At 26.7% G+C, this 72,089-nt stretch overlaps 1 protein-coding gene across 2 annotated transcripts; it reads left to right on the top strand.

Moving 5' to 3' along the window:
• Positions 1-21,211: 21,211 nt before the first annotated feature.
• Positions 21,212-66,238, top strand: Gbs-70E (Glycogen binding subunit 70E). Of its 2 annotated transcripts, none has more exons than XM_075366034.1 (4): positions 21,212-21,506; positions 57,524-57,860; positions 60,594-61,257; positions 64,841-66,238. In XM_075366034.1, the coding sequence occupies exons 2-3, from the start codon at positions 57,540-57,542 to the stop codon at positions 61,218-61,220; spliced, it is 948 nt and encodes a 315-aa protein (XP_075222149.1). In that variant the 5' UTR covers positions 21,212-21,506; positions 57,524-57,539; the 3' UTR covers positions 61,221-61,257; positions 64,841-66,238. The 2 variants fall into 2 exon arrangements, with proteins under 2 accessions (XP_075222149.1, XP_075222150.1); XM_075366035.1 differs by lacking the exon at positions 21,212-21,506 and adding an exon at positions 51,954-52,134.
• Positions 66,239-72,089: the final 5,851 nt, after the last annotated feature.

The following is a 72,089-nucleotide window of genomic DNA, read 5'->3' as shown; positions in this document are numbered from 1 at the left end:
TATCCAAAATTAAAATGAACACTTCTCTGTAATCTAAAACATAAGTCGATTATGTAAAGCGCTTTTCAATGAAATTAAAATTTGAAAAACAAATTAATTTTTTCTATAACATTATAAAACTGAGCAACATACGCTAAAAATAAAATTTTAAGAGTCTGAACCTTTGAACTTATTATCCCTTTTTTCAAAGATATCACACACTTTAAGTTTATTTTTCACAAAAAAAAACCTTTTTGTAAGAGCCTGGAATCAAAAAATATTTCAAATAAGTGTTGTGGGCTTTCAATATTTTATAACTTTCTTTTTGATTCGACTACGTACGACCAAAATTGATCAAATTATTGTAGTTTGAAAGTTAAGTGGCACTTTTACTGCTTTTTAAATGGTTATATTTAGCATCCTATTTTTTAAGATATAATAGATATCAACAAATGTTTGAAACATAAGTTGTAAGGCATTGAATTTCATTTAATTTGCATCCTCTCTCAACTTTCTATCTTTATAATTGACTGTAATATTGTAGTTTAAAAATGTATTACTTTCAGTCTCTTGTAATATCTAAAGCTTCTTTATTTTTAATAGAAGTTACTGAACAAAAAATCTTACCCGTAGAACAATAATTATAAAAAAAAAAAACATTTAAGGACAAAGATTCTTATAGAAAATTTTCTGACTATTGACTGCAGTAGGACTCGTTTATTTTAAACACATTATTTAAACATAATTAACAATTAAAAGCATCATTTTTTATAATTTTTTTTTTCAATTTAAAAATTCTGTATGTTTTTCTATTTTATCATAGAGATGATTCAATATTTATATTAAAAAGAATTTTATCGTCTTTACCCTTATATTTTTGAAATATGTTTCTAAAATTAATACTTTTCAATTTTTTTTTTTTAAATTGAAAAAGCAAATTTTTTCCTAAATAACGAAAAAAATTAATTTTGATCAGTCATTAAATATCTTGTAAAAACAAGATCCTAATTCTTTTCCTATCTGCATTAAGTATGAGCAACGTACTTCAAAAAAGCTTGTTATATTAATTTTTTTGTGTAATCGTTTGATGCTTTTAAATATAAAAAACCATACATTTCCAGTGCTTGTTCATAAATATAATAAAGTGACGAAATTTGTTTACGATTACTCTAATCGGATGAATTCAAGGTACTTTCGAAGAATAGGAATCTAATATAAAATGAAAATGGTACTTATATATTGTTGCGTGTTCGCGGCTCGATTAGGATATTGAGAAATTGACAATTGAAAATGTTTATATAATTACAATTTATTATTTTAAGAACATTAAGTAAAACAGGACAAATCAACAATAATAATGACAACAGCGATCAATAATAGTAATAATAAATGGCAATAATAAACAAATAATAATCACAGTAATCACATCCACAACAGTTATCATAAACAGTTATTACATACAAAACAGAATTTCAAGTAATCGTCAGGATTTATTGACAGGTAGTTAAACATTGAAAACCATAATTCAGTCCCATTGACAAAAGATATTAGCATGACCGCTAATCTTAACATTTTTAACTACTAGTCTTGTATTAACAACAATAGTAAAATAGATAAGACAAGCAAAGTTCTTTTACTGCAAATACTTTTGCTGTTCACAAATAAAACTACTATAGTTTATGAATGAAATTTAGTACATTATCTCTTTCACTTATAGTCCAACAGTAACTCACCGAACCGTTTCTTGTTTTCATATACCATCGACAATGGAATTACTTGTGACGTTCCCTTAAACGCGTGAAGCGTGTACGCACTAGAAATTCGTTCCTTCACTGACCTCCTCGGAAAATACCCTCGCTTCAAACTTGCATAATAACTCCTCGCTTAGAACACTCTCGCAGAATTCTATCGTAGCACTCTCTCGCAGACTGGTCTTCCCCAGAGTATTTATACTCCTGTCCTCTTTACCTGCAGGAATGGACCCAACTCGAAGCGTGAGAATGATCTTCCACCCTCACATTTTCCCATGAAATTCTTACCCTAGTCCGGTAACTTCTTTTCATTGAACAACATCTGTTTAAGTGTGTCATCGGGCAGTATTTACTAAAAGGATTTCTTTTAGCCCCTTTTTAGATTCTTCCAATTATATTTTATACTACTTTCTTCTTAATTGTAGGAATCCGTTACTCAGGTCCATTACACCGGTCTTGTTACAATATTATACGTTATAAAAGTGTAAAGAATCAAATTAATAAGTTATTTATACGTCTATGACTGCTATTAAAAATCATACAAAAAAAGGGCCATATTAATTTATAAAACATTAAAAATAAATTCAGAAAATAGTTTTATATGGATTTTTGGGAATTTCTTTCATATTTCCTTAATTTTTCAGTTAAATTTCTTTCGTCAGAGTCAAATAGAAAAGCAAATTGTCAGGAATTGATCACTACAATTACAATTTGATCCGATATTAATTTATTTTGTTCCAAGGACTTCGTTAAAAAGTTATTAGCGAAAAATGAGATGAAAATGTGTCTTTTAAAAACATTTTTTCCAATGTCAAAGGGTTAAAAAGGGGTAATTCAAACGGATATAACTGAGTAATTTTTGGTCGTAAATAGTTGTTACAATAATTTTTTTTCGGAAATTTGATATAGTTTTCAGGAAAGAATGCAAATTACATAGAGTTTATGGTTTTAAAGTTATTCACGAAAATTTAATTTTTTGATTCTTCAACCCTTAATAAAAACACCATTATATTTGGCATTCGGAATTCCTCAGTTAATTAAATTACATACAAAAAAATTTTCCCTTATGTTTTTTTGAACCGGTAATTTGTTCCTTATTAAATTACTATTTTAGTTTAAATTTACTATAATACCCGTTTGTTTCAAAATGAATATTAGGGTTTTAAAGTTATGCATTTCTTAGTAAATTTTACTTACATTAACAAATGATACATGGAATTAAAGAACAATTCAAGTAGTTTTCCCCTTAACAGTTCTTTCCGAGTACCATTTGTCACACAGCACACATCCAGCCGAAAGGAGAGTTTATCCCATACTTTAATGAGCAAATCTGGAGTAATTGTGTTACAGCTGCTTCAACCCTGTTTATCAAGTCGTGTAGGTCAGCTGGTAACGATGGTACATACACTTAATCCTTTATAAACCCCAAAGAAAAAAATCACACGGGATCAGATCGGACGAACGTGGAGGCCACGGCAAACAAACCCTATCATCTAGTCCCCGGTAACCGATCCAGGAGTCGGGGAGAATTTCATTCAACCGATCACGTACAGTGTTATGCCAGTGAGGATACTCACCATCTTGTTGCCAAATACGGTTCTGTAGTTCGTATTCCAGTTGAGAAATAGCCATAGCCTTAACTTATCAGGATATTTCACTCCAGACAAACTTACTTCCGTGAAAAAGAACGGCCCCTAAACTTGCCGTCGGGATACGGCACAAAAAACATTCAGTTTTGGGGATTCTCGTTCACACTGCGATATTTCGTGAGGATTTTCTGATCCCCAGATACGCACATTATGAGTTTACTTTTCTATTAACGTGAAATATTGATTCGTCACTGAATACTACACGATAAAAAAGTCTTCATAGTCACGGTGCGTCATTTCATTTGCAAAGCTAGTATGCAAACCATAATCTGTAGACTTTAGAGGTTGGGCACAGCCAGAACTGTTCGAGTTTCTCTTTCGTTTCATATATAATTAATTAATTTACATAAACTTGAGAAATACGACATAGCGTTGAAACCCCGATAATCATTTTGAAACACTATATGGTGCAAAAATTATTTATTTAAATATAGAATTCCGGCTAATAATAATTCTGTCTATTTTTTTTTCGAAAATCAAAGGAAGTTTATCAGAAGTTTTAAATTTTGTATTCTAATTTTAACAGCACTACTTTATAGTTATATAGAAAGGCAATCTGCTTTTATATTTTATGATTCCACATTTCTGACTATAATAACATTAAATGGTTACGACTTGCAGATTGTTGTAAGAGTAATGTAGTTTCTCTCAGATATGAGGAAAAAAATTGTTTCCTATAAGATTAGATTTATTTAAATCTTCTTTATTTATGATCTCAGTCTGAAATTTTACAGTTGGAAACACAAAAATTAATTTTTTTTTTTTACATTTTTATTTAGTTAGGTTTTTCAATATTTTTGAAAATTTTTGAAGAACTTTATATCCTAAATTAGATCAGTTTTTTTCTAAACCTTCTCAATTAATGCTTTTCAGATTTTTTCATACACTTCCTAACTTCGCGTTTACATCCAATAAAATATATTTTTTACTGTTTCAGTACCCTTTCCTATTGGGAAAATAGAATTGCATTTTTCCCATCTGAAAAAACTACAACATTTAGAAAAGTAAGAACGAAAAACTTATAATATTCTCCTTTGTATTTCACGAAGTATTTATATTATTTATAAAGGAGGTCGATATAGAGGTCAGCAAAAGTCACTCTATAGATATTCGTGGCGAAATAGCAACCTATATACCTTTCACCCGGAAGATTCTCGGTTACAATCCTGATCAAAATTGGATGTTTTCACTTAACAACAAAATTCATCTCAACACATAAACAAAAAAAAAAAAAAGAAAGATTTCTGTGTGCCAATATGTTGTGCTAATGTGGAAATATAAATAAACAGATACGCAAATAAAATATATGTTACGCATTACTTAATCGCATAAAACTCTTACCAACAATCAAACTAATAAGAGCACAGTCCTTTTGTTATCTGAATTGTAATTTCATTTTTTATTAATTTAAAAAAATAATTTGCTGTATATTAGTAATGTATTTTAGCAACTATTTGCACCTCTAACCTTTCAGTCCCACGCGTTATTATTTTAGTTACAAATCAAAAGTTCAATTCAATGTCAAATTAACAAACAAAAATTATCTTTCTTTTTAATTTAATGTAATATTCGATTTAATATTAGTTTTTTTTAAATTTAACTTAATATTTGTCGTACATAAATTTCTTCATATTTTTTTACATTTATAACAAGAATTTGATTCACATTTTTAAAGAAATTAATGTTAATATAAAAAATATTCTATTAAATCGTCAAAAATAATTAATTATTTGATAATACAAACGTTTTTAAAGATAATAATATCAGTTTCAAACAATCAATAAAAATTCTTAAAACAAAAAAAAAATTATTAATTTTTTTTAAATTTACAATTCTAATACAAGCACCAGATTAAATACAAATCACTATCAGCAACTAGGCGCTAATAAAATTAAGACGAAATTAATTATGTTACATCTTTTAGTGCTTTGGCGGGTTTTATTATAACTACTTATTTCTTAATTACGGATAAGCCTACAGAACGTTTCCCAAATTTTTAAAAAAAAAAAAAAGCTTTAAAACTTCCACATGATTAAATAAGTCTAAATCTATACTATATAACAATTTTAGATAAAGAATTTAATACATGATTTTAGAAAACGACTTTAAAATTTTTTTTTGCAAAAAATATGAAATTGATATCTTAGGAACGATAAAATTAAAAAAAAAAAATTGAATAAAAAAATATATAGAATATTATTTTGGTACTGCCGAAACTCCTGATCAACATTTAACAAAAGTTGGAATTAGTATACAAATATTTTTCTAAATTTCAGAAATTTAAGTTATCAGTTTTGAAAATACATATCTTTATATCTTCATCTCCAAGTTCGATTGACTTATTGTATTGTAAATAGCTCGTACGGTATCCTTTTACCAAAAGGAAAGTAAAGTACCATATCCAGAAAAAGTGGAAATTCTAAAATAACTTTACTGATTAAGTTCAAAATCTATTAACATCAATGCCCCATATACAGAAACATTTGAGAAAAATTTCATTGTTTAATATTCAGGTACTCCGTAGACATTTGTCGAAACACATCCCAACTTATATACAGACAGTCTTCCGGAATTTTCTGTTAAAATCCATATTAATTTTTACATACAAACACGTGAAATAAAAGTAAATACATAAAGATATTGATATAAAAAAAGCTAACAACAAAGTTGTAATACTTTCCTGACATTGGTTATTTATTTTTATATAATGGCAAAATAATTTACATATGATAAAAGTTATCTAAGATTTGTTTTTTGTTGCTGGAAGTAGTCATCTATGATGAAGTTTTATTGTAAAATTATCATTATATGTTTAAATAAATTTTTAATTAAAAAAAAAATGGGTAGTTTTAAATTTTTCTGTTCCCCATCTCCAAAATCACCTTCCAAGAGATTTTTTCTACGTTTACTTTGTTAAATAGAAGAAACCAACAAAAAAATTTCACTAAAAATCATAAAACCAGTAAAATGTTACCTAAGATTTCTTTTTTGGGAGTAGGGGGTGAATTATCATAAAATTTTATTACATCATCATAACTAAAAGTTTATTATTTAGATTTTTAATACTATTAAAACTTTTAATAAGCTTAAAAAAAGTTTGAAAAATAAAAAATAATCGATATTTTTAAACTTTGATTAGCTTCTTCACCCGTAATACTGCTCCCAAAGTATTTTTTTTTTTTTTGGGTCACTTGCACTAATATAAAAGTAATATTGCAATAAATAAAAGGGTAGGTTATTTGATTTTTGGGAAACGGGAAATTTTGGGGAATTTTTTTTTAGATATGGTACGATAAGCTTGCACGTACGTACTGAGATTAATATAAAATGAGGTTATGTTTACAAAATTTTGAGAAATTTGACTCCCATAACCTCCCCTTTAGATATCGACCTCAAATTTTTTTTGAATCTGCACAATATTTCATCAATATCAGTTTATGCAGTCAAAAGTTACTAAGCCTCAAATATGCGAACACATACTTACACATTACGAACATTACACCCTCTTTTTTTTTTTTTTTTTTTTTTTTTTTTTTTTTTTTTTTTTTTTTTTTTTTTTAGGGTTCTTAGGTCATAAAACGTCGAGAGATGAAAAAAAACGATACCCCATTTTTTTCACAAAATTTTCTTGGAGCATTGCTTTAGAGCAATGTTAGAAGAAAAGTAATAAAGTAATGAATTATAACAAAATAAATTCAGTACAATTCAATAAGCGTTAATGAAAATTATTTAATCATACTTTTGCGTATACGTTGAACGGGATACAGAAAAATTAAGGTTGTTTTTAAAAATGTTTTAAATATTTTATTTTAAAAATTCATTGCCAAAAAGTAATATTATTTCTGTAAAGGAGATCTTTAGATTGTATTTTTTAAAAATTGGTGAAAAGATTGTTTTACTGAATTTTCTCTTCTGTGGTTTGGTAGAGTTAGATATTATTTTTTAGCAGTAACTATCTGTACTTCATGCAAAACTAGCGAAAAAGAAGGGATTAATCAAGGAATTTTGTTTAATTTGTTGTGAATTTCTTTTTAAAATATGGATGGTTATATTTCATTTTCATCCTCTTAAAATGTTTTAGGAAAACATTTTTTTATACTGTGTGTGTGTGTTTGCACCTGGTATGTGAGTGGTTATGTAATATAATATTATATATATTAAAATTCTTAGTGCGATACAATACGAAACAGACTGTTGAAATACAAAAAGCCACTAAAAATATTTTTCGTTTGGTCAGAATACAGTATCCACTGTGTCCGAGGAAATTTTCAGCAAAAACTTTTTTTTAACTCACAATGTTTTCTTTCAATTTTCAATGTTTTTTCATGTTTGTCCTCAAATCTTGCATCCTTAATTTAGCATACTTCCTTACATTGCCTATTGAATAAATTTTGCACAGTTACTAAGGTCGCATGACAATAGAATATTCCATCATTATTTTTGCAAATATCCCCACCCCCGTGCGGGAGTAAATTAAGAATGCAGGTGTAAAAAATTGCAAAATCTGTAGAACGACTATACGGGGTTTTACATCAAAATTAACCTACTAATTGAACTCATGCAATGTATGATAATAATTTGATTAATGTATGACTAAAACGTTTAAAGCAAGCCTTTAAAAATCTTTAAAAGTGTTGTAATATTATTTGTGGGTTCGTTTTCTAAAATATATAATTCTTTTGTTTTATAATATCGAAAATCTTGATTTTGTTTAATAGTTTATTAAACTAAACCATATTTTCATATATTTATTTTGAATAAACTTCGAAATTCTTAGGTCTGTGTTTGGTTTCAATGGACTGTTATAAATTCTTAACAAGTTTTATTTAAAACTTTTATGTGCTTATTATCAAATTAACAAACCTATTTTACGCCAACCATAAAAAAAATGTGTTTTCAACCTACAATCTTTTGTCTTCTACCTCAGATATTTTAAAAAAAAACGACTAAAAATACATTTCTGGGACTTTATTTTTTTAATTTTTCAAGTTAAATTTCATATAAAACCACAAAATTTACCTCATAGTTTGGATCCCAAGAATTACCTCTGGTTTAATTTTACTGATAGCGCAGAAATCAGAAAAAAACTTTCGCAGCCGACACTTGCTAACAAAGCGTTTTCAAACCTATGTATGTTTTAATGAAATTTATTTTCATTAATAGAAAGTATCCTGAAAGTTTTTTAAATTCTTCGTGAATCACTCTGTATAATACATTTTTGAAGAATGGAACCTTTGTTGACTTTCTTTAAATATATTGTTAGCACAGATATCATACAAAATTTTATCCTGTTGGTGAAAATTTAAAAATTTTATCAATGATATCTAAAGAAATATTTTAATCCTAGACAGACAAATAAATAAGGAGGAAATAAGGTCACTGATTCCTCCTCACTGATTGAAAGAATGATTCGATGAATATTAATTAAACAGGAATAAAACGAAAATTTTACGATTGACGAATACTCGTTACATGAAAATAGTTTTGTTGTTTGTTTTGGTAGAGATGGGTATTATAATTTTTTAAGAATATTTTATTTTTATTTTTAGCAAAGATTGTACATTCATAAATATAAACATACATATATCAAAATAAATATCATATTTTTAATGTTAACCGAAGAGAATTAACTTGTTAATTTTTCACTGCAATAAGGTGGTAATGTTTAAGTTCTATGTAAATCTCTTAGAGGTTCAGCGGTATCATTTTCAGCTTTTTTCCTCTTCTTCAGATAATAACATGTGAGTGATAGAACAACAATAATATCATTGTAATGATACCGTTTGGTGCGTTCTTAATTCTATACGTAAAATATTTACTAGACGATGTAAAATATTCAGTTCTATAACGAATTTCATGTTGGTGAATGAGAAGATTATTTACTTCTGTACTGTGTTACAGAATTCAAAAGAATAAAACAAAAATGGAAAAGTTTAAATTTCTTTAACTGCTATTTTTTTATTGTTACTATGTTATTTACTTTAGTATGTAACAAATAGGTAGTTCAGTTATGGTAATTTTTAATTTTGTTGTACTTTTCGTCCTAGCAAGTAGTTACGACTGGAATGTATTGTAATTCTTTCCTTCTTGTCTATATGCTGACTTACCTATTTTTTTTTTTTTTTTTTTTTTAATTTCAATAGTCCTTCGTTAAGACTTGTTTTTTTTTTTACTCTTTCAGTAATGATAACTTGTTTAGAACATTATTATCTTTCTTTCCTTTTCAATTTATGAATTTAAAAAAATAATAAATACTGCTTATATATATATATATATATATATATATATATATATATACACACACACACACACACACACACACACACACACTGCATAAATATTTGTTCTTAATAAGAGTAATATATATTTATAGTTAAATACCATTTATTCGGATTACTTTCATTAGATTTTCACATTATCAGAGTTTTTTTTTAATGTGAATATTTGTGTTACTAATAAAGACATTTACAGTTTTGCAATTTGATAACGTTGACAAATAGATTTAACGTTAACGCCAAATTTTTGCTCCTAAAAATACGTTGTAATAAATTCACCGTGCAGAAAAGTACATAAAAATTATTCATGTGCCAAGTACTGCTACACGAAAAGTTATTTTACAAGGAATAATGGTTTGCGTAAGAAAAATAATTGTATTTGTAGTAGATCTGCTAATATTTTTGACTTAATTGTTTTTAAGGTAAAACATTTATAAACTGTATCTTCGGAGTTACTACTAGGCTTAATTACGGATAGTTTAGATTAGAGACAGTAAATATCTTCTTTGTTTTTACGGAGGAGGGGAAATCTTTTACAGGCACTATATGGTCTCGAACCCCATGGTAGTCTAAAATTCATCCTTATGAGCCTATCCCCCTACTAAAACCCCTCCTCATCAAATTTTTTTTTTGTTTTTTGATGGCATTGATAAAATTTTTGCTTGTTAACAAATAGGATAAAACCTTACGAATTGTCTAAACTAATATCTATGAAGAAAATGTACAAAGTTGGATATAGTGTATCATACTTGAATATATGTGTATGTGTTTATATATATATATATATATTATATATACACACAACACACACACACACACACAATTTATGTATAAAGTCATATATTTTTAGATTCTTGAATTAAAATTTATTTGTTGTTTTATTTTACGTCATTTTAGGAAGTAAAGGAAGTATTGTGATCGTGAAAAATTTCGGTTTTCAGATTTCAACGCGAAATATCCATTTTGACCATCCCTCAATCCATTTTGACTAGTTTCGGCGTGACGTCTATATGTACGTATGTATCTCGCATAACTCAAAAACGATTAGCCGTAGGATGTTGAAATTTTGGATTTAGGACCGTTGTAACATCTAGTTGTGCAATTCCTCTTTTGATTGCAATCGACTGAACCAAGAGCGTCCAAAAAAGCCAAAATCAAAACAAATTTGGATTTTTGATTTTTTTTTTTAACTGCAGTAATAAGCCCTCATTGAGAGCTTTTCAACGATTATAAGTGGTTCTTATTATCATTGGTTCCAGAGTTATAGTCAAATAAAAGTTTAATTAATGAAATATCTGGATCTTACAAAGAGAAGACACATCGGATCGAATCAGACTTCATCTCCTTTTTTTTTAATTTAAATATATTCATTTATTAATAATTATTAATTTCAGATTATAAAAAAAAAAAATTACAATAAATAATAATTCAATAATAACAATAAAAAATCAGAAGTTATTAATGAAATGAAATTTTATGTAATTAAAAAATGTGTAAATGTAATTTAATAGCCCGACGTACAAGGAAGTCATGTGGTGTCTACATCAGATTTTTTTTAACTGGTGCTTATTATTACTGTTAGTTAACATTAAAGAAAAAGCTCATAGCCTGCAGAAAAACTGCTTCCAAGGTTTTTTTTTTTAACTTCGACGAACTCCTAGAACTGGTTTAGACTAAATGTAATCTTAACCGTCTGAATTTTGTTCTTGCTTAAAATGTTTAGTATAATATCTCAAATAATACTTTAGTGCATAGTTAAATTTAAGTGAATTTTTATATTTTTTATCTGTTTAAAAAATAATTTTTCTTTTATTAATAACTTTTTTGAATTAAAAATCGATTAGTTGGGATTGGTTATAATAATTACCAATTAAGATTGCTTAAATAATTTTAAATCTTATGCAAATTGTCTTTCTTTCATTTTATGGAGTACTGGATTTCAAAATCTATTTTATGTAAAACTTTATTTTCGGAATATTTTTCTATAATATATTATAATTTTCTGTGCATGAATTTTTATTTTATTTTATAAAGAATATGAGCAATAAATTATTTAATACAAGAGAAAGTTAAATAATATTACTTATGTCATTGTAATCTTTTGTAGCCTTGGAGAATATTTACGTTTTTTTTTCTTTAAATGTAAAATTAAGTACTTTCCTGACTTGTAAGCGTGTAAAATTCATATTTATGCTTAGTTAGCTTTAATTATTAACCGACCTATTAATATTAACATTAAAGTAGGTTTGTAATGACTAAGTATATTAAGAGTATTTTATTTCCTTCCTTTAAAGACACGAGATTTCTCATTACATTCAGTCATATAACCTTTTGTTGTTAAGTCGTAGTATATTATAACTCGTTTATAAAGTTATATTTTACATATTATTTAAAATAAGATATAATATCTGTGATTTTTTAAAAAATTGTTAAAATATTTTATATTGTTTGTTCTTCACTTTTTTCTTTTTTTGTAAACTAATTAAACTATTTTAATATTAATGGGTCTTATTTATTCTATGACCACCATTTCTGCCGAGACTTAAATTTTCACTTATTGAATACGTCATGAATATACAGGATTAACTTGATAAGTATTTTTTTAAATAAACAAAAATTAATTCTTATAAATTTATTAGAAAATATTAAGCAACATATAAATACCAATTATACTGATGTTAAAAATTTATAATGTTCTACATACAACTGCATAACATATCCCAAATATATTACATAATATATGCCCAAATTATAATAATTACCGGCTCGCTACAGCAGCCTTCCATAAAAGACCGATTGAAAGTATTTCGTCAGAAGTAGGAAATATGCTACTGAATTGCAGAAGGAGAATTTTATTACTAAGATACGCAGTTCATATCTTTCCCAAGACATAAAGTTCGTTTCTTTTTATAAATATAATTTGGCTGTACAGTATCAGAAAGATCCACCCGTTCCAAACCTCCTAGGATAAGAAGATTGGAGATCTGCGGGAAACATGATATTGATTTACCAGAAATTCTGTCAGTTTCCAAAAGAGAAGCCCCCCGCCATGGCTAATGGCAACAGTAGAGGGTCGCATTAACTTAAAAAAGAGAATAGAACAGGAATTACCGACGCTTATATTCAAAATATTTTTCAACGACTGATATCCGAATATAAAAACTACAACTATATATTCACCGATTGGTCGAAGACCAAGATCGGCGTTGGAAGCTCTATAGTCTTACATGATGAATTCCGACTTAGAATGTAGTCCGACAATATCAGACGAGTAATGAACTAAAAGATAAGATTTTTTTGCAATTTATTAAAGATCGGGCATGTGTGGCTCAGCGTACATGTTCTTGTTGTGAGGAGCTATTTTTCAGTCACTCTGTAGTTAACTTTAATGTAGATAAAATTAAACAGAAATTCCAAAAATCAGAAAATACAAAAATAATACGATTCTAAATTATAATTTTCAATCAATATTAAATAATCAGATGTTTCACCAATCTATTACATACACACATAGGTAATGTCTATTAAATTACATTTACACATTTTTAAAAGTACATAAAATTTTATTTCACTAATAATATTTTTTCATTGTTTTATTGTCTTTGAATTATTATTTATTATAAAGGTTTTTTTTACAATCACGGGTTAATAATTATAAAATCAATATATTTAAATTAAATAAAAGAAAACTTAAAAAAAGCAATAAAAAAAGTCCAAAATCTCAACATCCTACGTTTAATCGTTTTTGAGTTATGCGAGATACATACGTACGTACAAAAATCACGCCGAAACTAGTCAAAATGGATTCAGGGATGGTCAAAATGGATATTTCCGTTGAAATCTGAAAACCGAAATTTTTCGCGATCACAATACTTCCTTTACTTTGTACAAGGAAGTAAGAAACTGCTAGAAACTCCTATGTATCACATAAAGGACGAAGGTGGGTTTAAATAATTATATTAACATAACAGCCTGAAATTATTTTTTTCAAGTTTAATATTGTTACTTCCTGACCCCTGTAGGGGAAGTCATCGTCCAACACCCCCTTCCGTTCTTAGCCATTATGGGCTTTACCGGAGATCATCTTCGAAACCGCGGCTTTTGACATATTCCAGTCCGCCTCGGGCAGGATGCCAACAATGCGAATGCAGCGAGTGACATTCCCATCGGTGCACTACTATTTAATGAACTCAAAACAAAACACGTCTTACCGAGTCTTAAGTAAGACTGAAAGAACTTAACTAAACAAAGGAACTGAATTACCTACTCGTAGAAGGTAAAAGTGAGTTCAGCACAGAAATCTATAGTATAATAATTATTTTTCAGTTCTTCAAATTCGAGTTTTAGAAGTCGACATTAAATAAACAAAAAACAAAAAAACAGCCAATCTCACTAACCCATTATTTTTTACGTTTTTTAAATTGGTTTTATTTAATATTTATTTATTTTTTTTTATTTCCTATATTTTTATTTTTTTTAGAATATTAGTAATCCTGAAAACCACCGTCCATGTGAAAAATAAACCCGTTTGCAATAAAAAGCAAAGGCGAGAAATCTTCTCGGCTGATATCAATAAGATAAGAATATAGAAGAATGACTTAGGCAGCTGTGCTGCATAAGCTACACCTTCCAGAATACGGGAACAAGAATAATTTTTTTTTAACTTAATCCTCTCAGTAAGTTTTTTGAGTTTTCACTTGAAAATAATTTAAAAAATTGCAACAGGTTCACTAGAGAAACTTCGCCTCTACAAGAAAATATTTGGTCCATTTAATGAATTAAAATGAACCGATTAACTATTCAGTAAAGCATAAATTTCCAAAAAAAACAACATCGGATTAATATAACTACGGGTCAAATTGAAAAGTTCATTAAAATTTTTGCTTAAAATCAAATAATTTTTATTTTCGCCTTTAGAAAATGGTATTTTGCACTCCCCATTTTTTATTTATTTATTTTTCTTTGAGTTTCATTTGCTAAATGTTATTTTGATGAATATTTAGATAGGTATTTCATGAAGATTAGTACAACCGTTTTGGAATAATCGGTGAATAAAGAAATTTTACATCACCCAAGCCTTCCTACTTGTTTAAAAACCTAAAACTAGTTTAAAAAATAAAAATAGACCCATAAAAATTTGTATAAGAGATAATTAATTGGTGATTTGTCACCGCTTTTGTTTTATTTATTAATTTTTAGCTCCACTAGGTGTTACCTTTTGTTCGAGACTGATTAATGAAGTAATCATAGATTAATATTTTATGGCTGTTAGTTCTGTTATTATAGAATAATTTATACATTTTTGGTATAAAAAATCTGGCAGATTACCCTTAAAATCTTGGCTTCGTACACAAATACTTTACCAGTACATAAACACTTTTTTTGTACGTGTAACTCCTTAAATAACTTATACTGTTATTTCGAGTATTATTTTTCTTTAAAAAAAAGTCATTGTGTTGGCAATTTAACGCTTTCTATTTATCTTTAAACTAAATAAATTATTTAAAAAACGAAGTTTTTGGGTCAAGTATCCCTTTAAACTCATTATCGTTGACCTTAAAAATTTAAATATATTCACTACCGTACATAGTGTATGTAAACACATGTAAAATGTCAAACATATTATCGAAAAGCGATGAAATACAGATTTCTTTTGATGTTAACGAACAGTGTATTTTCACTGAATAATGTTCTTTTTCTATTAGCTGTTATTTTTTAAATGACTTAAAAAAATACAGGAAGTTCTTGAGTTGACGTTACAAGACTCTTACAAAAAAAATAAATAAAATAAAAAAAAAACATTATTCACCTTCCTAAAGAAAGGTAGAAAGGTAGCATCTCAGCCTTCAGAAGGGCCTGGGTTAGAATTCCGTTCAGACGTGGCATTTTTCGCGTGCTACACATTTTCATTCTCATAGGGAGAATTGACCGAAGCAGTCGACGCCCATCATCTCAAAAAAAGAAAAAAGAAATCTGATATGGACAACACATGTCTTTCTTGTACGCCTATTAAATTACATTTACACATTTTTTTTAAATGAAAAGTACAGGAAATTTTATTTCATTAAAAATTTGTATTTTTTTTTTTGGTTGATATTATTGAATTATTATTTATCGTAAAAGTTTTTTACAATGAGAGGTTAATATTTATTAATAAATCAATATATTTAAATAAAAAAATTTAAAAAAAGGAATAGATGAAGTCTGATTCGAACCGATGTGCCTTCCCTAAGTTCCAAATATTTAATTAATTAAACTTTTATTTGGCTATAACTCTGGAACCAATGAAAATAAGTATCAATTATGATTTATAATTGAAAAGCTCTCAATGACGGCATATTACTGCAGTCACAAAAAAGTCTAAAATCCAGAATTTTTGGATTTTGGGTTTTTTGGACACTTTCGGTCCAATCGATTGTAATAAAAAGGAGGGAAGGTGTACAACTAGATGTTACAACAGTTCTAAATTAAAAATTTGAACATCCTATGGCTAATCGTTTTTGAGTTATGCGACATACTTATATACATACGCACGTACAGACGTCACGGCAAAACTAGTCAAATGGATTCAGGGACGGTAAAAATGGATATTTCCGTTGAAATTTGGAAAGCAAAATTTTTTTCGATCACAATACTTCCTTTACTGCGTACAAGGAAGTAAAAAGAAAAAAATTGGAACATTAATATGAAAATAAAAAATTATGAAAAAACAACTATTCTTATTTTTGACGTAAATTTTGAGTTACGGGATTTCCGTATCTCTCTGCTCTCATAACTGGTTGTCTTTTAAATTAAATGGAATCAATGCATCATTTACAGAAATCATCGAGTTAACATTTATCCAAATCGATTCATCCAATCTGGAGATAAAAGAAAAAACTGCCCAGCATACATACCTACATATATCTTTTCGAAATGTTTCATAGCTAAAATTTTGTTTATTATTAAGAAGGGGGTCATGAAACATCAAGATCTGATAAAACTTTGAAATGCAAAATTCGACCTTATTACCACCCTTTCCCTTATTTACTATACTGTACAGTCGGGAAAGTAAGAAGTAAAATTTAACCGAAGTAAAAAAAAAAAAAATTAAATCAGCAAAAAAATGCTGATTTGTTAGATAACAAATCTTTATTTTGTTAACAAATGCTAATCTGAAATGCAAATTTGTTATTCTTTGGTGATATTGGTTATTTATTTTTTTATTATGAAAAAATACATAAAAAAAGGTTTAAAAAATAAAAAAAAAACCTTTTAAAATTTTTCCGCTCCCCCATTCCTAAAATTCACTTTTTGGGAATTGTTTTGATTTTTCTAGGTTTGCTATATTAAACAGAAAAGAAACCAAAAAAATTCCACTGAAAAATGTGCAACCAGTAAAAATTTACGCAAGGTTTATATTTTGGGGATGGGGAATGGGGAAATTATGATGAAATGTTATATTATTATTCCTTTTTTTTTTTTGCTTGTTTTTACGGGCATCGACTGCTAGGATCATTAGCCCTCGTCACATTCTTTAAAAGAAATTGATATCACCATCTGGATCGTCATATGTAAGGGTGTAAAGGCCCTAACATTTTATTTAAAAGCACAAACTTCACAAAATACATTAAGACAAAAACAACAAAGGTAAACACACCACTTACGGGGTGTAAAGAGGCCCGGTATTAAAAATTGAGATAAAAATCTCAATGAAGATGAAATTAAAAAATATATGTCTATACAATACCATACCATATCATTATTCTACCTGTCTCGTTTATTAATTTGTTTAAGCACCCTCGGGGCGACAAGAACCGCCGTGAAGCAGTATTCGCGCCAGGATGCCGTGGCAGCAGTTGACTCCTTATAAACAGGCTACAGGCATCCATTGCGCTTACCCATAGCCTCGCGCCCTCAGTTTACCCTTGAGTGTCCCCCATGCCATCATTGGACACACCCCGACTCACTGCTCTTGAATGCAGACGAGCCAGGATGGCCTAGGCAAGAGGGCTACCACCCGTCACTACACGTGCCACGCTTCGAGACTCCCATATACATAATGAATTCCACTTAGAGATTCTTTAACACAGCTTTAAAAAATGTTTCAACTTTTACAGACTTCTAACAAGTCCACTGGCGTGTAAAAATGCAACTATCTTTTTTTCATTTCCATTATCCAGATCAGCAGTAATGTCACTTCTTAGACGGAACCTCTTTCTGAGGCCTTCATATATTGTACACTCTTCTATTAGATGCTTAATTGTAAGTGTTTTATTACAAACACCGCACATTGGTCTGTCTTCGCCGGTTAACAAATTTGAATTTGTTAATCGCGTGTGACCGATTCTAAGTCTGGTCACAGCTACTTGTTCACGGCGAGTCAACTTAAAGTTTCCTTAAAGCTTTCCTTTCGGCCATCATTTCTTGCACCGTTTTTCCATTCTGCGAACCGCCTCAACTTCCGATGACAGTGTGTGTGAGGCCTCGGACATGACATCGTCTTCTCTTTCTGATGCCAATGACGTTCGCCGGCTTACATCAGGTGATGAAAGCTTCATTATTGTAATATTTTATGTCAAGAAATATTCCTTATTGTATTTAGTTCTTGGTTTTTATTGCAGTGTCACTTAAATGAGTATTTCTGTCACAATAAATGTAGTATTTGTTAATTTTATAGCGTTAGGATTTGAAAAGTATTAAGAAAATATTTTACCGTATCCTGTTTAATTCCTACACAACTTTTCTCGCCCAAAATTCTGATTACCAATAATTTACGTTCAGACTGATTTTATGATTCAAACATTTAATACTATCATAAGCTTTTATATGATTTTTATAACTGGTAATTTACTGCAGGTGACCTCACATATTCTATTAAGTACAATAATTTTATTTTTACATAACTAAATTTAGTACATTATTGTTTTTATAATCTTTTCACGATACCAAAAGTAATAATAATTTTAATTTATCATTGTTTATTTTTTTCAAAAATACCGTTTGAAGTTTTTTAAAAAATTAGAAAACAGCCTAGATGTTAAGAGAAAGATTAATTATTTAAAATATAATAAAATATGTATGAGAAAGCAATTTTAATAAGATAATTATGTAGAAACGGCAATAAAATTATTATCTTTCTTCAAGTTATTTAGTACGTTTGAGTTTTTACTATGGTATGTGAAATGCAATAAAGATTAATAACTCTGAATATATATAAAGTAGTAGTGCTTTGACGCAATCCATTGTCTATGTCATGGACTACTTTACTTATCCGTTTCATTATGTCCTTAATTAAGAAAAATAATGTGAATAGTACGATTTTTTATTCCACTCAAAGGTTTTCTATTTTTACTTTACGTCTAACCAGTGGAATACTAATAATTGTCCAATGTTTTATTGAAGTGGATTGGTCAGTATAATGTATTCCATAAATTGAACTTTTTTAAAAATTTATTTTACTCGGTAATTTACGCGTTTTTATCGACTCTGAATACATTTCAATGAGTAGCTTTTCTTCTTTAACTGTACAATATATATACAGAGTGTATCACGAAGTTCTCCTGAGATTTTTGTAACTTATTCTACTCGTGAAAATAATGAAAAAAATTCATGTAAAAATATGTCGTAACATTCTTCGTTTTTCCCAGTTTGAGACTAGTTAAAAATTTCAGCTACCCCGGTAAAATGAGGTCGTATTGAGATCTTTTAGGATGGTAAAAATTAGTGATTTCTGATGGTTTTTGACCTGAAAAATAGAATAAAATAGTTTTCAGAACTGTTCCTTCAGTAATTTTTGAGAAATCTAAATCAGTACATGGAATCAACATAATCTTACCAAACATAACCTACGCTCCCTTCACTCGCTAGCCTCATCTAATTAAAGTTAAAGATAAAAATTATATTCAATAAGTAATATATAAAATGTTGGTTGTGAAATTCCAAAAATGTATTTTTTTTGTTTTATAATATTTTTCCCAGTAGGTAAGCTAATGGAGAATTTTAATTGTAAAATATATCAGTTATATTTTCTTCTCTGAAAGTTATGATGTTCCTTTAACATTCCCTCTCCACGAGGTGAAAAGAATTAAACCATTTATACCGCGGAATATCGACAAATCATTCGTTTGGCTGATGGTATGATTTTTATTAATATGTTTAATACATAATATGTTGAACCCACCGGGTTAGTCTAGTGGTTAACTCGTCATCGCAAAATCACCTGATTTTCGAAGTCGCGAGTTCTTATGTTTGAGTCCTTGTAAAGGCAGTTGCTTTTATATAGATCTGAATGCTAGAATGTAAAACCGATGTTCTTTGGTTGTTGGGTTTCAATTAACACACGTCTCAGGAGTGGTCGACCTCAGTCTATTCAACAGTATAAATTTATCAGTAAATTTACATTTACACGCCAGACTGGCAACAGATGCCTTAGCATCTTTGCAGAGTACTGTTGACATCATGTCGTTGTGCTTGTACTCTGTAACCTGGTATTATATAAATAAATACCTTATTTGCGTTGATATCTTGATGAAAATGGTACAAGAAATCATTTCATTTGTTAAACTAATAAACCTTTCTTTCTTTTCTTGTTTAGTCTCAGGTAAAACTTTCAGATAATACTTCAGAGGATGAATGAGAATGATATGTATGAGTGTAGTCTTATACAGTCTCAGTTCAACCATTCCTGAGATGTGTGGTTAATTGAAAGCCAACCACCAGAAAACACCGGTATCCACAATATAGTGTTTAAATCCGTGTAAAAATAACTGACTTTACTAGGATTTGAACGCTGTGACTCTCGACTTCCAAATCAGCTGATTTGGGAAGACGCGTCTACTACTAGATCAAACCGATGGTTTAAACTAATAAGCCTGGCATCATATGTTATTACTTGCATACCAATTTCAGGGTAATTTGTGACAATATTAAGCATATATTAATATTCTTTCAACAGTTATTTCAAATTACCGTTAAAAAAACCCTGTAATTAACACTTCTTTTTACATGAAGATTTTTTTTTAATGTAAGTATTAAAGTAAATAAAATAACTTTGCAGTATTGCATCCTGCTGCTTTAAATTGTTTACATAAATTAAAAAAAAGTTGTTCACCTTTATTTTACTTTTTACGTGCTGTTATTTTTAAGTATTATCTTTACTTCAGATTTTGTTTTTAACACATAATATAAATTTAAAAATAAAATTACAGTTATTATTTCCATTATTATTGTTTTTTAATTTTTTTTATATTTTTATTGTTGTCAGGTCACATATTAGCTGTTTGATGCATATTATTATGTTATTAAAGGTTTATCTTGTTTTAAAAGTAGTTGTAAGGTCATAGTTTGGAGGAAGTAAATTATAATTGGATAGGAAGAGCCGGAAGAATACAGTATAGGGTAATAAGTAGTATGATAAAGATTCGGAACAATCGCAGGCGAACTGATTACTAATTCTGTTAGACGATTGGCCGAATCAACAAGCATGGATCGTCGGATTGGATTTCACGTGAACATCATGTAATAAAACTCTAGCGGAGATTTTGCTAACTAACACGATCTAACCCTACTGTAAACAGCGCGACATGCTCAGTCTTCCAACAGGCGGTCACCAGCGTGCGTGTATTTTAAATGTACCTGAAGCGCGTACATAAACTGCCGGTAGACCGACAATGCTTCGTTACTAAATAAATAATAATAACAATAAGGCAAACGTACCGTGTTTATAAAGTTCAAAGTGTCTACTTGTTTAAGATATATATTAAAAGTGCGATTGTTGAATTTATTTCATTATTTTACGGAATCGTGCTTCTGTGTTCTGATCACGGAAGAATTCGATCTACAATACAACGAACGGAAACCATTTAATTTTGGTAAGTGAATCAATTAAATTTATTTAATAATATTAATATAATTTTTTATTTTTACTGTCAACTTTTTTTTTATTTGTTAGTTTACCTAAAAGTACGTATCATTAAATCATTCCAGTTTTTAATTTTTTTACTTAACATTTAAAGTATTATCTATTATTTTATTGTAAAACGTTACAATATTTATTATTGTATTAAATTTTTGTTATAATTTAATTTAATTTAAATTTTTCATGAATATTTTTAATTGTACGTAACGTGAGTTCTATTTTTTATTATTTGAATATCTATTATTGCCATTGACATTTCTTTTAATAATTACATAATATTTCATTATTATTGTTAGTATTAAATTATATTTTCGCCTAAAAGTTTTTTTTTAAATTAAAATTGCTTTTAACAAGAGTTGTGAAACAATTTTTAAATTATATAAAAGATTTTGATTTTTATATTTTTTAAATTTGTTGTAGTAATTTTTATATATAATATTTTCTTTAAAGGATTTTAATTTCTTTTAGTTTAAATTAATTTAAATTCATTACATCTTTATAATAATCTTGCATCTACATGGTACAAACTTGTTTAATTTATATCGTTCATTATAATTCTTACTCTTTAAATATTAGCCATTTATCTTTAATTTCGATTACAGTTGTAAAAATTAGATAATCTAGATCTAATTTGTACTAAATTTCTTTATAAATTTGTCGTCGACTTCTTCTGTTTATAAATCAATAGTATATTATTTATAAGTTAATTATTATAGTACGGATTACGTTAATTATTGTTATTTTTCTTGTCAAAACATGTAATGAATAATATGATTTATCAAACATATGTTATTATAAATATTAAAATATTAAGCTTTTTTCTTATATGTAGTTTAAATCTTATGCGTACTGATGGATTTATTTTATAATAATAGTAATAAAAAGTTGTTGCTAAATTGTGATAACTTAGGAAAAGATTGCGGTAATGTTTTAACATATTTAAGGAAATCTTTTATCAGGAAATTATAATTTTATACATAATTAGTTTTGCTTCTTAAATTATAATAATACGGCATATTTATTTTAATTTTCCATTTAAAAGTAAACATTTGTAATTAATTGTTACTATATATGGTTTAATAATTCAAACCAGACTACATTTTTCTTAACTTGTTTATCTCTTATTTTATGTTAAATTATATTATAAATATCACTTATCCTTGACTCGAATTAAGTATAGATTTATAATTTCTCTTTCTATTTTTATGTTCCTATGTTTAATTTGAATTTAAAATTTACGTAAGGATGATGATATTATTTTTTTATCTTTTTTTATGTGACATTTAAAAGAGCCGTTCCTGTTATCGACCCTCGCCCACCTAAAATAGATTAACTCTGTATGTATAATAGAAATGAAAATAAAGGAGTGGAAAGAATTTCTTTAGCCGTTAAGAGGATAGGTGCCTTTGGGATATAAACTGTCTACTGATTTTTTTTTATTCTTTAACTTCTTAACTACATAAATCTTTTTTAAAAATTATAATACAGTAAAAATATTCAAATGTATATTTACAGATTTAATTTCTCTAACACATTTTTAGGCACGGCTGTAGTCTATAGTTTTGTTTGGTCCTTACAACCTTTAAATATTCCATATATTGTCCTTTTATCTGTTAATACATTCAGTAAATATTGATGCAACAATTACATTTACGTGATTTAAAAATTAAAAATAAAAATATTTCATTTCGGTCTTTAATATCAATCTCCATATTTAATTATGAAATACTTTTGAGAATATTAAAGAATTGGTTTATATGTTAACCATCTTATAAAAAGTATTTTAAACTGGAAAAAGATTTCAATATTTTTTTTTTTATAAATTGTCTGCAAGTATAAATAAAATATATGCTAAATGAAAACAAAAAAAAAATCTGTACAATAATAGTTTGTTATATTTCTGCCTGCTTTTCGGGGTCAATTTATAAATTGTGACTTATGTATATATAAATTACCTGGTTTTTTTTTAATTGAAATGAGCTCATACTCTTTGCTGGAAAGATATCTTTCATTACAAAAATTATATCCCTTCTCTTGAACCTTATTTTGTATCCCCTTCCAAATACGTCATAAAAAAACAAATTGTTCCTAAGAGTAAACGAGAAACTACCAAATTAAGATTCCAAAACATATTTTTTAATTAAGTTCCATTTTATTTTTCATTTAAAATATATTTCATTAAAATTCTTTTCGGTTATTTAAATTTAATTTAACCAATTATTTCCATCAGAAAAAACAAAGAGCCTCCGTTTGAAATTTTATAAAATTATTATTTGGAAAATATCTTGAAAATTTATTTTACCTGAAATGTTTTTCTAATTAAAATTATGAAAAAAAATTTCGTTATATTGCTTTGGATGAAACCGTTGTTTTAATTTCAAACCAAAAGAAGATTTCACGTAAAATATTTTTGTAATTCTTAGCTTTAATTTTATTGGTGTCATTATTATGGAAATTGTAACTGATCTAGTACATACAGATTTCATTTAAGACTGTATAATTTAAGGTATAAATACCTATAAAACTAAAGATTTCAATGGGATTTTATAAGTTTTTTCATTAAAATAATTTTTCCAGTTTTTTATTGTTTAATAAATATACACAAACAGAGATTAGAGTTGTTAATTTGTTTCAGTTTTACACAAAATGTAAAATGCATATAAAAAAACGTGTTATAGATTTTTATTAACTATTTAATTGGTTTGATGCACCTGTAATTTCTTCTCGATTTTTTCCTAATCTTTTTATTCTCGGAATTCTTTTATAGCGTTTCAGTGTAAAAGAACGACTATGTTGAAAAGAAGTAACGAAAATGCAATATGTTTAGAGGCTCTGTACCTAAAAATATGTATGTTTTATTATGAATAAAATATTAAAAAGGCTTTACCGCCATATTGAATTAAAGTAATACGTTATATATCTATTTAAACATTACTTTCCTTGAAGAGGAGTTTAATGAGTACAGATGTCTATACGGAAAAAACATTATAAATTTGCGTAATCGCAAACACATATTTACCGTGAATTTTTAACCACTACCGGAATCAAATAAGAAAAAGAATTAAAATCAGTTAATGTCATTGACTTGTATTGAAGAATCCGTTTTTAACGGTTAGTGTTATAAAAGAATTTCCTAAAATTGTATGGGGTAAGAATAACACCTGTTGTTGATTGGTGTTTGAAAATGTTTTTATATGCATAGACTAATAATTAATATAATCTACCTTACCAGCACGTTGTTATGTTCTCTAGATCTTACGGCTTACTTGGAAGCCATCATCAGTACTGATTCTGTGTACTGTAATATTGTATACTAGTTTTTGCCTGTTTTTCAGTTTACTAGTAGGACCGGACACATGACTGTTTTTAAATTTTAACTATGATGTTTTAAACTTTTGACTTTATGCATTAATTTTAACTCCTGATGATGGCTTCCAAGTAAGCCGAAAGATCCAGAGAACATAACGTGCTGGTAAGATAGATTATATTAATTGTTAATTTATTTATTTAACATAACAGCGGTACCAGGTTTGAGAAATTAGTTTTTATGTACAGGTGACCAATTTCGTCTTTTCAATAATAATTTTGTTTACGTTCTTTAAAAATCAGATGTGGACACCACACGACTTCCTGGTACGCCTTTTAAATTACATATACACATTTTTTTTAAAGAAAGATACATAAAATTTTATTTTATTAATAACTTCTGATATTTTTTCATCGTTATTATTGAATTATTAAATTATCATAATTATTTTTTACAATCAAAGGCTAATAATTATTAATAAATCAGTATATTTAAATTTAAAAAAAGTTAAAAAAAAAATGAAGATTCGAACCGGTGTGCCTTCCTCTTATAAGATCTAAATAATTCATTAATTAAAATTTTAATTGGCTATAATCCTGGAACCAATGAAAATAAGTATCATTTATGGTATACCGTTGAAAAGCTCTCAATGAGAGCTTATTACTGTAATTAAGAAAAAGTCCAAAATCCAAAAAAAAAGATTTTTGGCTTTTTTGAACACTTTTGATTCGGTCGATTGTAATCAAATGGAGAGGTGCACAGCTAGATTTTACAACAGTCCTACTACTAAACTAAATCCAAAATTTCAATATTCTATAGCTAACCGTTTTTGAGTTATTCGAGATACATTTAAACTTTCGTATGTACATATGTATATACCGACGTCACGCCGAAACTAGTCAAAATGGATTCAAGGATGATCAAAATGGATACTTCCGTTGAAATCTGAATACCGAAATTTTTCGAGATCACAATACTTCCTTTACTTCGTACAAGGAAGTAAAAATAGATAGAACTGTAAACGTATAGCTACAACTGAACCATTTCTGTCTATTATCTCAATATTTTCTCCAATTTTTTTCTATAATTAGAAAGCAAAGTTCACCCAACTGGTCTAGTGGTTAACTCGTTGTCACGTTGTTTAATAGCTGATTTTCCAAGTCAAAGGTTCTGAGGTTCAAAACCTAGTAAAGGTTTTATACGGATTTGAATACTGAACAGTGGATATCGGTGTACTTTGGTGATTTGTGTTTAATAAACATGTGTCGGGAATGATCGGCCTGATTCTGTACAAGACTACATCTCATTTATATGTCATACATATCATCCCCACCTCATTGGATTCTGGGGGGGGGGGTTATTTATTGTTCACTAATTGTATAGATTAATGTACAAATTAGAGGAAAAATTAGAAAGCTGAAACTTAATGTACTCATAACTTTCACGTTGTCTACGTAAAACCGAAAACTCCTCACATTTATACTTTTGGGTGATTTATTTTGCTAGTAAACAAAAGAACATTATTATTTATAAGGGGGAGGAATGATGATTTTTCGCCAATAATTTAAATTTTACGGACATTTTTTGTTTTCGTTAAAATGTTTTCAGTGTAAAAAATAAAAATAGCGAATCGTTATGTAATATTATATAACGATTTTTTTTTGGGGAAAAGACTGAGTACTGATAAATGCGTATGCGTCAATTTATATCTAACAAAAAAAATATATCGCTTTGTTATAAGGAATTCTTACCTTACTTCCTTGATATTTTCTTTGAAATTATGCGGACATTTTAGAGACAAACTAACGTATTAAAATATTTACATGCCGAATTTCTCTCGGTAAATACTGTCTATATAATATATCTCGGTAATACTGTAGTTATTGTCATCCGTTATTTGAAAAAACCAGAAGTTGTACATTTATGAATATATTTAAATTAAGTTTAAAAAAAAAAATAATTTATATACAATGTAATTTCTTGTTACTTCTCTTTATTTTTTATTTGTTATTAATGTTTATTCTGTGGACTATATGGTGCTGAAATTATTGGTTTGTGATTTATGACTGAGCTTGAAATTTCATATTTGACAAGTTTGCTTACAACTGTTTATTGTGTATTATTTATTTTGGGGGTACCTTAAGGACCTTCTTATCACGTGCTTTTGTCAAGAAACTTACTTATATTATGGCTGCGCAGGAGAGCCGATTGTAATTATAATTGTTATTGACCAAAAAAAATATATATACAATGTAAAAAAATGTGTTATTCCAATCAAAATACCTTTGATCTAAAGATAAAATTAATTGTTACTAATAAATTTGTGTTGTGTTTTTTATAAGTTATTTAAGGAATCCAATTTTTACTTTCACGATGTGTATTTTTACGGTATACTACACTAATACACTACGGAATATACTAATATTCTACGGAATATACTAATATTCTACGGAAGTACACTAATCGAATCAAATCTTGTACATCAGATTTTTTTTAAAGAGTTATACTTTTCATGACTCCCTGTAACCAAAATAATTTTATCATTAAACTTCTTCGGAAGGATTTTTGTATATACTTGTGCGTACGTACACTGATTAAGTTTTATTGGGTTCGTAAGTAAATGATGGCCTTTCTTTTTGCTTGATATCTTGGGTGGACCGTTTGGATGAAATTTGACACTATTATTTCTGTATGACAGGGCACTGGTATTATTTAATTTTGTTCACAACTGGTTTATACAAATCTAATGGATCAGTTATCTCAAAATTTTACTAAAAGTTACATAAATTTATTCATATATAATTTAATGTTCTAAGTTTGATAAGATATTTTGTGTTGGTTTTTGATTTTAATCAAACCAGTATAAAAGGGACAAGTAACCCTTTTTGTCGTTTCTGGACGTCACATTCTCGTACTAATTAAGTGAATCCGTTACATTAGTAACTGAATAATCACTTTGGTTACCTATTTGAGCAATTCCATTTAGAGTTTGGGTATAATAGTCTTAATTATTTTTAACCCCTTTTTTCTCAGATATCATCTTGCTTGGTATCTTCAGAGTGGATTTTATGAAATGTACTGAGATACGGTCCGTATAGGTACTTAGATCTCACAATTTTACTCGGAGTAGAAATATTTTTTTACGGCTGTATTATGACGTTTGAATTAATCGGCTGAAATCTTTATCATAATGAGGGTCATCATGGAGCAACTTTCATTATGTTCAACAGATTAAAAGCCTACTCTTTTCAATCACTGACAAATCAGAAACGGGTATTGTATAATGTATGTGTTAGTTTTACTTTGATCTTAATCAGTTTTAGTAGTTAGCAAGCAGAGGTTAATTTGAAAATACACCAATAGATAACTAAATTTCTATATTGATCAGCAGATTTTGAAGTCGAGAGTTCTAAGATTCAAATTCTAGTAAAGGCAACTACTTTTATACGGATTTGAATACTAGATCATGGATACCGGTGATGTTCTTTGGTGGTTAGGTTTCAATTAACCACACATCTCACAATTGGTCTACTTGAGGCTGTACAAGACTACACTTCATTTGCATTTATACACTTCATCCTGTGAAGTAATATTTTACGGTGGTTCCGGGGATTAAACAGAAAAAGAAAGAAGTTTCTATATTATACTGCTTATTCTTTTGTTAAATATGTTGGATTCTGAGAAAGAAATATCTTTAATAATAATCATTATTAAAGATCCAACCTCTTGCTACAGAAATGTATTATTTAATGTATTTTATGAAAAAAAAAAAAATCCGTAAGCAATATATTTTATCATTGATTAAAATCTATAATACCAGCATTTTCTCGGTTGTAGAAAAAATATGGTATGCAACTCTTAATAACGGACATTAATGCACTCTTGCAAAGTTTACAACACGAGCCTGGCGAGTGTCGTAACTTCGCACTCGTGCATTAATGGCTAGGCTTGTTATATAATCCACTATTACTTCCTTACTTAATACGTTAACATTCCATTTAATTTTTTCTCCTAAATAGTAGTCTATCGAAGGTGAAGCCTTCATTATCCAGAATTTAATATAATTTTCCCGGTTTTAATGGGAAAGTTGTATAATTCTTTTTTGGCTTTTTTAATAATGTTTTTATATTAAATTTGTTTTTATTTTAATTTTATGAAAAACAAATTGTTAAATAATTGTATAACTAAATGTAAAAATAGTGTGTATGCTTTCACTTACTGTTAACAATCAATAATTAAGACTAATTTTTATATTTATTAATTTTCTGGTTTTTAATTAAGCCGATCTCTGGTTCGGTTTTGGAGCTGGTTTTCAGTTTGCTTACCTACCGCTTCATCTCGTTGAAATAAATTAGGCTTGTTAATCGTAATAATGAAATATATTATTTTTTTGTATAATTATGAAAAATATATTCGCTGTAAGGTAGATCCCTTTCACCATTCTTCTCTATTCCAAATAGACTTTTAAATCCATTTCTGTTTGAATCATCTATATATTTTATTTTTATATATCCTCTTTTAGCTACAATTTATATATTTTCATCAATAATTTTATATAAAAAAAATATTTTTTAATGAAAAATTAGTCACAACATTTTCATTATAATTTTTAATTTTTTTCTAATTTTATTTAAAATAAAATTCACAGTCATTTAATTCTTAATTTTTATAAAAGTACAGTTTAGTTCAACAGTAAAATATTTATAGATGTTTCAAGACCTACAAAAGCTTTTCTACTTCCTTGTACGAGGTAAAGGAAAAATTTCGGTTTTCAGATTTCAACGGAAATATTCATTTTGACCATCCCTGAATACATTTTGACTAGTTTTGGCGTGACGTCTGTACTTATGTATCTCGCATAACACGAAAACGATTAGCCGTATAATGTTGAAATTTTGAGTTTAGGACTGTTGTAACATCTAGTTGTGCACCTACCCTTTTGATTGCAATCGACTGAACCAAAAGTGTCTGTCCAAAAAAGCTCAAAATCCAAAAAATTTGGATTTTGGACTTTTTCTTAACTGCAGTAATAAGCCCTAATTGAAAGATTTTCTACAATATATCATAAGTGGTACTTATTTTCAGTGGTTGCAGAGTTAAGACCCAAATAAAATTTTAATTAATGAATTATTTAGATCGTACAAGGGGAAGGAACATCGATTCAAATCCGACTTCATTTCCTTTTTTTAACTTTTTTTTATTTAAATATATTGATTTATTAATTTTTTGACCTCTGATGGTAAACAAATTTTTTAACTAATTTTTTTAAACTCTTTTTTAATTTAAATATATTGATTTATTAATAAGTATTAACCTCTGATTGGAAAAAAATGTGTACATGTAATTTAATAAACGTACAAGGAAGTTATGTGGTGTTCACATCAGATTTTTTATTATTATTTTTATTAAAAATTTTACAGAATACATGAAACTTGTACATAATACTTAATACTTTTTATATTATCTTTAGTAACTAAATTTTGGCTCGGATATCTAAATGAGAAATACAATTGTATAACATTGCGAAATGTTACTCATTTTGTATCTCACTTATAATAAACTTATCTAACTGCTTTTATATCTTTCATACGCATAATTTACATTTATAAATTATTGTTGTTAATTGAGTTATGATTAAATTTCGTGTAATAAAATATTCAATATAATTTTAGATCATTTTACATTAATTAATGTTAAACCGTTAAGCTCTTTATAAAAATTTTATTTTATCATTTACATTATATCACTTACTATGATTCATAGTTATTTTTAAGGTGTTAATATTCTTGAAGTAACATGATGAAATCGAAACGGTAGACTGACTTTTATATCATCTATGCTTTTTTAACTTTGGTATAAATTATTCAAGGTGTGAAGAATTTTATTTTCGTTAAAATGATTACGTAAATAGACTATTTTTTTATATTTCTTCCTTATTCCTTATTTTTCAGTTAAAAGTTAATTGAGACAAAAGATTTGTTTTCAGATCATTTTTTTGGCTGTTTAAGTATAAAACTTGTAGACTGATGTATAAAAAAGTTAGAAATGTTAACTTAGTTTTGATTTATATTTAAAATTTCGGTAGATTTGCTAGAAAGAGTAATCGCTTATTGTGAGAAATTAACAATATCCACATCTAGCAGATCAAACAGTGATCGAATTGTTTTCGTGTAACTCAAAGCATGGTACTTACTTCCTTACTATGAAAGAAAGATCCTTATTATGTTTTTGTTGCAATTTTTATTAAATTATTGAATTATTTCAATAAGTTTTCCCAACAATTTATTTAAAATAAAATGAAAATATTTTTCTTTTACAGAAAAAAATATTGTTGAATTTTTAAATAATGTTAATTAAATTTTCTTTTTTTTTTAAATACCATGAATTTTCTGCACCCAGCTCAACATGTAGATAAATAGGTAATGCTGAAATAATTTTCATTAATGCCTTCTAAATTATGAGTTTTATCTAGCTACTGCAATTATTAATTTACATATATTTATATTTTAAATAAGTAATATGTATTTTAATCACACCTTTTTTTTTATAATAAATTATGTTCTTTGAGATGATGATCTGATCAAGATTCATAGTTTCTTATCCGTTCAGTCAAATGCTGACCGGTTCCTACTTTTAATCCGTGGAGTAGAATACCAACCCATTCCTGACGTGATATGTGTAATTTATTATTATTTACCAATCAGAATAAAAGATTATAATAATTTTGTTGAGCATGCCCCGTTGATATAAGTATATAATTATAGTTAATATACAAAAAACTCGCTTACCAACAAATAAATTCGACGCGTTCAAGCGCTTTGGAATTAATTTCCATCTTCAGGAACTCACATTATTTGTCATATTTTTAACAACAATTAAAATTTCACATGTTAATTGTATGAAATTTGTGATATTTGCGTAATTATAACAGTTGGTTGTCGTTTATTTTAAAATTATGTCAACGTAAACGTCCTGTCAATTTAGTGGTTTCAACTGTTAAATTCAGAATATAAGAATTGAGACACACACAAAGTTGACAGGACATTTATGTTGACATTCATTTTAAAATATACGACAATCAACTGTTATAAAAACACAGATATCACAACTTTCATACAATTAACATGTGAAATTTTAATTATTGTTAAAAATATGACAAATAATGTCAGTTACTGATGATGGAAATTAATTCCGAAAGCGCTTGAATTCATTTGTCGGTAAGCGGGTTTTTTTATGTTAACTATAATTATAAAAGATTAATTTATTAAAAGAAAATCCATTACTTTTCCTTCATTTTTAACAGACATCATTAAAAAATAGGTATTCTCAATTCAATCTGTTATAAATATATATAATAATCTTTGTGTTCATAATCGATTACAAAAATTATATCATCAAATATTATACTAATTTTTATTAAATTAATTGCTTATAACGATAATATTCCTTTTTTTGTAGCCGTTTTACCGTTTTGAAAATATATGTACAAATGTTTATTAAATTATTTATGTATAATGGTGATTTATTTGGTAAAATTTCAAAGTAAGCATTACGGTTATCGAGGATTAAGAATGACTTCTTTTTTTGGTGGAGAGGGTTAAAATCTGCAATTTAAAATTTATATATGGAAATTTGAATTTATAAATAGCTCATATTAACATATGTGTAAAATGAGATAATCGTCCAATTTTAATTTTGTTTTTGCATTATAATAGTTTGTTTATTTTATTTAGATAGATATCTTGGTAGGAATATATGAGACTGATTAAATCGGCTAATATCTACGACCCGTTTAGAAAAAAAATAATAGAAATAAATAAAATTATTTAAACTGGAATTTTATTTGTTACCTTATAGTAAAATTCAGTATGTTCTAGTAGTAATCATTAAAAATAATAAAAATTTACCTATCCTAGTAAATAGTAATTTATTTGCAACAATTGCATTTATTAATAGACATGTTTAAGAAAAGTTGCATTTGATATCTTTTGAAGGTATAAATGATTTTAAAATTTATAGTGGTATTTAATATAATTCTTCTTTGCGGTAACGGTCATTTTACTGTAACATAATAACAAAATTGTATTATATAGGTTATATTGTAACATAACGATAATATTTTATTATATATCGGATAACTTCGTGAAGATGTAGATGTTTTTTTTTAATATTTATGAACACGCAACGTTCACTGTTGATGTTAACGAAAGAGGGAACTCTTTAGATACAATATTACATCGAATAAATTGATCAGAACTGCTAAAGTGCTCTGTCTCCTATAAATTAAAACTTCACGATCAAAGATCATCATCAGAACTATGTTAAGTCCAAAATTTTCAATTTTGAGATAATCCGTGTAAATATAGCTTTTGAGTGCAGAACTATTCTAAGTCTAATGTTCAACAAAGAAGCTATTTTTCTAAAAAAAAAGAAGAAAAAAGAAGAAAATAATACTAATTTCCTTCGTGCAGAAGTAGCCTAATTGAGCTCTCCTGAAAGAACGAGTTTTTGAACTTAGCATAATTCTGATCCCAGCCAACTTCTGTTCTGAACTATTTAGTTTCCTTTAGTTATTCCTTTTACTTTCCTGGTATCATAATTCTAGAGCTATAATGCAAGAAGGAAAATTTAGTAATAAGTAAAAAATTGGGGTATGGGTTTTTCTTTTCTTGACGTTTCATGACTCAGGGACTCCAAAAAAAAAAGTTGGGGATTCATGTTCGCAGTACGTAGTTACGTACGTGTGTTGACATTATTGAAAGTAATACCTTTTTCTGAATAAGCCGATTTTGATGAAATTCTGTAAAGAGAATATATATATGTATATATATATATATATATATATATATATATATATATATATATTCTCATATATATGCCTCATATATATATATATGAGGCAATTTTTTGGTAAATGTTTGGGGTCAATATTTCCAAGCGGTGGGATAAATAGTTTCTTTGGTTTAGTTTTTTAAAAATTATGCCAAAATAACCTCAGTGTATTAGGCTTGCACATGGGTATAATATTATAAAAAATTTTTCCCAAAATTCTACAACTTCCCAAAAAATATTTTGCGTATATTTTAACCAAATTTTCTTTATGTCTTTCTAAGCACAGTAGCAGTGGTTCAAGTGGATTAAAAAATACTTACTAAGGACAATATTATGGCTAGGAAAGCCGATCAAAGTTTTATCATTTTAATTTTTAAAAACTTCTTTACTTTTTATTTCCTTGTACGAAATAAAGGAAGTATTGTAATCGCGAAAAATTTCGGTTTTAAGATTTCAACGAAAATATCCATTTTGACTATCTCTGAATTCATTTTGACTAGTTTCGGCATGATGACCGTACGTACGTATATATTTATCTCGCATAACTCAAAAACGGTTAGCCGTAGAAAGTTGAAATTTTGGATTTAGGACTGTTGTAACATCTAGTTGTGAACCTCCCCCAAATTTTGATTGCAATCGACTGGATCAAAAGTGTCCAAAAAGGCCCAAAATCCACAAAAAAATTGGATTTTGGACTTTTCTTAACTGCAGTAATAAGCCCTCATTGAGAGCTTTTCAACGATATGTCATAAGTGGTACCTATTTTCATTGGTTTCAGAGTTACAGCTAAATGAAATTTTAATTAATGAAATATCTTACAAGGGCAAGGCATATATATACTTTTTTAAACTTTTCTATTTATTTAAATATATTGATTTATTAATAATTATAAATCTTTGATTGTAAAAAAATGTTTACAGTAAATAATAATTCTATAACAATAAAAGAAAAAAAAATCAGAAGTTATTGTTGAAATAAAATTTGATGTATTTTTCATTTTAATTCAAAAAATTTTACAGGGATTAATAATTATTAATAAATCAATATATTTAAGTTAAAAAAATATATGTATATGAAGTCGGATTCGAACCGATGTGTCGATGGTAACGGATCCGACACGTTCTCGCTTACGCACATAACTACTTGAGTGACGTAAAACAAAATTAATATATGAACTAATATTTAGTTCATAAATATTAGGAGAAATAATAATATTAGGGGTGGGGAAATCGATGGAGAAAAAAATTAACTAACAAAATGCAGCCCCCATTTCACTCCCTTGCTTAAAAAAGAAATTCTAGGTAATATTTTATTGGTTGTAATAAATTTAACTTTTTTATTGATGCAATACCTAACGGTGGTCCCGGAGGTTAAAAAGAAATCAAACAAAAAAATATACATGGTAAAGGTAAATAAACTAAAAACATTTCTTGGGGTTGAAGAGAAGAAAAAAGTAAAAAAGATATGGATTTTTTAAACTTTTTTCATGTATTATCAATTTTTCAATATTTAAGAATAAATATAACCAATACCAGGAAGTATAACAAATTTTTGTCAGCTTCTTTATAAAAATATATTTGGGTAGTTCAGAAAAATCTTTACCAGATTTTTATTTCACTCTCTTTTTCATCAAAATTTTATTATATATTTCCTGTTAGAATTTTTTTATGTGTTTTTTATTTTACAAGTTATTTAATCATAATATTTGAAGATAAAATAAAATATATATACATTCTAAACTCTTGTAACATTAATTTAATCATTTATTCCCCAGATCATATATTATCGCAGTGGGGAACTGAATACAATTTTTTTATTCACTCTACATCAATAGATCTTGTTTTTAGAACGTGATATGTCATATGAGGGTAAAGGCAAAGAATGCAGCCAGGAAGAGGGAGAATTAAGAATGTTTTATGATATCATGAATTATCTGTAACTTCCTACCATTCCCAGCCCTTATACATTTGTCCCCTCACGCATTAAGAAGAAAAAAATGAATTAACTTATTTATAGATTCTTTGATTCTAGCGCTGTTATATTCGTTATAAATAAGTCTTATTTTTTGTTTTTAGATGTAAATTTAATTACACAGAAGATTGTTTATTTTAACATCTTAGTAATAAAATCATAAAATAATACAATAAGTTTTTGTATTATTACATTAAAATAATTTAATTATACCCATATATATATATATATAATAGGAGAGAAATTTTCCACATCAATAGTTAATGTTTCTTGTTTTAATCTTTTTTTAACAATAATAAAACTACCGGTGGAATGGTAACTCCCTTCTCTAAGGTAATAATAGTTGTACTGTGTCCATAAATAGAATATAGATTGCCCTCTAGGTATTTAATAATGCTGGAGAAATTATTCTAGCGTTTTAAGTGGATCACATAGCTTTGATATATGCTGTATATAATGTGTTCAAGATTAGAACGGTTTAACGAGTGAAGGATGTGAACGAAGGGGGGGTGGAAGATGAAGAGAAAATTAAAAGATAAAAATAGAGTTGAGATAGTAATATGAAAAAAAGAAGTGATTTGTTAAAGTATAAGAAAAATTTATTAATGTGTTCTTCAGATCTGTATAATTTTCTACTTTAATTCCTGTGTTTCTTATGTTATTTAAATGAATTGCTTATTATTTCTAAACCATTATTTAAATAAAGATAAGGAAAGTCAAGGTATTTTAAAAACACTTGTGGATAAACTTTTATACAGCATTATGTAATTTGTTTTATTGTCATACGAGAGATACAAAACAGACGCACGAATAGAATGTAGGTTTACATGAAAATATAGTCTACACATAAGAATTATCTTACTTTGTTTAACTATTCATAGTTTACATTTGTTGATATATTAATCTAGTAATCCTCTCACAAATAGAAAAAAATTAAAATGTTTTGACTGATTTTATTCGTTTATAATATATTACTTTCTCGTATAAAATTTGCATCAAATGCGAGTACTTTATAACTGATAAAAATTGGAAAGCTTTGCGCAGATCATAGAAAATGATAATCTGCACAACTTCTATAAAAATGGAAAAAAGTATTTTTTTATAAATCTTAAATTAAAATAAAGTTATTGTGTATGAATAAGAACAATTACTAATCAGCCAGTAATGTATATCTATAAAGTAAAATAATTAAATAATTATTTATATATATATTTTCATGTTATATATGATTCACGAAGAATGTGAAAAATTTTCAGGATATATTTTCTACTGGTGAAAATAAAGAAGAAAGTTCATATATACATACCGTTTTACTCAGAGTAAAATTCTCTACAATTTTTTTTTTTTAATTTTTAGGTGATTATTACCCATTAACAAAGTTATTTTACGCTAAACATAATATAATGTGATTTTCGAACCGACTCTTTCGTCTTTTAATCAGATTTCTCGAAAACTAATAAAATTACAGTTCTAGGTTCTATTTATTTTTTCAATTTTAGACTTCATATAAAATCACTAAATTTACCCCTTAATTTGGATTTTAAGCGTTACAGTTTGCTTTATTTTACCGAATACACAGAAATCAGGGCGAAATATTTTCCAAGCTAACGAAGTTTTGACGAACCTATGTTTAAAAGAAATTTCTTCTTTATTTTCACCAATAGAACACGTCCTGAAAGTTTGTTACATTCTTTGTGAATCAATATATATAAACACACGCGTGCACTCACACACACACACACACACACACACACACAGAGAGAGAAAGAGAGAGAGAGATGTTAATAAGGCATGACGATTATTAAATAAATTTTCAACCGTGAGACATGGAAAAATGAATTTAGCAAATCCTTCTACCTTGAAACGATTTTTTTCGGCTATGAATACACCGCACTTCAAGCAGTAGAATAAATTTAATAATATCTTAAATAATACATAAAATTTAATAATATACTAAATTTATTTAGATGAATCGTAGAGTGGTAATATTATCTGAATTTCACCCGGAGAGTTCTCAGTTTTAATCCTAGTTATTTTTCATCCATTATAAATTTCATATGTATATTCTGACGTAAAAGTCTTCTTGCTTTCTGAGTTTAATCACTCATTAAAATTAAAAAAAAAAGAATTAGAATTTACCAATCATCTCAAAATTCTGTGTTAAAAAATCTGATGTGGATACCACATGACTTCCTTGTCCGTTTATTAAATTACATGTACACATTTTTTTTACAATCAGAGGTTAATAATTATTAATAAGTCAAAATATTTAAATTAAAGAAAACGTTAGAAAAAGGAGATGGAGTCTGATTCGAACCGATGTGCCTTCCCCTAGTAAGATCCAAATATTTAATTAATTAAAATTTTATTTGGCTATAACTCTGAAACCAATGAAAATATGTACAGATATATGATAAATCGCTCTCAATGAGGGATTATTACTGCAGTTAAGAAAAATTCCAAAATTCAATTTTTATTGAATTTTTTGGACACTTTTGGTTCATTCAACTGCAATCAAAAGGAGAGTTTTATAACTAGATGTTACAACAGTCCTAAATCCAATATTTCAACATCCAACGACTAATCGTTTTATAGTTATGCGAGATACATACCTACGTACGTATAGACGTTACACCGAAACTAGTCATAATGGATTCAGGGATGGTCAAAATGGATATTTCCGTTAAAATCTGAAAACCGAATTTTTTCGCGATCACAATACTTCCTCTACTTCATACAAGGAAGTAAAAATAGTGAAACCCAAGTCAGCTAATAATTTTGAACACTGAAAAAAACATGAAAATTCTTATTGAAAAGAATATTGGTCTTTTAAAACCGATATTGTATTCCAAAATTATACTGTTAAAAAGTATTTAAATACAGGACAGAATATTAGTTTTAATTTAAATTTTAATCTTTAATGTCAGTATTATAATACATTTTATTTTCGGTGAAAATATAAATGTGAGATTCTCATATTTTTCTTTATCTGAATGCGTTTGATTTTCATTTTTACTTTTGTTACGTCTGTAACGTTGTTTTATGATATCAGGTAAGTAAGGTTTTATAGTTCAAAAATAGGTTTCATTTAAACGAGTATATAAATTATTTTTGGAGACTTCACACTAAAATTTTCTAATCTATAGTCAAATTCTACTATTGTTAAATATAGATAGCTTTCTTTTATACGCTTGTGTTTCTCTTACGTTGGCACGAACTTTCTGTTATTTTATCTAATGTACTGTACACACATGCGTGAGCGCGTTGTAGCTTGCCAGCATTATAAAATTTATTACTAAACCATTTATTTAATTGACGACTATAATATAGAAGTTACAGTTAGTTCACTACAGAGTTTTAAGGGAGCGGCCCGGAAGGGAATTATCTCTTGTACGAGTGTATTATTGATCGTATAACTTACATTATTTCTTTATAAAAAGTTGTATTAATATTTTTATTTAAAGCCCAGTAATTTATTTAATCTCAAAAAACTCAAATAACATATGACCTTGTATTAATAACTTTAAAAAAATATATTTTTTTTATTAGATTAATATATTATTAGCTTTACAGCTAATAAGCACGGCAAAAGTTTATTAATTGCTGATCAGTTCAAAGTAATTTTAAACGTGTTCAGAGTTTTTATTACTTATACGCTAGAAAATTATTACTAAACATAGTCATTTTATGCTTATATCAAATCTTTTTGGTGCCGCTTATAAAAGATATATTTTTTAAGTTATTTCTGTGTGTAGAAAGACTACGTAAATAAATTGGTAAGAAGGGATAGATTACGATTGGCTCAAGTGAGCTTTACCTCTTGACCTACTCGTTGTAGAAGGCACTGGTAAATTTAAAAGTATCCAGACGTAATATAAATATGGTGTTTATACCGTAATGAGATAGGACCATAAAATATAATATCCTTCATTATTTTCTCCTCTTTTTTATCCAGGGTTTTTTCGTTTTAAATTTATGAGCCTTAAACTTCTTGATGTGGCCCCCGTTTGGATAGGATTAGTTAGAGTTTAGCCACCGGGTTGGTCTAGTAGTGAACGCTTCTTTCCCAATCAGCTGATTTGGAAGTCGAGAGTTCCAGCGTTCAAGTCCAGGTAAGCCAGTTATTTTTACACGGACTTGAATACTAGATCGTGGATACCGGTGTTCTTTGGTAGCTGGGTTTCAATTAACAATACATCTCAGGAATGGTCGAACTGAGAATGTACAAGACTACACTTCATTTACAGTGATATATATCATCCTCATTCATCCTCTGAAGTATTTTCTGAACGGTAGTTACCGGAGGCTAAACAGGTAAAAGAAAAGAGTTTATGAAACCAAATATTGATTTCATGGTTTTAATAACAATCGAAATCAAAACAATCCTTCGTTTGTTTTATTGCATGTAATCGATTTTGTCCTAACCGTATATGCAATACAGTACTGCGAAAATTACTTTAATATACTAAACTTAGAAGAAAAAAAGCACATGTGTTTTTTTTAAATTGTATTTGTTTTTACCCAAGGGTAAAAACAAATATAATTTTTGATCTAACTGTTTCAGTATCTCGTAAATTAATTTTGTTAATCCATAAATATTTTTACCATAAAACAGGATCTGCTTATTTAATTACGTTTCCTTTAATTTTATCACAGCTATATTCAAGTCTGGGTAGTTTCTTTTAAAGAATTATTTTTGAATTAATATTATTTAAAGAAATTAAAATATTTAAATGCTGTATTTAACATATGTTTTGGATTATGTCTATTTTTTTATAAAAAAGCCAACCTGTCATTATAAAATTATTTTTCTAAACTATAAATAATATACACGTATACTCAAACATAGAAAGTTGCTGCAAAAATAACTTCAGAACGTGTTAAAATTATTTTTACCTGATTATATAATTAAAAAATAATCTTTTACCCTAAATAGAAACTGGAATAATTAACATTTTGTTCATTTTTTTTTTTTTATTTAAAACTTCCTGATTATTTTTTATGATTTCACCACATAAAATTGACGCTAAAAAAAAAAAAAAGTTATGTTAGAGAGAGAAAAATTGATTATAAATGATTAGGGGTGAAAGAATGAAGAATATGCGCACACTGTTAATGGACAGAGTTTATAAAGAAATAAATTAATCATTAAATAAAGTGAAAAATAGTTATGTATGATAAATAGTTATGCGTGGGATATGGAAATAGAATTTTGTAGTGTATGAAAAATGCCATGCTTGAGAGAGATTCGAACCCGGAACCTTCGAATGAAAGGCCGATATGCTCGCACCCCCCACGGAGATCAGCAAATGGATAAATTTGAAAATTAATAAAATTTTAGTCTATTTTTATTAATATACGCATTTGTTTGTTGGATTAGTTAAGGAAAATATTAAACACCGGTTAAATAATTTTGTTTTTTAAATTATTTATTTAAATTTTCTTATTAAAAAATATAACAAATCAAAAAACTGAAAAACAGAACCGTTTAATAAATGAACCATTCTATCCATACATCCATACTTTATAATTCAATGTAATGCTTTAAAAATTTTAGTGAACATGAAAAGACGTTTGCTAATTATATATTTTCATTAATGAGTATTGTAATTATTTGTCTATTAAAATACGATAAGATATATAGTAAACAGAATGTGCTATATAATTTTCTTATCTATACATTTTACTGTAATTTACTTGTTTTGTGAGTACTATAAATCATCGAAGTTGATGGTATGCACACTGTGTAGTACTATTTAAACTAAAGTTGTTTTTATAACCACTTAACATTTTTCGTGAGAGCTTAATTATTATTTTTTTTTACTATGCTATTTTTCTTTGGACTTAAATGTTATTAACACAAATTATTATTGTTTTATCAGTTATTTAACCTTTCAATCCCAGTAAAAATATTTTTTGTTGTTTTTAAAAAATATCAAATATAGAATCGTATTAAAATTATTTTATTTTAGTTTTTCTAGATTAAATGTAACTAAAAGTAATTATATAAAAAATAAAAGAGTATATACAAAGATTCTATAAAAGAATGAATTTTTTTTCTATTTTAAAAGATTTATTTGCCGCTTAATTTTTTCCCCTTATCTACAAGTTCTATGCGGGTTATAAAATAATCATTTCAGGCACTCAAGTTATTTTTCATTTTATTTAATGATTAATTTATTATAAACTCTTTTCATTAACAGTGCGCGCATATTGTTCATTCATTTACCCCTATTCACTTATAATCAATTTTTTCTCTAACATAATTTCATTTCTAAAAATTAATTTCAATAATATTATTCAGTAAGCTTCTGCTATTACTTTTTTTTACTGTTATTTATTTTTATTGTTTAAAAGTATAACTAGTTTTATATTTTATTTACTATGAATAAAAAAGTAAAATATTTTTAATAAACAGTTAGAAATATGGATCTGTTAGTAAAAAAATTATAAATAAATCTTTTTTAACCAATATTCATCGTTAGTGTCCTATTCCTTTTTTTACTTCCTGGTACGAAGTAAAGGAAGTATTGTGACCGCGAAAAAATTTGGTTTTCAAATTTCAACGGAAATAACCACTTTGACCATCCCTAAATCCATTTTGACTATTTTCAGCGTGATGTCTGTACGTACGTATGTATCTTGCATAACTCAAAAACGATTAGCCGCAGGATGTTGAAATGCTGGATTTAGAACTGTTGTAACATCTAATTGTGGACCTTCCCTTTTGGTTGTAATTGACTGAAACAAAACTATCCAAAAAAAGCCCAAACTCCCAAAAAATTTGGATTTTGGACTTTTTCTTAACTGCAGTAATAAGTCCTCATTGAGAGCTTTTCAGCGATAACTCGTAAGTAATTGTTACCCGGAAATAACTATTGAGCACTGAAACATTAAAAAAAATAATAATAAAACTCACCAATTGCTGTATACTTGGTATTGGCCACTTTTGAAACTAACTGAAAAATATTAAATGACCGCCTTTTTCATTAGGTTTAGCGTAATCCGAAGAGTCTTATGTCAAAATAATTGTTTTTCAGTACTCTTTAAATTATGTATCACAACCCTACTATTCCATTTAAAATCCTTGAGTTGCCCCTATGAGGGTTTGTGGTGAGGTACTCTGATACCGGTTTTGAAGTAGGAGCATAAACTTAATTTCACCTCTCTGTTTAAGTGATAAAAAGTTATAACAAAAAAAAAATACTTAAGGATTTCCATTCGTTAATAACACACCCTGTTTGTGTGTTATTAATAGGGTATGTTATTAACACATAAATAGGTATATATATATATATATACTAACAACTCCGTCGCGGTCAATTTAAAAAAAAAATTTTTTTTTAATCAAGTAACCTTAAGCAGGTGTCGGGTTAGACGCCACGTTTTACACCGTCGCACCATTTTAAAAAATCAAATCATAAAAACCCGAAAATTGTTTTTAGATATTTATTTTAAGATTATTTACAATCACAAATCTACTAAATATTTCGTTTAATATAGTCTGAAATTGGAAAATTTGCAATCATTGTTCAAGATATTTTAACCTTTTTCCACCGCTTTCATGGTAGAATTAAAAAAAATCTGGAATTAGATTTTTAAATATTTACATGAAAATTACACACACCAAAAACGAAGTTGATAACTTCATTTATTACCGAGAAATTAAAAAAAAAAATAAATATCATTATTACTCAATTTTAACCCTTTAAACTTTGAATTTAAAAAAACTTCTTTCTTAGTGTGCATTTAATCCGTAATAAGAACGCGTGTACAAATTTTCATCAATTTATCTTCAGTAGTTTTAGCTGGGCGAATCAGTCAGTCAGGACAAGTTGCTTTATAGGTATAACTCTAATGTTTATTTTTTATACATTTTTTCTTTTTATTATGTATTTATATTTATTTTTATTAATTCTTCTGCCCCAACTGATGATGATTTTTTAATCACGAAATGCTACCCTAGTTATAAATTTCTCAATTTTCTGTAAACGATTTTTTGGTGCTTTCTCTTGGAGAATTTATTTTAACGACTTAATATTTTTTAAACATTGATTCGATGATACAACGATACAAATTTTTATCTATAAAATATAATGTATTTAAATTAATATCGAAGATAATTTGCTTAGTTTCATAAAATTTAAAATAGATATAACATTGAATAGCGTATAAAAATAGACTTTCACGCACAGTTGTTTCTTAATACAAATAACAATTGTGCCGAATAATTTATTATTTGGTAACATACCGCAGTGACATTCAATTTATACGATAGTATAATATTAATATTCTAACACGTGTTATTCAGGTGATCAGTGTGTACTGAAATCGTCGCAGTTGTAGGCAATCAAGTTGACTTGTATGTATAAATAGGTAGTATAGTGCGAGCAGCGCGTGTTTGCCCGCCATTCCACTACATACATCCCAGGCAGGGTCTCCCCAAGGTCAGGAAGTTGGTCGCGGCTACCACTATACGTACACCTTCATCGCCCTTACTATCCTACATGTAGGCTAAATTTATGTCGTCATATCTGCTGATGCACTGTCTGATGTAAGTTCACGATATGAGCGCGTGAACTTTTAAAGCTATTCTAAAATCGGAACATGTCCTTCTCTTTTATTATTTAACAAAAATAAAATCTGTTACATAATTAACTTTTATCTGACTTATCTTTAATTTCATTCTTGAATAATTAGTAGATTTTATTTTATCCGCTCGGGAGAACTATTAATGTCGGGGACGAAAATGACCCCATTGTATTTTTTTTTTTAACCTCTGGGACCACCGTTAGATAATGCTTCAGAGGATGAGATGAATGATTTGTAGCGTTTGAAAATGTCATGCCTGACCGGGATTCGAACCCGGGACCTCCGGATGAAAGGCCGAGACACTACCACTCGCGCCACGGAGGTCGGCTGATTCTTGATTTGCCTGTGTTCAAAATGCTGTAGTCCTTGTTACAATATTATCTATCTACATATTTTTTCCTGACTTATATATCATTTTAGATATTCAACTTAATTTTTTTCTTACAATTATACACTTTCCCGAATATAAGCTATCAGATTGTTTTAAAACTGCTAACCGAATTTATTTATTAATTCATTTATTACTTTCGGATAGTTGAATCAATATTATTATTTATATTAATAAATTTACTGATTTAACCGTTTCTTTTTTTTATAATTTTCTATTTCGTAATGCTGTTCTGATCAATATTTCTCCACGGTTTCCCTTAATCTATTCCACCGAATTCTGGAGAAATTTCTTTTTATCATCCATTAAATAATAAAACTACCGTTTCCAATCTTGTTTATATAATATATAAATTATGCTATGATCTGAATTACTGATTTATTTTTAGTAATTAAATTTGGAACGGTAGTTTTTATATATTAAAAGTTTTGACTATATCTGATTTTTAAATCAGAAAAAAATCTGATATGGACACTATACGACTTCCTTGTACGCCTATTAAATTACATATACACATTTTTTTTTTAAGGAAAAGTACATAATATTTTATTTCATTAATATGTTCTGATATTTTTTCATTTTATTTTTTTTACTGTTATTGAATTATTATTTATTGTAAAACCTTTTTTGCAATCAGAGGTTAAGAATTATTAATAAATCAATATATTTAGATTAAAAATAAAATTAAAAAAAAGGAGATGAAATCGGATTCGAACCGATGCCTTCCCGTTGTAAGTTCCAAATATTTCATTAATTAAACTTCTATTTAACTATAACTCTGGAACCAATGAAAATAAGTATCACTTATGATAATCGTTGAAAAGCTCTCAATGAGGGTTTATTACTGCAGTTAAGTTAAAGTTCAAAATCCAAATTTGTTTTGATTTTGGGCTTTTTTGGACACTTTTGGTCCAGTCGATTGCAATCAAAAGGGAGGTGCAGAACTAGATGTTGCAACAGTCCTAAACCCAAAATTTCAACATTCTACGGCTAATCGTTTTTGATTTCTTATGCGAGATACATACGTACCTATGTACAAACGTCACGCCGAAACTAGTCAACATGGATTCAGAGATGGTCAAAATGGATATTTCCATTGAAATCTGAAATTTTTCGCGATCATATAACTTCGTTTACTTCGTAGAAGGAAGTAAAAATAGAAAAAAAAATAGATTTTGAAGCAGAACAAGTGATAGGTACTACATCATCTAAAAGAAGGTCATATTTTACAATATAAAAAAATTGAATACAATTTTGTAAATAATATTCAATTAAACTTTTCTGAAAAAAAAAAAAAATTCAGTATAATATCTCAGTGGTATTAATTATTGCAGTTTAATGTATATTTATCATTTATGAAATTTTTTAAATAAACCTTTTGCAGATTAGAGGTTTTTAGAGCGGGAACAATTCTTAATTATTATTTTAATGGGTGCTATCCTTTTTTTCCAAAAAAAATAGAAAGTGTGTAAATTTTTACTGTGTCAGCTGATTAATTTAGGCTTAACTAGTTGAAAAATTAAAAAAGAAAGTAAGTAAAAAGTAAGTAGCCATTAGGCTAAATACCGCAGCTGTTTCTACCTTACGAATTATAAATGTTCATAGAAGAAAACATTACACGAGTGTTCGAAAATGAATATCGAGGTTTTATATTTATTAAAGTTTACGTACATTGATAGATTATACATAAAATGAAAGAGCAACTCAAACAGTTTTTGCTGTAAGTGTTCAATATGAGCATCATTTATCACACAGCAGACATCCAGCCGATAGGAGAGTTCATTCCATATTTTAATCAGTAAGTCTAGAGTAATTGATGTGACAGCTGGTCTCTTAAGTCGGATAGGTTAGCCGGTAACGGTGGCACATACACTTGATTCTTTATAAACCCCCAAATAAAAAAATCGCACGGAGTCGGACTGGGCGAACGTGGAGGCCACGGCAAACAAGCCCTGTCATCTTGTTCCCGACGATCAATCTAGCGGTCGGGGAGAATTTCATTCAACCAGTCACGTACAGCTTATGCCAGTGAGGAATGCCAAATAAAGTGCTTGTATTGCAATTGAGGAAAGATTTCCTAGGACTACACACAAAAAACTTTCTTACACGTTCAACATTGTTTTCGATTCACACACTGCAAAACACAGAACGCTTTCTGTTGGAGGGTCGCCATCTTTGCTACTAGCGCTGTCTAACGGAAGATACAGGAAATAGTCGATGAGCTTGTACACAGTTAGAACTGTTTGAGTTGCTCTTTCATTGCATTTGTAATTAATCAGTATACGTGAAATTTGAGGAATATTACATAGCTTTAAAACACCGATCTTCATTTTGAAACTCACGTAGTTTGAAATGTTCCTAAATATCAGCCTGTTACTTTTGAAACAAGTTTGAATCTTTGCTTTACAACTTTGTTACGTTGAAAAAATTAATATTTAAAATTTTTCGTTTTTTCAGAGAAATAAATAAAGTAAATTTAAAAGCTTATAAGAAATTTTAGATAATTAAACAATCAGGAGATAATAAATGTATCAACTTTTATATTTGGAGAAGAGGTTAAATTTAATTCTTTTCGCAAATTCCGAATACATTTATCAGAACATTTTATTAAAATGAATTATAATAGATCAAAAAACTATTTCCATTTTACTTTTTAATTTCATACTTATTGCACAAGTTTATCCAAACGTAAAAGAACTTTAGAATATTATGAGTTAGTTATACCGGTCGCTGGGATATTGTTTTTTTCTAAAAAAAATCTCATATTTTTTTACTATTAAATTTAAATATTTATATTATAAAAAGTTTGAGAATGGATAAAAAAAATAGTACATTTAAACATATTTCATTAAATTTTTAATGCGAGTTCCTTTATAATTTGGTCATTTGCCTAAAATTATCATATTTTTTTGTATAAATTTAAAAGACAGTGATTTTCGTGATTAACTTTATCACACGATGTTTACAGAACTACACTGAATACTTTTCATACTTGTAATAAATCGTAATTTAGATTATAAATGATGGAATCATAGTAATAAAAAAAGGCATTAACTTTAAATAAATTATCACATTTTTTAATATTTATTCATTCTAAATAAAAATGTCGAAAATTGTTAAATTCAACTAATTAATAAATCTTTTGCTTTTTGACTGTTTTATTTTCTTTTCTTTTGTGAGTGAATTGAGACAAAACCTGTTCATAACAAAGAATTAATTAATTTTAATTGACTTGTGATGTTTTATGAATAATTAAATTTAGTGCCTTGTTACATCAAGCTATGTCTTAAATAGGCATTAAATTAAAACATTTTTTCGTTATTTTGTTTTCTAGTTATGTAAAATAAATATATTTATTCTTATCGATATTAATATCTATATATATTTTTAGTTTTAGTGTATAAATATTTCTTAAAATCATATATCTGAATTGTTGAGTCATTTATTATTATTGTTATTTATTTATCTTGTTGAATATATGTGTAACTAGTATACCTTTAAACCATTTCCTGTTACTTTTAGGTATGATTAAAACTTTAACGTATGTGATTGTTTGATTAATCGTTTACAAAGTGTTCAAACAAATAGAATACTGTTGGTTTCTATCATGTCACTATTATTTGATTTAAAGTTGTTTTTTACTAAATTAATTTTTTCTAACAATTTTGTTTGTTTGTTTAATTTTTAACTATGTTCTTTTAACATATTAGACGTCTTGTTTATGAAACGCATTATTTTACAGATTTTTAAAATTCTTTTTTGACGTAACTATACGTATAAACGAATATTTTGTTAATAAATATACTAATTTTTCACATTGTTGTGTTATTAATGCACTTTTAACTATTAACATTTTTTCATGTACTTATAAAAGAATATATATATATATATATATGATTTAATTACGAAATGATTAATTAAAAAATCTTACAATATAAGTTAACGAATTATATTAGATTTATCAATATTTTGTGTATGATCAGCAAGGAAGTAGGAAGGATTTCCTTTATTATTATGATTGACATATCTGAAGTTAGTCGCTGACCTAGACAATACAAGGTTCTTTCATTTACACCACATATTACACCCGGTTTACCTATGCATATTAAACTTATGTTAAAGGGTATATTAATTATACATATATATTACTAACCTTGGATGTAATCCAACTTTATCATTTGAGCTAAGTTTAAAATATTAAACATGATAATTTTATTACAACTTCACTTATTTCTGTTCGTTATAAATAACCTATAATTATTATTTAGCATGGGTGCGCGCGCGCACCCACACTCTCATATATACATATATATATTTCACACGATATAAATAGAAAGATTATAATAAGCAAATGAACAGTTATATAATTATTTTTTCTTTTAAATTTCTTAATAACTATCAACTCGTAATAGATTTCTTTTTTTAAACAGTACATTCTGGAAATAGGTATATGATACCTACGGCCGATATCTTAATCACTTCCTTACATACGATTCATAACGCATTCCACGAATAATCGTCAAACTCAAATAATGATTAAAAAAACATCGCCAATAGGCGGTTATAAATATTTTAAATTTAGGAAATAATGTAAAATAAAATATTTAATCTACGTAAATATCTTACGGATTTCTTAATTTTCGGAGTATATAGCTATACTAACTCACCGGGTTGGTCTAGTGGTGAGCTCGTCATCTCAAATCAGCTGTTTCGAAGACGATAGTTCTAAGATTCTTCAAATCCTATTAAAGGCAGTTACTTTTATACGGATTTGAATACTAGATCATGGATACCGGAATTCTTTGATGGTTGGGTTTCAATTAACCACACATCTCAGGAATGGTTGACCTGAGACTGTACAAGACTACGCTTCATTTACATTCATTCATGTCATCCTCATTCATCCTCTGAAGTAATACCTTACGATGGTTCCGGAGGCTAAACAGAAAAAGAAAAAGTATATAGTTATACTGTAGACCTGTACAGTATTTTATATAAGGGAAAATATGCAAATCGAATCAAATTTTGTATGTCGCGAGTTGTACAGAAAAAAAACTGTTTTAAGGTTGAAAAATTCCAGAAGGATATACGCTAGCATGTATTTTTCTAATTTCTCTAGACTGGATTGACCGATTTATTTTGACACGATAGGTAAATTTTTTCATATAATTTAATTTCCCTTAAATAGCTAAGATACTTTTAAGGTATTTATTTGATCTTATCAAACCCCTTTAAAGAAGTAGGGAAAAAAATGTTTTCTTCAGTATTGTTTCTGGACTCACAGTAACATTCTTGGACTAGAGATTCTATTATGATAGTATATCACTGGTTAAATATTTGGGGAATCTTTTTCAAGAATAAGGGATAATAAGTGTAATTATCTATTTGCTATTTTGCTTTATATCTTCAGATTGGATGAACCAATTTTTATGAAATTTTGAAGAGTAATTTTTGAATATTTCTCACCGATGCCATTTAATTTTGGTTACAATCGGTGAAGGAGGTGGGAAGATATAACCACAATGGATTTCGTATCTCGAAGTTTTCCTCAAAGAGTAGAATAATATTTTTCAAATCTTGTTGGTGGCTTATACATTTATTTTAGGTAGTGTTGTGTCCCATCAGATCCTAAATTAAAATGTTTTTCGCTGTTTTCATGTATCGTAAAAGTTTCGTGTCAAAAAATTTATGCTTGGTATTAGCCGATAAGCATCTAAACCCCTTCTAAGTTGAGTTTTTTTTTTTTGACATTGGCTACCTGGAAAATTCATAACAAAAGTCAACTAGCAAACTGTGCCATTTATAGAGAACGTCGTAATTGTTTCTCACAACCGTAAAACGGATCCAGAACGCTTCTACTGAAACTCACAAGATACATAGGTAAGAAGGATACGTTTAAGAATAAGGAAAGAGGATGGATAATGAGATTGTATGAAATATAACCGTTCAACATTATCCGAGCCGAGGAATTAACGAAATCCATCTGGCCGACAATTTCTTGAAATACACGAATATTTTTATCCCTTGGATAAAAATGGTATGAACACATACCATTTAAAATATGTTATGAACACATATTATTAATGAATGGGTTCACCTCGATCGGCTTAAATCCATGTTACAACTAACTGCTTTTTTCCTGATATTATGAAGCCATCTGAGGCAACGCTCTGGTTTCCATAGGCTACCACAAAAAAATATGTTTGGAATGAAAATATTTGGCTGAATCACGAGTCATAATGTGTAACTTACAAAAAATTTATTGGATGATAAATTTTAATCTCATCTTTCTTACCTAAATAGGAAAACAACTTATGTTCATAAAACAGCTTTGATAAGTTTTATTTAGGAAATAAAACTAGATATCAATTTCGTTTTTAAACAATTTTCATTTTTAGAAACTGAGGAAAAAATCGTATGTAAGGAAGCAAGTTAAATAGCCAATCTCCATGGCGGAGTTGTAGCGTCTTGGGGTTTTATCAAGAGGTCCCGGGTTTGAATCCCGGTTAGGCATCAATTTTTCATACGCTACAGATTTCCATCTGGGCTAATAACCATAGCAGTTGAACCCGCAATCTAAAAAAAGTAAATTAAGATAAAATAATAATAAATATTAATTGATAGATTACTTACGAAATTGTATAAAACAGTAAAACAATAGGATTTCGAAACTCTGTTAAAATATTTCATAAATATTGTTTATTTTTTATTTATTTATATTTTTATATATATATTTTATTTACTTATATTCGAAATATAATGACGATAAGTGTTTTATAATCGAAATCTAATTTTAGATTTTAAATAAAAATTTTGTAATTGGTCTTTGAATGAATTAATTCTCCAATTTATTTCAATAATCGCTTAGCTAATTTTTTTTTACTGCGCAATAATTCTAATACTTTCCGAATTCTGAATAATTAGTTTACAAATCACGATCAAAACTTTCAAGGGCACTTATAATTATAATAATTGTAAATTACATTTATAAAATAAAAGTATTATCATCACTATAATAATTAAATTGATTTCAATTTTAAAATTAAAATACTCGTATTCTAAAAAATAACTGTATTATGAACGATACGTGAATAGCCTTTATTCTTGTCTCTTACGTATTTTTAAATGATAAAAATTTTACGTAGCTGTTAAAAAAAATGTAATTCAGATAAAATTAATACAGGCAATAAAAGGTCATTAAAGATAACTTTTCTCTAAACAGAAAGACAATAAATTAAAATTCTTAGCAGTTATACGTACATTATTACGGAGTGAGGAAAAATTATTTTTACAACAACAGACTACATTTTTTTTTTAAGTGGTTAGTTGTTCGTTTAAGAAAACGCTTTCCGGTAACTTATTCGTATGCAGGGGATAAGTGGCCGTTACATATGTTTAATGCTATCTACATCGTCCTGTTACTGCTATTAATATCAGCTACAGTTAGTTGAAATCGTCGAGCACTGATTCTTTATTAAAAAAATTGATAAGGTATTTATGAAAGATAAATATAGGTAAATCTGTTTTTTATTTAAATGCATTTTTCTACTTATTTCTTATAGATTTGAACTTAAAACTGCTATGTTGTATATGGTTGTAATAGTCATATAATTACGAAATAATATTTCAGATAACTTTAAATCAGAATATTACGTGCTTCAGGGCATGCATGTGTGATGACACATTTACAAATCATATTATCTAATTATTATATGTATTATTTAAGTGGCACCATATAACATAGTGAAGTATAAAAAAGATAAAATATGTGTACATATATATATATACATATATATAAACTTACTATCTCCTATAGTAAAATGATAGATAAAATTACGGTTATTCTATTCTATTTACGCATATTGTCATATCTAGTTGAGGAAAAATAATTAATTAATAATTTTACTATTATTATATCTTACAAAGTTTTAGTTACGTAATTTTTATTTCACAATTCTTGTTCAAAAGTGTGTAATTAATTTTCTTTAGTATCTTTCAACTTCCTTATATAAAAATTATATAGTGTATTTACACGTATATCTATTTTTCTGGTATGAGAACCACCACTCTTCAAGCATCTAAGGAACGCCCATTGACAATTCAAAAATTTTAATTAGAAAGAATATATTAGGACACATCATTTTAAAGGGAATTGAAAAAACCTTCGTGCCCCGTTAACACTAACCAGAATTTCGACTATTTAATATTATTTAAATATTAAATGGCTGATAATACTTAATATTGTTTAAAAATTAAATAGCCCACCATTTTGGTTAGGATCACCGGGTTGGTCTACTGGTGAACTCGTCATCGCAAATGAGCTGACTTCGAAGTCGAAAATTCTGAGGTTCAAATCCTCGTAAAGGCAATTAATTTTATACGGATTTGAATGCTAGATCGTGAATACCGGTGTTCTTTGGTAGTGGTTTGGTTTCAATTAACCACATATGTCATGAATGGTCGACCTGAGACTGTACAAGACTACATTTCATTTACATTCGTACGTATCATTCTCTGAAGTAATACCTTACGGTGATTTCGGAGGCGAAACAAAAAAAGAAAGTAGCTTGAAGTGTTTATATCAAAATTTTTGTTTTTTAATACATTTTAAAATGATGTATCACAGCCCTACTCTTTCTATTTTAAGTTTCCCTTTTGAAGTGCTCTGTGTTTATTTTGTGGTCTCATATCGAAAAATAGATTGATTTTGAGGTAGAACCAATTGCTAAATTTCAAATTTCATTATTTTTTAAGTTTTTAACGATTATAATTTACTTTCAGTGTTTGTTTATCTAAGTTATTATATCTTTTAGAACTAAAAAAGATGTCTACCAGCATTTGCTGTTATACAAGTTCATGTTTTTTTCTATTGGAAAGTTTTTAAGATTTCTCATTCTTTATTAATTAATGTTATTTAATATATAATAATTTTATGTATAAATATATTTTATAATATAATAAATATATATAATATATATAATATATTTTATTTTACGTTATATATTCATATATTTTTATCTTGTATAAAATAAATAATAATTTAATTTTTTTATAATGAAAAAAAAATTATTTCTTTGCTCTTTGAATTTTTATATTATTATTGTTGAAAGTAAAAATTAGCAAGGCAAAAGGTTAGGACGGATTTTATAATTGACGGAATTTTATATGTGAAGAAGAGATTACGAAAAATCATAATTTTATGGTTATAAAATCTCTAATTTATTTATTTTTTATATTATAACCGTAAATCTTTTATTTCGAAAAAAATCGAAGCATATACTTTATTTTCTTTCATTTTATATTTTATATTAAATGTATATTTATAATGTCTCCGTTTAAAAAAAAAAAAATATTTAGTTGTAATTTTTGAAAGTAATATTATTATATTTTTTGGATGGAAGTATAAAAATTGATTTTTTTTCACTAAAATAATTATTAAAAATATTATATAAATAATAAAATAGCATTTTTCGAGGTTACTACACCGTAAAATAATGTCATCATTTTGTTTTAATTTTATTAATTAATTGATTTAAATATTTAGGTTATCACTTATGTTATTAAAATATTTAATAAATTATGGAAGCAATTCTATAAAATTAATTTTGATAAAAAAAGACGCACGTACACAAACATATTCGTAAATTTATTTATTCTTTATATAATATTCTATTGTTTTCTATTTTTATTATCTTGCACGGATTAAAGGAATTATTGTGATCGCGAAAAATTTCGATTTTTCAGATTTCAACGGTAATATCCATTTTGACTCGTTTCGGCGTGTATGTATGTATCTCGCATAACTGAAAAACCATAAGCCGTAGGATGTTGAAATTTTTAATTTAGGACTGTTGTAACATCTAGTTGTGCACCTCTTCTTTTGATTGCAATCGACTGGACCAAAAGTGTCCAAAAAAGCCCATAATCCAATAAAACTTGGATTTTTGATTCTTTATTAACTGCAATAATAAGCCCTCATTGAGAGCTTTTCAACGATATATTATAAGTGGTACTTTTCACTGGTTCCAGAGTTATAGCCAAATAAAATGTTAATTAATGAAATATTTGGATCTTAAAGGGGAAGGCACATCGATTCAAATTCGACTTAATCTCCTTTGTTTTAAACTTTTTTTTTAATTTAAATATATTGATTCATTAATAATTATTAACTTCTGATTGTAAAAAAATTTCTACAATAAATAATAATTCAATAACAATAAATAGAAAAGTATCAGAAGTTATTAATGAAAAAAATTTTATATACTTTTAATTTAAAAAAAATGTGTATATGTAATTTAATAGGCGTACAAGGAAGTTATGTGTGTCTACATCAGATTTTTTATTTATATATATATATATATATATATATATACTTTTATTAATTACACACACATATATATATATATATATATATATATATAATTTACTGATTAAGTGAATCGTATAAATTGTGTGATTATTAATATACTAATAAACTATTGCAATCATTTTTAATGATTATAGCGAATAGCAGATAATTCAATTTTATGAATTAAATCATAAATTAAATATGTAAAAAGTAATGTTAATTTATTCTTTATACATTTACCATTACATGTAAAATGAATAATACATTTCATTATAAAATTACAAAACAAATTATATGAATTATATATATATATATATTTATATATATGTAATATTTTATTAAGTCTATAAATTGTGAAATATTATAATAATCACGTTATTTGTTAATGTTCATCGACCTTTCTATTTTAGGCCTATCTTCATTTCTTTTTTCTGTTGAATTTTTTTAATTTAAAAAAAAAAAACTGAAACTGATAATTATAATTTATTAGTGTCTCGTGTCTGTCTCTCTAAGTGGTGTAGTAAATCTATAATTAATTTCCCTCCCTCATATTTCGAAAAGTTTCTGTTTAGTGTTTACATTTTATTAACTTTTAGATAGTTTTTTGAGGGGGAAAATTAGGGTGGCTTTAGTATATGCTATGAACGATTAATTAATCTTTTAAAGGATTCCGACAATATGTCTTGAACTATTTTTGGTTTTAAACGTTTAATGCCAACAGTTAAAACCATGTGATTGTATCAAACAAAAACAGATGGCTGCCTACTGAAGGTCGATCAATTCATGCCAAGAAAGCAATTGAGTTTAAAATATTTCTTGGTATCTAAACTAATGAGATTTAATTAAAATGGTATAAATAATTTTTATATTTTTCCAACAATTTTTTAAGTAACCTTTATATTATAGACTGGCTTGGAATCTTGTTTTCTCTGACTTAATTAAGCTATATGGGACTTGTATGTTCATTAAACAGTTTTTATTGACTAGTAATATAAATGGAAATGATTAAAATAGGGGGGGCATAAACAATTTTAATTAGTTTGACTAACATCCCAAAATCTAAATCGGGTTTTTTATCTGATAAATTTTCATTTTCTTTATTTATTAAACTCTATGCAATCAAGTGAACTCTAAGTAATCATCAGGCAAAGAAAAAATTATTAAGTGCCTTGATTTTCGAATTGTTGTACTGACCTTGCTATTCACTTCCTTTTTATTGGTGATAATTCAGGAACAATAAGTTATATTTGTAAAATCAGAGTTGCAAATACTCATAAAACAAGCTTCACTTCCTTCAAAGTACCTTTCACTTACCTCCTGCAATCATTTGTACTGTGAGTGTCCTCTGATTTATCGATTAACTTTCTGCATATGTTAACAAAAAGATTTATTATTTTTTATCGTTTAATTGAAACAGTCTTATCTCACAACTATTCTTTTGTAACCTAATGTATAAGAATTCAAGCACAACATTGCTTCCTTGTTTTTTTTATTCTGATTACCTACTCTTTTAAGTGTTTCAATAAATGACTTAAGATCACTGTTTGGTGCCCATAAGTATAAATCGTTTAAATCAGTGGTCTTCAAAGCGTACCCCAGGGATACGCATGTAATCTATGTAATATTATTTATAATAGTATAATAGTAATTTATGTAATATTATTTATACATAGTATAAAAAATAAATAATTTGATTTTTGACTACACACGCATGGATGTAACCAACGTGTGTGCACTTACCCCCCCCCCACACACACACACACATGTATATATATTATATATGGGATAAAACTTGTAATTATTTTCGTCTTAGTGGTACATGAACAACAAAAAAAAGGTTTGGAAATTGCTGGTGTAAACTGATATTTAGAAAATAAAGAATTTCATATATAAATGTACAATGTTTGCTAAAATGAATAGTAACTTATTATTAAAAAATAACAGTACCCACTTCTATCAAACCAAATTACAGAATTGTTTATATATCTCAACACAATACTTTGACTTATGAGATATGGACTTAATATGCTTCTGTTGTCATTTTTAATAAACGAAAACTGATTAAAACAATTTAATTTATAATTATAAGACTTTCTCTCACAGAAAAAAATTACTTGTGATGAATTTTGAAATAATACTAATTTCAGAATTAAAAAAAACCTAAATTTTCTGCATTTCATTTAACGTGTACATAAATATGTGTTCAAACAGTTTTCATTAAAGTCTTCTAAATTATGGGTTATTGTTTAGTTACTTTTTAAAAAAGTAAAATGAACTTGAAGCACAATTACTTTTTATTTTATAATTAATGTTGATTTTTTACACTGCTCTGATCAAAATTTGACCAATTTCGTTGATCCATCCAGGCAAATACTTTAATAGTTCATTTCTTTTATCCATGGAGTAGCATATCCAACCATTCATGATCTGATCTATATAATGTATTATTAAAAATCAAAATAAAAGATTTATTTATTTATTCTTTAATGAACTTTATCTTGACTAATTTAACAGTTTTTTTCTTTTTTTCAGATTTAAAAAAATCTTAATGTGCTCACTCATCATGCCAGCCGATTACGATGTAATTGTAGCTCACAGTCCACCGGTATTTAGTCATAGCCCACCATCATATTACAGTTATGGGAGCTGTCGGTCTGCATCGACACCACCATCACCTTTAGCATCTAGACGCCTCTCACCTAGTCCACAGAGACGTCAACCATCAAGTCCAAAACCACGTCGTCCGTGTCTTGTCCTCAAACCAGATGATTCATCTTCTGGTTCTGATAATGATAATGAACCGACATCTCCTACAAAATTAAAGAAAAAAGTTGTCTTTGCTGATGATAGAGGACTTTCACTAACACATGTAAGTTTTCATTAAGTTATTAATAAACTTTTTATTACTGTTTTTAATAACTTTAGATGAAATATACGATATATATGTTTTTATAATAGATTTTTCATTTTATCATACATTTTTGTTAAACTTATTTTACTGAATCTTATTATTGAAAATATTATGATGTATATATTAAGTCAACAGCTTAAGAATACGTTATTGTAGCTTCTATTTACAGTAAATAACATTAACATGAAAAGTATGTTTCAGTGTGTGGCATTGACTTCGTCATTTATACACTTTGCACTCCTTCCTGTTTTATATTTCAATAACATTGTAGTTTTATGTTACATGTCAGTTCTTTGTATTGCTGATACATAAATGTACATTACAGAATAAAATTGCATTTGAATAATCATTTTTTCTTTTTATTATCTAGAAAACAAGTTTTCTCTTACTTACTATACTAACTAAACTGTTGAAGATGAATTAAAAAGTATTTACGATTATCTATCAAAATTTGATATTGTTTATTACATAACACTTTAAATTATTTCATTAATCACTTGGAATGTAGAATTAGTTATATTTACAAAAAAAAAATCTGTTCTGATCTTTATTTTATGTGTGTTTGTATGTATGCACATACTTACGGTAGTGTGCATGCATGTGTTGAACATTTGTTGTTAAATACATTGAAACTAATGTCTTATTTATTATGTATAAATATTAATTATATTTAGACTGTATACAAAAGGTGATGTCACTTGTCTACTGGTATTATTTTCTTTGTTTAATCATCAATTTTTTTAAACAAAAAAAAACCAAAAAAAACATGAATTAAAATTAAATGAATTTATATTATAATTCATTATGTATGTGAACATGATTAATACAGTAACATTTTTTCCTGATTTTTTTTTAATTGTGTTTCTAACAAAAAACTGATAATGGTGTTGTTATAAACAGTGGAAATGTTAGGCGAGTTGTCATCATCTTATATCTTGGTTGAAAGTAAATATCATAGTCAGTATTTGTTCAGAATAAAGAAAAAACCTACTTGATTAATCGCAACCAAATTTTTACCCCATTTCTTGGTGACTGAGAAGGTTTTTAGATATATTTCATCTCAAATATATATATATATATATATATATATATATATATATATATATGTAGTAGTGGAGATTGGCCGATTGAAGCAAAGACTTTAATAAATTAAATTAAAGAACTGCGAATTATGAGTCTCTATCACTCTGTGAGCTGTGTGCAAACTGAATGATTGGAATCAATCGAATGAATAATATTTCAAAAATAATAGAATTAAATAATAATAAATAAATTTAAAAATTTCTGTTTGACAATAATGGGCTTCCTGTGAGGACTGTTTGTGATGTTAGATTGATGAGGTATGCAAGCACTCTGTGGGAGACTGGACCAATCATCAGCATCAACTAGTAACAAACAAAGACCCCCGGGGACACTGTTTTAGGAGGTGTAATGGGGTGCTCTTTTAATATCTCTGCAAACAATCGTTTGATTTTCAAAATTGAAACGGGGTATTTGTTAGTAGATTGAAGGCTAACTTTTGCATGCATCAGGTGCACTCTTGATCTAACAAACCACGGTTATTCGGAAGTGTATATATATAAAGTTTGTCTGTATGTTTGTTATTGCATCACATGAGTCCAGGTGGTTTCCCTGACAAATTGGGAATGGCGAGTGAAGAAAGCTCTGCAGTCATGAAGTAGACCCCAGGAGGCCCCAAAGGGCCCCTGAGTTGTCTCCAGGATTTCTCTTGGGCTGACTTGAGCCCCAAGGGTCCAGATTCTGGCTAGACAGGCCAGCTAGTAATTTTATATTTTCAAAAAATATATGTTTTGCCTTCTGTTATAAAGTTGGAATTATTTTAAATAAAATGAGTTATGGTTTCATAATTCACTTAAAACAATTCTATAAAGATATTATTCAATAAATTGTTAACACAGAATACAGATATTACAACATATCTCTTATAATGACCAATATTTTATTTACAATGAATAAAAAAAACTTATTAATATGAACATAGTTTTTGCCAAATTAGTATTAAGAATATATTTTAAAGTGACTATACTATATAATTTTTTCATGCAAATCAACAGTATATTACATTATTAAAATGCTGAATTTTCTTATGAAAATGTTAATATAATGTATGTATATACATAAAAAAAAAATAAATCACTTCCTGAGATCTAACCTGATGTTAAAAGCTGGATGTTGATCCTGGGTAAGATAAGCATCCCTTCCATTCTGTTAGTTTAATAACACCTCGAATGCCACAGGGAATAGTATCCTGAATATTGAAAGGTGTGAAGTAAAATAAAATTTCAATCACCAAAGCAGAGTTCAATGAATTTTTACCTGTAGAACAATGGGATTAAAAACACCAGATACAGTTCACTGCATAATGTTTTTATTAAATTAATTTCACATTTGAAAAAAGTTAAATTAAAAGACAATAAATGGATGATAGGAGTCATTATGGAACCAAAAACAGGTTAGGAACATTCAGGAGAAACAATAGGTAACAGATAAAATTTGCATATTAATTGCTATATTTTTTTAGTAAAAAAAAAGAAAGAATTTTTAGATTAAATTAAATGGTGGTTACATAACTTATATTTTTAATAAAAAATATTTTATGAATTTACTAAGTTTGATCGTTTTTTATATATATATATATATATTACATGTGTAATTTTTGTTTGTTGTTAGGTACGAATGTTGACTGAAGGACCTGGTATGCCCCCTTCATGGAATTCACAATTCTTTATGTTAGTGACAAAAGGTGTATCTGCCGAGGTAGCTCCTGAACCTTGGGAACCGACATTTCCTCAACCAGCATCGAATTATCTTGAATTTCGCAACAGGCTCGATGAAAAAAATGTTTCCTTAGAAAATGTTATCGTTAAAGAATCAGAAGAATCTGTAATCGGAACAGTGAAAGTTCGTAATTTAACATTTGAGAAAGAAGTGTTTGTAAGATCATCTACTGATTGTTGGTCAACACATGAAGATGTATTTTGCACATACGTTAATAATACACCTTCGGTACAAGGAGTCAAAATTATTTACGATACGTTTTCATTTCGTATAACACTCCCACCGAAATCAAGATTGATAGAATTTTGTGTATGCTATCGTTCTGAACTTGGTGAATATTGGGATAATAATGATGGTAAAAATTATCATATCGTTAGAAAAAATTCAGGAAACAACAGTAAAACGAAATCAGAACCGATTACTATACCTAACATCAATTTGAGATATCGCGATAATGGTTTAGACCCATGGTCTGATTTTAGTATGTTCGGTCATCAGAACAGTGTTCCTTATTGGTGAATGATGTACATTATTGCTTAACGGGAAGCAAAATGAGGTAAATTTATTTATATATTTTTAAGATCTTTTTTTATTTGATTTTGTAAAGGAATGTTTGACCTTGAAGTGAGCATATCTGACTTTATCATTTGCTTGCATGTATTTAGTATATATATGGAGATATTTATGTTTGTATGAAACCTTGAAGCCACAAAATAAACTGGTACATTTTTAATTGGAGTTCTTCCTAAGGCTTATGATATTTTCTTGGATTATGTCAGTATATTAATACTGTATTGATATGTTTAATTATTTAGCAGTAAGAGAAAATGTCAAGGTCGGATATTTTTTATACAATTTTTTTTTTATACCATCCCTGGAAGTAATAAATATAAGAGTCAAAATAAAACTTACTAAGTTGAATTTTAAATCTAATCCTTATAACTACTTATTTGTTGAGAAGGAAAGTAATTTTTCAATAAGGATTTTTGTCAGTTAACAATTAATTCAGCCTTTTCATAAAGATTTTTATATTATCATAGATAGAAATCTCATATGATAAATTTGTGGCTTGTATGATAAAGTGATAGCTTACATTCAAATTAGCTTGTTCTTTGGATCTTCATATTTCTACTCATTCAGTTACTAAGCCACAACCTAATGAGATTGTATAGAAATCATCCGACCTACATGAACATCACACTGAGATATTAAACATTAACTTTTTATTAGAATATACCCATATAATAAAAATTTATTTATGATTAAATGTAGCAAAAAGGTTTGGTTATAATTTGGATAATTTCTATAAAATATAAAATCAAATTTCTGTAAAATACGGAAATATAAAAATCTATAGAGCTAATATAAAATTAGAATCTTTTTATGGTTTTTATCTTTTCTTTGCACCTGGATTCAAGTATAAGGATTCTAAATTTAAAAAAAAATATGTTTGGCTGTCACTAATTATTGCTTTATTAATAAATATTAAAGAAACCTTAAACTTGAATAATATATATAGATTTTTTCTTCTTGTTAATGATTATTTTTCTTTTATTATATTTAGAAGTAAAATATTTTACTTTATGTTACTTCATGAATATAAGGTATCATTGTTATAATTTGAGATTTTTATGCATGTCTAATGAAATGTGCAATTTTATAATTTATTAGTAGTCATAAAATAACTGCCTAATTTTATGGCATTGGATTACCTTTCTGATCATTTATCATTTTATTAAACTGTCATAACTTTTACATTATTCACAAAAGAATCTTAAATAAAATATTTTTTAAACTGTTACTTGATTGACACACAATTGAGTATATCAATTACTTCATTATATCTCATAAAGTACATTTAATAAAGTACAGACACATTTATAAATACAATCACTAAATTGATCTTCAGATGAAGGCTTCTTAAAAAATTTCAAGTGATCATGTTCTTAAAACAAATATAAAATCTTTTATACAATTGTCAAACTGAAAAAATTAAATTAGAACTCTAATCTTTATTACCATTTTAACATATTTTATTGACATTTTTTCCTCTATTTTTTAATAAATATTGCTTTGAAATTTTTTTAAAATAACCTATTTGTTGGCTTGAAATTTTTTTTTATGAAGTTGATAGGAAGAATTTTTTCTATATGATAATTAGAAATAAGTTCATATCTTAGGAAATAATATTCTTTATGGTTCTTAATTTATATATATATATCAAGTGATCATGTTCTTAAAACAAATATAAAATCTTTTATACAATTGTCAAACTGAAAAAATTAAATTAGAACTCTAATATTTATTACCATTTTAATATATTTTATTGACATTTTTTCCTCTATTTTTTAATAAATATTGCTTTGAAATTTTTTAAAAATAACCTATTTGTTGGCTTGAAAATTTTTTTTATGAAGTTGATAGGAAGAATTTTTTCTATATGATAATTAGAAATAAGTTCATATCTTAGGAAATAATGTTCTTTATGGTTCTTAATTTACATATATATATATATATATATATATACATATATATATATATATATATATATATATATATATATATATATATATATAATAAAATATATGAATAAATTTTTGTTTTAATCATAAATAAAGTTAGCAGTTTAATACCTAAGAATTTAAACTGAATTTAAAACATTTCTTTCCAATGAGTCACCATTTTGTGTTTTTTCAGAACCCAGAGTGATCAACACAAGACATTTTTGAACTAGATAATTTCTGGCTTACTAAAGCTTTTTATAGAAATGCACATAAAAATGGGAAATTATTAATTTAGTTAAAGGTTTTGCTTTTAATAAAGTTAAAAGTTATCTTGTATTCATGGAAGAAATTATTTTTGAATGTTGTACCCCCAATGCCCTAATCTTAAGTTGATATTGATGGTTATTTATAAATTTCCTTCTAGTTGTTTTTAAACTTACATATAACTGTTGGAAACTATTTACATAATTCCTAATATATTCAATGTCATTATGTGATGATTTAAATGTTAACTTTCTAAAACAATTTTAGTTTGTGATGAATGAGTTAGCTTTTAATTTAGTTTAAGCTGATATTGATAATAGTTTTGTAAGTTTACTTAAGATAATTTTTAATCCTTTGTTTAATAAATGACTAAACCATTTAAAAAAAAAAAAAACTTTCCACAAATTTATTTAAAATAAAATGACTTATTTACATAAACAATATTACTGTCACTGAATTTTTAATTTTAAGTAATTCTAATTAAAAAGTGTAAAAAACTTCTGAATTTTCTGCATTTCCATTTAATGTCTACCTAAATAAATATGTGCTCAAATAATTTTCATTAATGCCTTCTAAATAGTGATTTATGTAGTAGTTAATGTAATTAATGTGATATCTTTAATGTTGTTTCATTTGTTTATATATTAAATTATTAAATGAGCTCTGACAAAATTTACAAAATTTATTTTATAATAAATTGCAGATGTTGAAATGCTGTTCAAATCAATGTATTACATGGTTTCCATTGATAAATTTAGAAAAATACTGAGGCAGATTTTTTTTTGTCCTGGAGTATCATATCGATACATTCCTGATGTGATCTTTATAATTTTTTATTATTACATATTAATCAGAATAGAAGATTTGTTTGTTTAATTTGTTTGTATATCAGCAAAGCATCAGTTGTGTTATTGATCACGCCTGATTGGTTTCCTTCAATTTATGTCTTTTATTATTAGTTTTTATGTATTTTCAGGCAATAAAATCTCTTGTGGGTATTATTATGAATGATATAAATTTTTTTTTCTATTTTGGTAGATTTTTAAATTATTTTTATTATGATTAATTATTTTATTCAGATCAGTATGTAAAATCCATTATATGGACAATGAACTGGAATACGTAGGCGTGTTAAAGCCATAGATAAAATAGGAACTTTCCTAACATTTTTGTGGTTGGTCCAAAGAACTTCTAATCAGAGCATCACAAAATGCAAACAAAATAATTGATATAAAAAGAATATAGAGGCAGTTAAAATTCATATTAATACATAAATTATATGTATGTTATATATCATTTGAAGTTTAAAGTCAATCTTAAAGTTATAAGTTATTTTATCAAAAGATTTATAAAGTATTATTTGTTTTTCAGTTCTCTCTTCCACTGTTGTTGAATCACTGGTTGTGATGCATGTTCAATTTCATAGTGGTGTACCATTGGACCATATTTATAATGGTTACTGAAAATGGACGAGTCCATGGATCACTTGAAGTTCTGATGTGGTGAAAAGCAGCAGACTGGCTATTACTTTATCTTCTTTCTCATACAACTACAGCTTCTACAACTACTCTTTACCACTGCTACAACTGGTTACTGTCTTCCGGATTCTATAATTATTATCTATTATAGTTCTTTATCAAGTGCCTTTAAAATTAAAAAAAAAATATGCTATTATTATTCATTTCTTTTCCTTATTTTATAAATATAAATTATACAATGTATATTCATTCAAGTAGTTAAAATTGAATAAAAAAAACTTTTTTATTACAATAATAATACTTGTAAATTTATAAGTTATAACCTGACCTGAAAAATCAGGTTTCTTAATTAACTAGTTTACTACATCAAGAAGTTATGTTAAAAAAAAGTAGTTCTATGAATGTCTATCTAGATAAAATGAGATGTGATATTTGTTAGTAAGGGATTGCTAAAGACTGATTTAATGTTTTTTTAATGTAAAGTTTAGGTTTTTGTTAGGTTAGGTACTGTTTTGATAAGTGCTCGTGTTGGAACATTATATGTTTTTACTTTTTATGGATAAAAAATTATTTTAAATGTGTCATTGTAAAGTTTGATGAGAATAATAGTGATTACTATATTAAGATTGGTTATTTTTATAAAATGGTTTAATAGAATGTTTTTATCATGTGGAATTGTATGAATTATATGACTTTGTAAATGTTTGTTAAAAATGTTAAAGATTAAAGAAAAGCTGTTATGTTTTGTATACTTATCAGCATATACATTCATAGAACATTTATTATAAAATGTAGTAGAATCACTGTATTTATTATTACATATATATATATTTTTTTAAATTTTATATATATTAAATATAGTACAATTTGTATAAATAAAAATTAATGTTCCTAAAATATCAGTCTTAATATTTTTATTATTTTTTATTAGTTATATAATTGTTTTTATTACCGTCCTTATTGTTATAAGTTTTAATGTCTCTATGAAAATATCAAGTTTCTGATAAATAAAACAAAGAATTTTTAATTATTCTTTAAATTTTATACTAATTTTAATTTAAAAAAAAAAATTGTATATAAAATTTTTTAATAATTATATTGTAAATATATAAATAAATATACATGTACATTATACTATACAGTCTGATTATGTTTTCACAAGAATAATAGTCATTAATAAGTGAAAAATTGAGGTACGGTAATGTTGGTTTTATGTAAATATTATATGATGTTCCTTTTTTGTAATTTTAACTGTTTTATTAGTAATAAATAAAGTCAAATGATTTATTTATGTATCATTTATTATTTTATTATACACCTTTTTATGTTATTTAAATATCATTTGAAAACACATATTTGGTAGTATAGATACTTTATATAAGCACCTACTTATTGTTAATTAATTAATTAGAAGAGGTTTGTTTATTATTGTGAATGAAATATTTACCTTTTATCATATTTTTAGTTTTACTGTTAATGTAAGTAATTTATTATCCTACACAACTGAATGGAGTTTTTCCATGTAACGTAAATTAGTAATGGTGAATAATCCTTTTTTATTTTAAATAGTAAAATACCACTGGAGGATATAAATTAGATAAGACTAAAAATATATCTATCTCCATTGTAAGATGATTGAACGTACTACTTATTACTTGTTTTTAATATAAATAAGCAAGATTTCATTTCTGTTACGTTATACATGGAAATCAGCAAACTTTGGTAAAAGTATCCTGGAATAATTATGTAATATAATCTTTTACAGTTAGTAATTTTTTCATTAGGCATTCATTATGTGATTTAATTTTTTCTATCAATTTCATTTCTGAGATATTGAACTTTTGATTGTAAGTCTTCAACTGATCTAAAACAAGAACAATGTTTCTGTGAGTTCTTAATGATTTAAAAATTGATTAATATTTATAAATAATTGATATTTATATAGAAAAAGTATTCATTATTATCTAATAAATACTTACAATAGTTTTCTTCATGATAGCAAAGAAAATTTTATAAAATTATCAATTTTTTAATGACAATTTGAACCATATTTATTAAATATAACTTTTTAAAAACTTTACATCACAAAGCTTCTAGTTACTGAAAACGATTGTAAAATAAATTTAAAAAATATTATAACAAGTTTCTAAAATGTTATATTTAATTAAAGTGTTTCAGTTCATCATTAAGCAACCCACCAGCTTGGTCATCTTCCCAAATCAGCTGATTTGGAAGTCAAGAGTTCAGAGTTCAAGTCCTAGTAAAGTCACTTATTTTCCATGGATTTGAATACTAGATTGTGAATACCGGTGTTCTTTGGTGGTTGGGTTTCAATTAACCACACATCTCAGGAATGGTCGAACTGAAACTGTACAAGACTACACTTCATTTACACTCATACATATCATCTTCATTCATCCTCTGAAGTATTATCTGAATGGTAATTACCGGAGGCTAAACAGGAAAAAGTCATCATTAAGCAATTGATAAGTTTTATATAATAAATATTTTTAAATGAATTAGAATAATTATATAATTCCTGGAATAAATTATTAAGAGACTTTAAGAAAAGAACAGTTAGAGGATAATACTAATTAACATTAATGCCTTTACGACTCATAATGATTAAATTTCCTATTCATATAAAGACAACCAAAGTATTTATTTTTAACTTAGATGTTCACTTGTAAGCCTACCAGATGAAATCATGCTACTTTTAATGCTCTCAGCTCATCATAACAAGTAGGAATTACTGTCTTTTTAAATAATAGGAACTCAAAAATACTTTAAATGATATGATTTCTGTTATTCTTACTAAAATAATAACAAAGCTTCAATTTTCATAATTAACCTTCTCATAGTTAGTGTCAATATATAAATACTGATATTAATTATGAATATATATATATATATATATATATACATACACACCCTTTATGTAGGTATACATTTATTTTGAGACATACCAAAAAATAATCAGTATCTCTTCAATAACAATAATTAATATTCAAAAAGTCAGTGTTCATTTTTATATATATATATATATATATATATATATATATATTCACACACACATATATGTAAACATCTTATGTGGCTGATTTACATTTATGATTAAGTGTATTTAACTAACCTTCTTTTTCACATTATAATGATGTGAAAATTTTAAAGAATTTTGAATTCAAAGATATATTGAACACTTTTTTTGTATTTTAATTAAAGATTTTTTCAAAATGATGTTTATTTTCCATTTTAGATTGTGGTACTAGTAACAAGGAGATTTTATAGTTTACCGGTATCACGATTCTTAGAAATACACCATGGTACTTTTTCATTTTGTGATTTTACTAGTATCTAATTAGTCTGAGAATATTTGCAACAAAATATTACCCATTCTATCATTTCATTTATCAATCTACATTTATGTATAAAAATTAAATTAAAAGTCTTCCATTGAAATAATGTACTCTATTATGGAAATTCATACATTTAGAAAAAGTTATTCTTAATTTACTTTCACTGATTGTTTTTTTTTTAATCTTCATCAAAGTTGATTATAGTGTTAAAAAATCTTACCAAAGCATATTTACAATTTGAGTGATGATTTTATTTTTTTTTTATAAATATGGTAAACATAACTTTGTCACTTTGCTGATTTAAGTTTGTCTTTGCTATTAATATTAAGAAAGAAGAAAAAAATAAAAAAAATAAACTTTTTTCATAAATTCTTAAACATTGTAAATGTCCATAATTAGTGAATTTAAAAGTATAATTTTATTTATTACGCCTCAGATTTTAAATAGATGTCATATTTTCATGTAATTTCATTTAAAAATTACTTACAAGCCCAAGAATTTTTAATTACATTTTTTTTTTTTATTCTGAATTTCTATTTTACTTTTTATTTTTAACTTTCTTTAGAACAAGTTTCTAAGTATCTTAATTACTTCTAAGTTTATACGTACCTATTTTTGCTTTTCAAGAATCTTTTTCTCAACAATTAAATTATTGCAAACCTTGCTTTTTTATTACTTATTATCACATGCATATTTGGTAAGTTATTAATTTATTTTCTTTACTTGAAAAATGAAACAACATTTTTAATAGTAAAAATGAATATAAAAGAATATTATCATCATTTTTATTATTATTAATAAATTATTCATAATAAAAAATATTAATTGTTAATATTAATTATGAAAATAATATAATAAAGATTATAATACTCGTCCAATAAAATTCATTTTAATCACGCTCGTTTTATCACTGATAATTATAAATATTTTTTAACATTTTCTAGTCAAAATTAATTTTCATATTATATAGTTCATGAATAAAAATTAAAAGTGATAAAAAATAAGATGTGTATGCTGCATATATTCATGAATTGAAACATTTTCAATGCATACTTGAATATAAAGAGGTAGGTAGCATAAGTATACGCTTGAATATTATCTTAAAAAATATGTCAATTATTAGCTTTAATTATGTATTTAAAATGACTGTTAGTATCTTCTGTTTTTTAAATAAAGTATTAACTTCTTGTTAATGTGATCTTGCAAAAATTATATATAAGTATCAAAAGATTTTATGTGATTGTAATAATAAATTATGATACTAAATGAGAAAATTATATCATCTTGTGTTTTTTTTTAATTTTTTTTAATTACTGTGTAATTTTATATAAATATATATATATATATATATTTTGTGTGTCTGTGTGTGTGTGTGTGTGTGTGTGTGTGTATACATCTTATATTTCATATTACTTTTAATTTTGATATTTTATTTTATCAGTGATAAAATTTAATAAAAAATAAAATCCTTATTAAAAAAAATAATTGTATCATTATATTTTATATTACGTTAATATTATTAAATAATTTTTATAAAATTTTATTTTATTGTAAAATAAAATAATACTTTGTAATAAAGAATTTATTTATTGTGATATACAAGTATTCAGATATTTTTATGATCATTTAATATTTGTTTTAATGTCATTGTTTCTGCTTTAATTTCATTACTGGTTGTTTATGAACATTTAATTTTTTTTCTTAAATTAAATGCTTATTCATTCATATTTGGCTCAACTTTAACTTTTAAAGATCAGAATTAAAGTCATGCTTATAATGAAAATTGGTGAATAATTAATTTAGTAGACACTTTTCATTGAAAATATTATGATAAATCCTTAATTTAACTTTGTTAGAGATCCATGAAACAGAAGTAAACATTTTAATAATTACATATCAGTATACACTTTATTAGCATCCTACAGTTGAAAATATTGTCCAAATTTAATTATTTATTTTCTAAAAAAGGAATGGACAGTTGAACATATTTAAATACGATTATAAACTGTATTTAATAATGAGTTAATTTATTTTACTCTTTGTAGAAAATCCACCAGTCACAGTGCCTGTCTGAATCGTTTGTAGTTCATTTTGATTTCTTATGTTATTTAATTCTGAGAATGGACAATAGTTTTTCTTAAGAGAACTTCTGCATGTCTGCAGTTGACTTTTTAATATCTAGAGGAAAAAGAAAATTGTTACAGCAAATACAAGTATTTAGCCAATGCAATATTGTTGGTCAATAATCTACTACTTCTATTCTAGGTAAAAAATCTCCTGAGGAGTATATGTGGACAATGAGTGTAGAGAAATCTTTCCTCAAGAAGAACTTGAATCATTCCTTTAGGTTTTGTTGCTCATTTTATTCCATAATATTTCTTCGTGATCTTCCCTTTTTTTAAAAATCCACTCCTTTTTTTATCCTTGATCTTATTTTCCCTGGTGGTGTTATTTGTTTTTTGGCTGGTTGTCCTCTTGATCTGTGATAAGATCATGAAAGCCCATTCAAATTATTTAGATCTTTATATTTAATTGGTTTGTTGAGGGCAGACCTATCAAGCACTTTACTTCCTACTATACAAAGAGTCCTAAAAGACTAACTATACAAAAAGTCCATCCTTGGGCTGAGGTGCTTAACAGGTAAAGCCTGGCTTTTTCATCTCTCCAAAGATATATATAAAACCTTACAACCAAGTTATTCTGAACTGAAAAGATCTATAAAACTCCTTTTATGAATCATTTGCTAGCTGATTTTCTATTTTTGCTCTGAAATGTTTTATGATATAGATTTATAATTAATTTTTCTCTAATATTAATTTATTGTTGATTATACATCAGTAAAATTTAATTTGGATATCCTAATTATAAAAATATATAGCAGTAAACTTGTTAGGAAATAGTATAATCACTAAACAAAAATAATTGATTAAAAAAATATTGAATTATATTTTCAAATGTGGCATTCATGAAATTGGATTCTGTTAAAATGAGGTTTACTTTATAAATAAATACTTATGTTTAGATTAAAGTTATTTTATATTTATATCTGTACTAGTTCTTTAATTTAGCTTTAAGTATATTATTTGTTTTGTAAAGGCTGGAGATAATGACATTAAAACAATTCTAGTAAATTGTGATAATATTTCGTTGTTTTTTCTTGTTATCATAGTTAGAATGTAATGGAATTACAATACAATGTGAACAATTTTTAAGCAGTATATTTGCATTTAATTCATATAACATATCTGTAAAAGGTAAAAAAAAAATAGATTTAATTAAGTTACACCTTTACAGTTATTATGTGTGGATGTAAGAATAAAAAAGTAAATTTTGAGGGTTTTTTTTTAAATCACATGTGAATGATAATTTTAAATTACGTACTTGCTGATGACCACTGTCTTCATATTGCATACATATATATATATATATTTGTTTTTTGGAAGACTGAGGTGCTATGGTTTTATAATTTTAGTAATATTATACTCGTATAACATAAAAAAATAATAATTTGTTCTGAATAAATAAATATATGTAATGAAGTAGATTAAAATTTAAATAGAGAAATTTATAGTATGGAGTTTTTAAATTTTAGTCATTTGTGTGTGTGTGTATATTATATATATATATATATTTTTTTTTTTTTTCACAAATGATATTTACATAATAACATATTTGTTTGTATGTATAAGAATGCTGATTTAATTTAACTAATACTACCATCATTTCATATACAAAGACTGCAGCACTGCACTGATGTGGTTTACTAGATTTAATATTTTCAATATA

Source organism: Lycorma delicatula, chromosome 5 (assembly GCF_047948215.1).
Source record: "Lycorma delicatula isolate Av1 chromosome 5, ASM4794821v1, whole genome shotgun sequence".
Lineage (NCBI taxonomy): Eukaryota > Metazoa > Arthropoda > Insecta > Hemiptera > Fulgoridae > Lycorma > Lycorma delicatula.
Note: the sequence above shows the minus strand (reverse complement) of the source record. Positions and strands in the feature narration are given on the sequence as shown.

Bases quoted from the DNA above. Each gene is read 5' to 3' on its own strand.
- Gbs-70E (XM_075366034.1), top strand. From the start codon at position 57,540: ATGTGCTCACTCATCATGCCAGCCGATTACGATGTAATTGTAGCTCAC. The intron at 57,861-60,593 runs GTAAGTTTTCAT...GTTTGTTGTTAG, and splicing joins GAGGACTTTCACTAACACAT to GTACGAATGTTGACTGAAGG.